The following is a 71091-nucleotide window of genomic DNA, read 5'->3' as shown; positions in this document are numbered from 1 at the left end:
AGGACGGGGACTCTACAGACAGGTTAAGGGGAGGACGGGGACTCTACAGACAGGTTAAGGGGAGGACGGGGACTCTACAGACAGGTTAAGGGGAGGACGGGGACTCTACAGACAGGTTAAGGGGAGGACGGGGACTCTACAGACAGGTTAAGGGGAGGACGGGGACTCTACAGACAGGTTAAGGGGAGGACGGGGACTCTACAGACAGGTTAAGGGGAGGACGGGGACTCTACAGACAGGTTAAGGGGAGGACGGGGACTCTACAGACAGGTTAAGGGGAGGACGGGGACTCTACAGACAGGCTAAGGGGAGGACGGGGACTCTACAGACAGGTTAAGGGGAGGACGGGGACTCTACAGACAGGTTAAGGGGAGGACGGGGACTCTACAGACAGGTTAAGGGGAGGACGGGGACTCTACAGACAGGTTAAGGGGAGGACGGGGACTCTACAGACAGGTTAAGGTGAGGACGGGGACTCTACAGACAGGTTAAGGTGAGGACGGGGACTCTACAGACAGGTTAAGGTGAGGACGGGGACTCTACAGACAGGTTCTTTGCAATTAATCACAATAGCAATTGTTCACGTATTATAGCCATTAGTAATCCATTCCCATTCCTAAATTCCCAATCTGGCCCTCAAACCATCATGGTCACCTAATAATCCCCAGTTTACAATTGGCTCATTCATCCCCCTCCTCTCCCCTGTAACTATTCCCCAGGTCGTTGCTGCAAATGAGAACGTGTTCTCAGTCAACTTACCTGGTAAAATAACGGTAAAATAAAATAAATAAAAATCTACGCTGCATGGGAACCAATGTTACCCTCTTCTGTTAACAAAGTGTCGCAATAGCCACACACACACACACACATACACACTACCACACACAACTGTATTAGTAGTGGACTCGAGCTAGCCTGTAGCTGTGTCCAAAACGGCCCCCTATTTCCTTTATAGTCCACTACAAAGAAAAGTAAGGAAAGGATACCTAGTCAGTTGTCCAACTGAATGCCATCCCTGAAATGTGGTCTTCCACGGTTAACCAAACCCCTCTGAAGTGCAATATACAAGGACTACGGTATCATTTGGGACAGTCTCAAGGTTTGAGAAGAGCTGTTCTGGCAGCATATTTTAGAAGTCCTAGTTGACTAAAAATGGCTTTAAAAAAAAAAAAAAAACTGTCACCTCACGATGTCAATCTTAAAATTAGTGTGTGGACATTCTGAAAAGCAAACAGTATGTGAGAGGTAGGGCTAGACTTTACTCAAGCCTGACGATGACCTAGGCTACAGTGAGCAAACACGGAAACATTATTTACCCATTGTGGAGCGTCTAAGGTGAATTCTCCTCTCATATGGGGATGTTCCACTGAATTAGCCCTATGAACGTGTCAAACCCTAACTCAGAAGGGGCAGAATTAGGCTAGGTCCTGTCTGGAACTAACCGCCGTTTCAACCAACCGGTGGCTCGGTTCTGCGACTCTTGGCCGCCATGACAACAGCACGAAAGTATTAGGAAAGGATTGGGTTTACATGTCACAACTTCCACAAAATAACCATGACAACTAGGCCTCATGCCAGGCAGGGCTGTGTCGGCAGAGTAGCAGACAAAGACACCTGTCTCAGAACAAATTGGTTGATAGTTGCTAACTTTGAAAAACAGAAATTACTATTGATTTACTGGTTCATTTATTATTTGTTTTTAAAGCTAAACTTAGATATGTGTTTTAGTTTTTTTTTTTTATGATCAATTACACCATGTCCACTTCAAGCTCATTTTTTAATGAAAAAAATCACAAAATAATATTTAGGCGTTAGCTGCTTTGCAGTACAGCGGGACCCTGCTTTGCAGTACAGCGGGACCCTGCTTTGTAGTATACCGGGACCCTGCTTTGCAGTACAGCGGGACCCTGCTTTGCAGTATACCGGGACCCTGCTTTGTAGTATACCGGGACCCTGCTTTGTAGTATACCGGGACCCTGCTTTGTAGTATACCGGGACCCTGCTTTGTAGTATACCGGGACCCTGCTTTGTAGTATACCGGGACCCTGCTTTGTAGTATACCGGGACCCTGCTTTGTAGTATACCGGGACCCTGCCCATCAGGTATGACCTTTTTCCAATGGGAGTGCACAGTAGGCCTACAGCTCGGCATGTTTGCTGCTATATTAGACTACTTCCTGTTTATAAAGGCATATTTGTTTAACTGGACCCACATCCGCTGTGTTTTCCCTTTAGCGACAGCTAGGATACGTCATCTCTGCAACCAGAAACACATTTCCTGCTAGTTGATGTAACATAAAAGATCCTTCCCGATAGACCAGCCTAAATAAAGCCTGAGAAATCACACGCAGTACTTCACCAGTTATAACCAATTGTGTACAGATACAATCAAAAGTTTAGACAACTACTCATTCAAGGATTTTTCTTTATTTTTACTATTTTCTACATTGTAGAACAATAGTGAAGATATAAAAACTATGAAATAACACATATGGAATCACATAACACAAAAAGTTAAATCAAAATATATTTTATATTTGAGATTCTTCAATGTAGCCACCCAATTCCCTGATGACATCTTTGCACACTCTTGACATTCTCTCAACCAGCTTCATGAGGAATGCTTTCCCAACAGTCTTGAAGGAGTTCCCACATATGCTGAGTACTTGTTGGCTGCTTTTCCTTCACTCTGCGGTCCGACTCATCCCAAACAATCTCAATTTGTTTGAGGTCGCGGGAATGTGGAGGCCAGGTCATCTGATACAGCACTCCATCACTCTCCTTCTTGGTCAAATAGCCCTTACACAGCCTGAAGGTGTCCCTGGGTCATTGTCCTGTTGCAAAATAAATGATAGTTCCACTAAGCACAAACCACATGGGATGGCGTATCGCTGCAGAATTCTGTGGTAACCACGCTGATTAAGTGTGCCTTTATTTATTTATTTATTTATTTTATTTTACCGTTATTTTACCAGGCAAGTTGACTGAGAACACGTTCTCATTTGCAGCAACGACCTGGGGAATAGTTACAGGGGAGAGGAGGGGGATGAATGAGCCAATTGTAAACTGAATTCTGCCTTGAATTCTAAATAAATCACTGACAGTGTCACCAGCAAAACACAATCCCACCTCCTCCTCCATGCTTCACGATGGGAACCACACATGCAGAGATCTACTATGCATCTCACAAAGACACAGTGGATAGAACCAAAAATTCTCAAATTTGGACTCCTCAGACCAAAAGGACAGATTTCCACAGGTCTAATGTCCATTGCTCGTGTTTGGCCCAAACAAGTCTTTTCTTTGTCCTTTAGTAGTGGTTTCTTTGCAGCAATTTGACCATGAAGTCCTGATTCACAGTCTCCTCTGAACAGTTGATGTTGAGGTGTGTCTGTTACTTGAAATGTGTGAAGCATTTATTTGGGCTGCAATTTCTGAGGCTGTTAACTCTAATGAACTTATCCTCTGCAGCAGAGGTAACTCTGAGTCTTCCTTTCCTGTGGCAGTCCTCATGAGAGCCAGTTATCATAGCGATTGATATTTTTTGTGACTGCATTTGAAGAAACGTTAAAAGTTCTTGAAATCTTCCAGATTGACTGACCTTCATGTCTTAAAGTAATGGACTGTTGTTTCTCTTTGCTTATTTGAGCTGTTCTTGCCACAATATGGACTTGGTATTTTACCAAATAGGGCTATCTTCTGTATACTCCCCCTACCTGGTCACCTGTTAATTGAAATGCATTCCAGGCGACTACCTCATGAAGCTGGTTGAGAGAATTCAAGTGTGCAAAGCTGTCATCAAGGCAAAGGGTGGCTACTTTGAATAATCTCAAATATAATATATTTTGATTTGTTTAACACTTTTATGGTTACTACATGATTCCATGTGTGTTATTTCATAGTTTTGATGTCTTTATTACTCTACAGTGTAGAAAAACCCTGGAATGTGTAGGTGTGTCCAGACTTTTGACTGGTACTATATGTTTATACACACACTACCGTTCAAAAGTTTGGGGTCACTTTAGAAATGTCCTTGTTTTTGAAAGAAAAGCAAATAATTTTGTCCATTAACATAAAATTGATCAAAAATACTGTGTAATTATTGTTAATGTTTTAAATAACTATTGTAGCTGGAAAAAGCAGATTTTTTTTTTATGGATTATCTCCATAGGCGTACAGAGGCCCATTATCAGCAACCATCACTCCTGTGTTCCAATGGCACGTTGTGTTAGCTAATCCAAGTTCATCTTTGTAAAAGGCTAATTGATCATTAGAAAAACGATTTGGCAATTATGTTAGCACAGCTGGAAACTGTTGTTCTGATTAAAGAAGCAATAAAACTGGTCTTCTTTAGACTAGTTGAGTATCTGAAGCATCAGCATTTGTGGTCTCGATTACAGGCTCAAAATGGACAGAAACAAAGCACTTTCTTCTGAAACTCAGTCTATTCTTGTTCTGAGAAATGAAGGCTATTCCATGCGAGAAATTGACAGAAAACTGAAGATCTCATACAACGCTGTGTACTACTCCCTTCACAGAACAGAGAAAACTGACTAACCAGAATAGAGAGAGGAGTGGGAGGCCCCAGTGCACAACTGAGCAAGAGGACAAGTGTATTAGAGTGTCTAGTTTGAGAAACAGACGCCTCACAAGTCCTCACTACCGATTGTTATGAAAACTTGAAACCGGCCCTAATTAAAAATCGGCCATGCCAATTAAATCGGTCGACCTCTATTAACCACGTCTACCTTGTATTTCTGATCAATGTGATGTTATTTTAAATGGACAAAAAAAATGCTTTTCTTTCAAAAACAAGGACATTTCTAAAGTGACCAAACTTTTAAACGGTAGTGTGTGTGTGTATATATAGTCTATAACCATGACAACAGATAAGCCTACTTAAAATGGAGGGAATAAGCGTCATCTCTTAGAGCCTAACCACGAGTAATTGAGGGGGACAGTCCCAATCATACTACTAATTGGCTTCAAAACACCATTTATTTTCTCCAACGATGCGTGAATGTCAGCCTGGGCTGATAGGGGCTGCTGCCTGCTGCAGTGTGGGGATGATACAATACCGTGATATGGACACCAGCTATTGGTACTAAACTAAGCATTATAACAGTTCCAAATAGATATCCATTGTCTCTTGTTTAGCCGTTGCAGAGTAGCTTGGCACTGGGGACACCAATGATGATACAGCACCCGTAATGATACAGCACCCGTAATGATACAGCACCCGTAATGATACAGCACCCGTAATGATACAGCACCCGTAATGATACAGCACCCGTAATGATACAACAGCATTCAGTGATTCCTCACAAAACCCCGGCAACAACAAACAAAATACTATGATTTGGGAGAATTTCACAAAATGTAATCTATTGAATAATTCTTTAGGAGGCAGGATTGTTAACACATATGACATTTATATCTAAAAGCATAATTGAGAAATATGTGATCAAAGTCGGCATATTTATGACATTTTGGCTTTAGCCAGGCCTCCTTTAGGACTAAATAATGTTTTATCTGTCACCCCACCATAGTGCAATCCTATGCATTGTAAGAGCTGAGTAGTGTAGGGACAGCAGTTATGATCCAACCCTAGTTATGACAACACCATAATGAACTCCTAAGCATTGTAACAGCTGCAGAGCTTAATGTATTGTCTAGGATCTAGTCTTGACTCATCTCCATCAGACAGGGACACTTGAACTTGACTTTCATCAACGCCGCTTCCTCAATGACCTTCAGTCCCTTCACATTAGACGGTAACCAACAATGGCCACTGGAAAATAAATAGGCATCAAGTTCTCATTTCAACTTTTCTGTCCCAGCAGAACATTATTTATTTTTTTGCAGCCAAAATGCCATACATGTCACAGGAATTTTATCAGTGAACATGAGAGGGTACAAAAATAATCTTATGACCATCATACTGCCGTGACCAGGAACGGCAGCATGGTAAGTCAGGCACAATGACGTCAGTCAGCTGGACCTTGGAAAGCACTACTCACGATCATCGTATTAATAAATTCATAACCAGTATGCACTGTCCAGACAGAGACAGTAGGAGGACGCAACATCCACTGAAATTCAATGACAACGTCTGCTAGGCTACTGTCTACAATGTAATTCTAGTTAAGGAAGTGACTACAGTGTGATGGAATTCAACACTGTAGCGAAATAGCTACAGTACCGGTATGTTTGGTTTTGATAGCAGGTATGTTTGGTTTTGATCTAAGCACACAGACTCACCCAAAGATGTACTCTTAAGGAGCCACCATTACTCCTTAAGGTCCAAGGACTCCATCTAAATGTGAATTGATTCTCAACTGCAATACGTTTCTAGAAACATAAAGCCCTGTAAATAATTTCACAAACGCTAAATATACACGTACTATAGACTGCTTTAACGGGCATCATCACAGTTGCAGCCAACAGGATTTCTCAGTGACAACACATTTCTGACGGCCTTCTGTTAAACACAGCCTTATTCGTTACACACAGGTGTTTGGCGCATGCTAGATATTCAATTAACACAGGTGGTACCTCAGTCTTCTGTCAACGCGCTGTAACATGGAGACATGGCAGTGTGGGAACACTAACTCCATCAAAAGGTGTGTATCCATTTAACCGTTTGGTGCTTCAAAACCATACCGCAATAGATTAGTTTTAAATGTTCAGACCAACCGTCAGGGCTCTTAACAAAACTCCCCCAATACAGAAGACGCCTTCTTCCAAATGACTCTTATGTGTAATGTAATGGAACTGAGAGTCATGATCAAGGGCTAACAGACAGACAGGCAGACAGTCCCCCCCCCACCCACACAAATACTTACAATCAAGGTGTTTTTTCTTGGGGCCGCTGACTTCGTGCGTCGTGGCCTTGCACACGGCTTTACCGATAGAAGACCCGGTCATGCTGTGCTGTGCCGCTGCGAAGCGATCCGTTATAGACTGTCCTGACATTGTGTTTCACTGTTTCGCTACAAAACTCACAACGATTATTTAGATGATAAACACACACAATGTCCAACGATTGGATATTAGCTGACGTGCGTAACACCAGTGATGGCAAGTGTGGAGGTTTCAGGCCACGTCAATCGGTTCCGTTAAAAAAAAAAAAAAGTGGTATGACGTCCTAGGCCAGTATCGTTGAAAAATGTCAGACTAATTTTAGGTATTTGTTGCAACCTCAAACCTGGTGGTTCAGCTGCCAACTGGCTGGCTAAAAATCCGAACAAACAATATGTTATTAGGTCTTGAATAAGCAAATTAGTTAACAATTATCTAGCTAGTTAACGTTAGCTATCATTAACAAGGTATTCTGTATAGTAAAAAAAAAAACGTTGACATCTAACAAGTAAACTAGCTTGTGTTAGCTAATATTTCCGTTTCTGCATTCGAACCAGGAATGTGTCCCACTATGTTTTTTGTAAACAGAAATGTCAGCTTGCTGGCTACATATAAACATCGCTAGCTAGCTGGATACCTACGGTCAATTAACAAGACCAGAGCCCACTGGCGAGATAACTATGCGCCCTGAATTATGATCACAGTTTAGCCAAGCTAGCTAACAGTTACTAACAAACGTTCACTACAATTAAATCCTTCTTCAGATTCAACTTCCACTGACGTTTTGTGTGTTTAGGCTACCTCGAACAGACGAGTCCCTTGGTTTCGAGCGAAATATAACGAACGAAAATGGGCAACGTGAAACTGTCAAACTTCTCAACTTGTCTTGAGCTTCAGGATAGATGTAGACGGATACAAGACAGCAGCCAGTTGGCTAGCCTTCCTGCTAACACCACACCAGCTAGCTACCTAGTGTACGTCCTGTCTTAACCCTGCTTCCTCCGAGTTTCGGAGAGGAACACCTGAATTTAACGTATTTGGTCCGATATATCCATGAAATTGGCAACAACGACAAACAAACAAAACTCAGAAACCACTGAGCCTTGACATCCAACTCATATCGTCGTCTTTTGTATTATTCAAGTCTTCTTGAATATGTAGGGGCTTGGCTCCACTTGCTGCCTGCCTACTACCGCGGACAAAATGGCAGCGTTGAAATCAGCTGATCTGAGAAATAGTTGATTGGATGGGACCTGGACTGTGTCGGAAATTTAAGGTAGAAATGTGCCGATGGTCATGGCATGTCTAAGACTAATACAGAAATGAACGTTGTTTCATTTGTTTTTAAAAACTCCACAGCCATTTACAATGTTTTTATTCATTGAATAAATTGTTATTCAAGCTCATTTATCCGCTGTATATGTGATTTTAACAATGTAATATTTACAAATTTAAGGTCGTATTAAATTATTTCTCAAACTCGGTGTCCTTGATTGACTCTCGCGCTCCGAGTATGGAACATTGTGTGCCTAAAAATCCTGAGAAGGACAATGATGCGCATTATTATTAGCCTGCCTGCCTGCCTGCCTTCCATCTGTACGACGTGCGCACAAAATATATGACAACGCTCAAGGTAATTTCCCCCGGTGGTATTTCACAGTAGATGCAATAAATTAGGCGATATCCTGTAATAGATGTTTTCCTATAATGAAACCCATTCTGCTCCTGCCATAGGCTTCTTCACTACTGAAGACATGGGTCTATTTATACTGTATGATGATCATCATTCATTTAAAGTCACTATTTATTTTTGCCTGACAATATCAGGAGATGTAGGAATACTGAATATAGGGCTTATACAGTAGTATATCGTCGTTATTACTTCTAGACTGCCTACAACGTAGGCTATAGCAGGGGCTTAACCATATAGTTTATGGGCTTAAATGAGATGTTTTCCCTTCCCTTATCAGGCCACCTCTTACTTTTACAACGCCCTAGTTAAGAGTTCAAAGTCCCGATGATGATGATGATGATGAGATAGAAACCATGTTTTCAGAATGAACCTCAAAGCGTTTGCTCAAACACACACACGAACGCACACATGCACGCGCGCGCACACACACACACAGCGTTTGACCTGGATTGCATAGACTAACCCAATGTAGGGCTGTGTTCGAGTACACATTGGAAAGTGTCTCTGTGTCAGGTACATTCCAGCCAAATATCGATCGTTCTGCAGATCTAGGATCAACATTGTAGGGTGGAGGAGAGGAGGGGTGAAAAACAGCATAGAGGTGTGTAGCAGATAAATCATTTTCCAGGAAGTGCATGTATGAGAAGCGATGAACCACATTAAGTCTTTGTAGTTAGAGGAAGTGGTCAGGAGGGGTGGTGCAAGCAACGGTTTTCTTCTGAGTACAAACAATATTACGTGCACATTCACACATGTACACATTAGTCCTCATACACATTAATGAATGATGATATTCATTTTCCTTTCAAAACAACACACGTGGTTCATTGTTTCCAGCCCCGTGTGGCTCAGCTGGTCGAGCACGGTGTTTGCAACACCAGGGTTGTGGGTTTGATTCTCAAGGGAGACAATTAAAAAATATATAATAATGAAAATATATTCACTCAGTTGCTCTGGATAAGAGTGTCTGCTGAACTCTCCAAAAAACATTGAGTAGTTATAGTCATAAAATAAGGCCATATCACCGGTAATTACAAACATGTATTTCAAAACTCACCTATAAATATACGGAACAAAATAATAAACGTGAAATGTTGGTCCAGTCTTTCATGAGCTGAAATAAAAGATCCCGGAAATGTTCCATACGCACAAAATGATTATTTATCTGAAAATGTTGTGCACAAATTTGTTTACATCCCTGATAGTGAGCATTTCTCATTTGCCAAGATAATCCATCCACCTGACTGACAGGTGTGGCATAACAAGAAGGGGATTAAAGAGCATGATCAGAACACAGGTGCACCTTGTGCTGGGGAGAATAAAGGCCACTCAAATATGCAGTTTTGTCACGCAACACAATGCCAAAGATTTAGCTGATTCTGAGGGAGTGTGCAATTGGCATGCAGGAATGTCCACCAGAGCTGTTGCCAGATAATTAAATGTTGATTTCTCTACCATAAGCCGCCTCCAACTTCGTTTTAGAGAATTTGGCAGCACATCCATCCGGCCTCGCAACCGCAGACCATGTGTAACCACACCAGCCCAGGACCTCCACATCCGGCTTCTTCACCTGCGGGATCGTTTGAGACTAGCCACCCGGACAGCTTTTGTGGGGAAAAACTCATTCTGGTTGGCTAGGTCTGGCTCGGGTGGGTCATGTGAAATACATAGATTAGGGCCTAATTTATTTATTTCAATTGACTGATTTCCTTATTTAAACTGTAACTCAGTAAAATCGTTGAAATTGTTGCATGTTGCGTTTATATTTTTGTTCCGTATATATTACAGTCATTTACATTCATCCAATAGAAAAATGTATCAAACAAATGGCAAATGTTCTTTCCTCTTCCTCTTTCAATGTTCCAAAGTTCCATTCTATTTCAAAATTCCATTCTATTTCAAAGTTCCGTTCTATTTCAAAGTTCCGTTCTATTTCAAAGTTCCATTCTCCCCAAAACAGTTTGAGGACATCGCCATCTAGCGGCACTAGAGTAGAATTATTTCCATGGCAACTAGATGTGAACCAGTTGCTCATGGCAACAAGCAATAGCAGCAGCTGTCAGCTTTAGTCCTATTCAACTGAAATGTGTCTTCATAGGTAGCTGTCTCTCACGACTGAATAGCCCAATTATGTTTCTCTGTTATATGTCAACAATATTAACATAATGACACTTGATTGATTGACACACTATTGAAGAGAATTACGCATCTGACATATTAACACTTGAAATTTCTCCATTAAGTATTTATTTAATTGAAGTGTCAAAAGCAGTCTGTGATGCTGTTTGGTATAGGCAGGTAGAACAGTGTTTGGATGTAAAGCTCTAGCAATCATGTCATTTGTGTCAAAGCTTTCTATCGTCTCTTTAAAATCAAATCTTTCTATTTGGCTTAAAACATCTAGTCCAATCAGTCCATGATATCCTAACTTCAGACTGACAACTTTGATTATAACACCACTCATGCACCCTCATGAATAGGCATTGGCAAGAACTCTCCGGTAGCTTACTTGAGGTTTTCCTCAATAGATCTACTCAGGAAGAGGGGTGCTACATATGTAGGATCTTAATTTGACCTATATTGTTACAGCAAAATAATCCTGCAGCAACAGGATTTGAACATTTAGTCCATAATGTTGCTTGATCGGCAGTTAGGCTATTAGCTGTCCAAAAATAGGCTACATTGATAGTGTAATACTGTTAATATGACTGTGTGTTAGTGAGGGGTTTACAATTAATTTATGAAAATCACACAGGTTATCTGCATTTCCTGTGGTGCAGTTAAATTCTCAGTAAGAAAAAGAGTGATCAAATTAAGATCCTACATCTGTAAATGTCAGAGTGCATTAATGGACCCAACACCAGAGAGAGCCTCAATATGTACTGACAACAAAATACGTTGTGGCTTATAACCCCCCCCCCCCCCCATTTTGTTTTGTTGTCAAACTGGAAACTCTATCTCAGTCTCTTAAAACACTTGTTTCCAACTAACACCGTTTCGATACCATTTATATTTTCTCCACAGAAGCATGGCCGCACGCCCTATTTTCAGTTTTCTTGATGCGTCTAGGAAGGAGGGGCACCAGATGTCACAATGTCCATTTAATTACACCTCACTGGACAGAGCCTCCGACTCAGGGCCAATCAGTATGGACTGGCAGCAGCCGACTCAGGGCCAATCACTATGGACTGGCAGCAGCCGACTCAGGGCCAATCACTATAGACTGGCAGCAGCCGACTCAGGGCCAATCACTATGGACTGGCAGCAGCCGACTCAGGGCCAATCACTATGGACTGGCAGCAGCCGACTCAGACCTATTGCACCACGCACACGTAGACCCTCGCAGATATTCCCACGCCTAGAGCCAGGAGTAGGAGGTAGAACTGGGAGCTTGCATGTGACAAATAACATTTAATTTATTTTGATTTTTGGGGAGAAAAAAAATCATTGAGTTAATAAAAGGCACATACAGACATGATCTCTTTATTGTTTTCAAAGCAGCTCCAACGCGCAGGTGTTTCAGCCTAGCTCAGTGCTTTCTGTGGTGGTGAGGCAAGCCAGCCAGAAAATACAGAGCATAGAGGTTGGTCATGTTCTCTAGTTGCACCGTGATTGGCTCAGTGTTCTGTCACTCATGGGGACACTACGTCACCGCAAAATCTAGAGGGTAGAGCTCGAAAATTCAAGCCCCTTGGGTGCTGCCGGAGAGTTCCATTAGAAGTTCCCATCCAAGAAGGCTCAAGGTCATTGGCCACAGGTAAAATGGCGTCAAATCACGTTATATCTACAGTAGCTTTGATTGGACTGATGTCAGCATCCTTCTCTTAAAATCTTACCTAGCAAGTTAGACAAGCAGTTATCATCATGAATCACGTCAACAATCTACTGGAAAATCATTTAAAATCTTTGTCATATGAAGAGAAATTACAGATAAATCGTATCGGTGCTCATTGGCCATTGGACATAAACATTACACAACAAGTTGGAAATCTCAAATTCAACATTGAGGTATTTGGAAGGAATCAGTGGCTAACTGCAAGCATTGGAAAGCAATCACTAGTCTGCTATTCAGTGGATAATGTATGTGGTCCAAGTCTGGGTTTAAGGGTCTCTTTTCCCAGCTTAAAAGGATAAACATTCACATGCAACACCATGGGACAGAAAAGGTTGAATACACTGTCCATGCTGTCAATCCAGCATGACTTCTGCCATGTTCAAAACAACTGGAAACTCGGAGTTGGGAAATCTCAGACTTCAATGAGTTCAAGACAACTGGGAACTCAAAAAAAAAATGGATCAATCTCTCACTGGGAAAAAAAAAGTTTTGAACGGTCATAGAGCTCCGACCTGAAGATCATTGACGTCATGATTCGACCGTGTTTTTTCCCCGAGTTTCCAGTTGCCTTGAAAGCACCATAAATCCAGAGAATTACAGGCTTTGATGGCAAAGTTTGATAAACAAAATTTGCCCACAAGAAGGACCGCCATGCCTCCTTCCTGTTCACTTGAGAACAGCACAACAAGATGAGTCCAAAAATGTCTTGTATGCTGCTGCATACATGATGTAATATGCCAGGGAGATATGTATACTGTAGCTAAGAAAGTAGTACTAAGTGTATGTTGTGTAGGAAGCTGTTAGTAGCCCATGTGCCTCACCCTAATAATGTGTCCCTTTCCTCTTCATAACTTAGCCTACTGTTCAGACTTGGTGGTGCACACGTAGCCTGTTTCAGAGAAATATCATTATCAAATATTGTAAGAGCTTTCATTGTCCGCTTATATGCCTCCTTTATTTATCCTATGGTTCTGATTTGGTGTACAGGGAGAATACTGTAAGGACGGTCCATGTCCTGAATTCTGTAGCTGTACATTTCAAAAGTGCTGAACAATCGAAATTCTTAATCAAAATGATAAATTGCATCTTATCCGCTCATCGTCCCCTTATGCCATAGTTTCCGCTGATAGCCAGGTGTAGAGGTGATAAGGATTAACTCCATGGTGCTGAAAAGAAAGCTCTGCTGTTTGGACAGCTTTATGTAGTTTGTGGGCACCGTATGTCACCATTATAGTGCAACTCATGTATTGTTTAGTGTTGTGTTGTGTTGTGGCTTTGCTGGCATGCATCGATTGTTTTGTTGTTGAGCTTGCCCCACCAAGATGTACATGCTATAATCACCACTGGATTGAAAGACACGGCATTCATCAGGATATTTTCTACTGTATTTATTTGTCGGCTTTTAGGACTATGTATTTTACTTCGTTGACTATATAGGCCTACTGCCTACTGCTGAATTGGCCTATAGGCTATCTCCGAGTTCTAGGCTCTCATTTCTTTAACGGTGTAACGAATGTCGTCGGGAGAAGGAGTAGAGGACCAAGGTGCAGCGTGGTAAGTATTCATAATACTTTTAATAAATACGAACACTTGAACAAAAACAACAAAGCGACAAACGAACAGTTCTGCAAGGTGCAATACACAAAACAGAAAACAACTACCCATAAAGCAAAGGTGGGAATGATGCTACTTAAGTATGGTTCTCAATCAGAGACAACGATAGACAGCTGCCTCTGATTGAGAACCACACCAGGCCAAACACCTAGAAATACAAAACATAGAACAAAACATAGAATGCCCACCCCAACTCACACCCTGACCAAACCAAAATAGAGACATAAAAAAGGAACTAAGGTCAGGGCGTGACAAACCGCCAATGGATCACAGTATGTTATAAAATATGTTCATATGGCAGAGGCTGGGGCGCTTGCCGTAGTCGAATTTTAACTTTGAGATTTTCATCATTTTACTTCAGATTTTTTGGGAATAATCACGTGACAATGATTTTGAGAAACTAAAGTGTTATTATTGAAATGAAACCGATCCACGAAAATGCGCATATACAAATAATCTTAACTGGCACGCAGCTCGGTAGAAATGGTAGGATAAATTGTATGCTTCCTCAAACTTGAAACTCACGAGCTGCCTATGGTCTTTACTATAAACCCAATAAAAAAAATTTTTTTTAAGGTAAATGTACAAGCACGTGCACACATAGGAGATCTCTTCGAAAAACCTGCCTGCCTATGGAAATCAAAGGTCCTGTCACGTTCCTGACCTATTTCTGTTAGTTTGTTGTATGTGTTAGTTGGTCAGGACGTGAGTTTCTGTTCGTTTCGTGCGTTCTTCATGTTATATGTAAGTTCGTATAGTTCAGGTTTGTCTACATTTGTTTTGTTATTTTGTTAGTTATTTCAAGTGGTTTCGTTTCGTGTTTTTCTCGTCTTGTTTTATTAAAATTATGTCATCACAACCCGCTGCGCCTTGGTCGAATCACTACTCCTCCTCTTCGGTTGTAGAGGAGGAGGAATACCGTTACAGGTCCTTACAACTGATTCGTTCTGGCGCCGGCCCTGGTAGGGGGCCTGGTAGGGGCCCTGGTAGGGGGCCTGCTAGGGGGCCTGCTAGGGGGCCTGCTAGGGGGCCTGCTAGGGGGCCTGGTAGGGGGCCTGGTAGGGGGCCTGCTAGGGGGCCTGGTAGGGGGCCTGGTAGGGGCCCTGGTAGGGGCCCTGGTAGGGGGCCTGGTAGGGGGCCTGGTAGGGGGCCTGCTAGGGGGCCTGGTAGGGAGGCTGGTAGGGGGCCTGGTAGGGGGCCTGGTAGGGGGCCTGGTAGGGGCCCTGGTAGGGGGCCTGGTAGGGGGCCTGGTAGGGGGCCTGCTAGGGGGCCTGGTAGGGGGCCTGGTAGGGGGCCTGCTAGGGGGCCTGCTAGGGGGCCTGCTAGGGGGCCTGGTAGGGGGCCTGGTAGGGGGCCTGCTAGGGGGCCTGGTAGGGGCCCTGCTAGGGGGCCTGCTAGGGGGCCTGCTAGGGGGCCTGGTAGGGGGCCTGGTAGGGGGCCTGGTAGGGGGCCTGGTAGGGGCCCTGGTAGGGGGCCTGGTAGGGGGCCTGGTAGGGGGCCTGGTAGGGAGGCTGGTAGGGAGGCTGGTAGGGGGCCTGGTAGGGGGCCTGCTAGGGGGCCTGCTAGGGGGCCTGGTAGGGGGCCTGCTAGGGGGCCTGGTAGGGGGCCTGGTAGGGGCCCTGCTAGGGGGCCTGGTAGGGGGCCTGCTAGGGGGCCTGGTAGGGGCCCTGCTAGGGGGCCTGCTAGGGGGCCTGGTAGGGGGCCTGGTAGGGGGCCTGGTAGGGGCCCTGGTAGGGGGCCTGCTAGGGACCTGCTAGGGGGCCTGGTAGGGGGCCTGCTAGGGGGCCTGGTAGGGGGCCTGGTAGGGGGCCTGCTAGGGGGCCTGGTAGGGGCCCTGGTAGGGGGCCTGGTAGGGGACCTGGTAGGGGGCCTGCTAGGGGGCCTGGTAGGGGGCCTGGTAGGGGCCCTGCTAGGGGACCTGGTAGGGGGCCTGCTAGGGGGCCTGCTAGGGGGCCTGGTAGGGGGCCTGGTAGGGGGCCTATGGAAAGCCACTGGGTGGTTAGGTATGACTGTTTTTCAGCACGTTGGATGCTGTAATGTGTTCAATGTCAGAAAGATTCAGCGAACACAACAGCCAACTGGTTGAGCCCCTGTTTTCCCTTGACCCAGAGAGTCATGACTTTCTAGATAAAACTACTGCTGGATCTAAGCACAACAGATTTGGTGGAAGCTGAGTTTCGAGTTGCTCGCCAGTTTTTACAGACTAAAATCGCATGCTCTACTCCCAATGAGGACAAATGGATCCCACTTGATATCCTGCAATGATTGTCTGGGCCTCAGTCCACTATACGGACCGAGCTTACTGCACTGACTCATGGGACTGACTTTTGGGGCATCCACAGCTTCATGAGAACTAATTTTCCAATTTGACAAACGTGTTCAGCACAGAAGAAGCACGCTACACCCGAGGAAAGCTCAACTAATTCAACTGGCATTTGAGGGGGAGGGAATTGTCGATTCCTCAGGGAGTTCCACAGAGCATCAAGGAAGCTGCAACTCTTTTGAAAACGTAAACTGATTGGGGTTTTTATCAAAATCTTGGCTGTAGTGTGTAAGTTGCTATCCATGGTGCTGAGAGAGCTCAGCGGGATTTTGTATCATTAAAACCTGACACTTCTGGGTCAAAAGCATTTGTAACATAAACGTTTCTGTTTATTATGGTATAACGTGACCCAAACGATGCCCTTGGGTATAGCTACATGTCAGTTTCATTATAGAAATAGATTATATTGTGGTTTTAGGGAGTTAGAGGTCAGAGAGAGGGGAGGAAGGAAAGAATGAACGAGAGAACAAATGGAGGATCTACCGCAGCTGGACACTGAGTTAGTAATAAGAAAAGTAAAGAGAGAGAGGGGGAGAGAAAGAGACAGCAGAGAGAGAAGCAGAAAGAGAGGGGCGGCAAACTCTAGGAAGAGTCATGGTTGTTCCAAACTTCTTCCATTTAAGAATGATGGAGACTACTGTGTTCTTGGGGACGTTCAATGCTGCAGGAATGTTTTTGGTGCCCTTACCCAGATCTGTGGCTCGACACAATCCTGTCTCAGAGCTCTAAGGACATTTCCTTCAACCTCATGGTTTCGTTTTTGCTCTGTCAACTGTGGGACCTTATATAGACAGGTGTGTGCCTTTACAAGTCATGTCCAATTAATTGAATTTACCACAGGTGGACTCCAATCAAGTTGTAGAAACGTCTAAAAGATGATCAATGGAAACAGGATGCACCTGAGCTCAATTTCGAGTCTCATAACAAAGGGTCTGAATACTCATGTAAATTAGGTATTTCTGTTTTTTTATGTTTGACAGCCCGCTTGGAGTTTGCCAAAAGGCCCCGAAAGGACTCGCAGGCAATGAGAAACAAGATTCTCTGGTCTGATGAAACCAAGATTGAGGAAGGAACAATACTTTCCAAATGCACTGTATAGTGTATCTATTCCGCTTTCGTCAAGAGAAAATTAGTGGTTCCAAAGTCCCGCGAGATATAGCGAGAATTTTCGCACTCACGGGTACGGATCCTCAGAAATAAAAGATCAAGCCACGAATTAGGAACCACAAAGGGGTGCGGATGGGGGGCATATGTGACCAGTTGGTTACGGTGCTGTCCTTTCAGCACCATGATTTGAAGGGCGCTCAAATCGATTCAAATAGTCATCAAGATCTGTTGCCTAAGCCTAATAGTCTTACTCATCACTTATGGGGCAGCAGGTAGCATAGTGGTTAGAGCGTTGGTCCAGTAACCAAAAGATTGCTGGATCGAATCCCCAAACTGACAAGGTACAATTCAGTCATACTGCCCCTGAACAAGGCAGTTAACCCACTGTTCCTAGGCCGTCATTGTAAATAAGAATTTGCTCTTAACCGACTTGCCTAGTTAAAGGTTAAATATAAAAAATAAAAAACATACTGTTGGTTAATCAATATGAATCAATGTCTCCCAATGTCACATAAGGATTTATTAGTATGTTACAGAACCAAATATAATAACATAAAAGGTCTACTGTAGCATAGTATGACTGTAATATGTTAAAACACCTCAGTCATTTCTTATATGAAGCTGAATAGTACATTTTCCACCTCATGCCGCCCAAACTCAACAGCGCGATCCACTGGGCAGGAGATATGCTAGGCCTACAAGAAAGGCTAATATTTATCACCATCTGCTTTATTTGGCTCCCGAGTGGCGCAGCGGTCTCAGTGCTTGAGGAGTCACTACAGATTCCACTCCCTTTCAACAAACAATGGAGACAAACTATAGTTTACATGTTGTTAACAATATAAGCCAACCCCATCTGTTCTGCCCCATAGTTGTGGATGTGTCGCTTTTGTTGTTAAACAACCAAATATTTTCCAGATAACAGAGGCATCGGAGTCTCTGAAGAGAAGCATTTTTCTCTTTATAAAACCAATATGACTGAAGAGAAAGACCAGCTACAGACCAGCTACAACAACCTGACTAAAGAGAGACCAGCTACAACAACCTGACTAAAGAGAGAGACCAGCTACAACAACCTGACTAAAGAGAGAGACCAGCTACAACAACCTGACTAAAGAGAAAGACCAGCTACAGACCAGCTACAACAACCTGACTGAATAGAAAGACCAGCTACAGACAGCTACAACAACCTGACTGAAGAGAAAGACCAGCTACAGACAGCTACAACAACCTGACTGAAGAGAAAGACCAGCTACAGAGGGAGAGATATTATTTTCAAGACTTGTAGATGTCATTCAATGAGCTTTGTAGATGTATCATATAAACCAACTGCATATGAAAATGCCGTTGAAATAGTTGGTGGCTCACTCTTGATCCTGTAATGGCTTTATTAAAGCTGTACTGCTTAACTTTATGTTTCACCACAGTTTCTCACAGTATCTGACTGTCTGGTTCTCTGTGTTGTTTATCCTCTACGTACTGGTATGATGGACAGCCTGATCAATTCGGGCAGGAGGACTGTGCTGAGATTAACTTTGGATATATAGACCCTGTAAAGACATGGAATGGTTTCATTTGTGATAAAAACTATCCATGGATTTGTGAGAAAATGTTTTAACAATAACCTACTGTAAAAACTCCCCGCTCTCTCCCCCCCCCCCCCCCCCCCCGCTCTCTCTTCCCCCCTCTCGCTCTCTTCCCCCCGCTCGCTCGCTCTCTCTCTCAAATTTCCAAGGGCTTTATTGGCATGGACAGTTTTACCATAAGACAATCTTATTGTCCTGGTTGGTCGTTCCACTGGGACAAAGCTTTTTTTTTCACCCAATAGATATTGTATTTTCTCCTTTTCGGTTTTTATTTCCATAATCTTTGTATTTGTTTTCAATTTTGGGGTAGAAAATTGCCCGTAAGTCTGTATAGTTCTGGCATTGTAGGAAAAGATGCAGCTCTGTCTGGACCTTTCTCTGAGGGCAGAGTGAGCACTGCTGGTCTGTCTGGACCTTTCTCTGAGGGCAGAGTGAGCACTGCTGGTCTGTCTGGACCTTTCTCTGAGGGCAGAGTCAGCACTGCTGGTCTGTCTGGACCTTTCTCTGAGGGCAGAGTCAGCACTGCTGGTCTGTCTGGACCTTTCTCTGAGGGCAGAGTGAGCACTGCTGGTCAGTCTGGACCTTTCTCTGAGGGCAGAGTGAACCCTGCTTGTCTGTCTGGACCTTTCTCTGAGGGCAGAGTGAACCCTGCTTGTCTGTCTGGACCTTTCTCTGAGGGCAGAGTGAGCACTGCTTGTCTGTCTGGACCTTTCTCTGAGGGCAGAGTGAGCACTGCTTGTCTGTCTGGACCTTTCTCTGAGGGCAGAGTGAGCACTGCTTGTCTCTCTGGGCCTTTCTCTGAGGGCAGAGTGAGCACTGCTTGTCTGTCTGGACCTTTCTCTGAGGGCAGAGTGAGCACTGCTTGTCTGTCTGGACCTTGCTCTGAGGGCAGAGTCAGCACTGCTTGTCTGTCTGGACCTTTCTCTGAGGGCAGAGTGAGCACTGCTGGTCTGTCTGGACCTTTCTCTGAGGGCAGAGTGAGCCCTGCTTGTCTGTCTGGACCTTTCTCTGAGGGCAGAGTGAGCACTGCTGGTCTGTCTGGACCTTTCTCTGAGGGCAGAGTGAGCACTGCTTGTCTGTCTGGACCTTTCTCTGAGGGCAGAGTCAGCACTGCTTGTCTGTCTGGACCTTTCTCTGAGGGCAGAGTGAGCACTGCTGGTCTGTCTGGACCTTTCTCTGAGGGCAGAGTGAGCCCTGCTTGTCTGTCTGGACCTTTCTCTGAGGGCAGAGTGAGCACTGCTGGTCTGTCTGGACCTTTCTCTGAGGGCAGAGTGAGCACTGCTTGTCTGTCTGGACCTTTCTCTGAGGGCAGAGTCAGCACTGCTGGTCTGTCTGGACCTTTCTCTGAGGGCAGAGTGAGCACTGCTGGTCAGTCTGGACCTTTCTCTGAGGGCAGAGTGAACCCTGCTTGTCTGTCTGGACCTTTCTCTGAGGGCAGAGTGAGCACTGCTTGTCTGTCTGGACCTTTCTCTGAGGGCAGAGTGAGCACTGCTTGTCTGTCTGGACCTTTCTCTGAGGGCAGAGTGAGCACTGCTTGTCTCTCTGGACCTTTCTCTGAGGGCAGAGTGAGCACTGCTTGTCTGTCTGGACCTTTCTCTGAGGGCAGAGTGAGCACTGCTTGTCTGTCTGGACCTTGCTCTGAGGGCAGAGTCAGCACTGCTTGTCTGTCTGGACCTTTCTCTGAGGGCAGAGTGAGCACTGCTTGTCTGTCTGGACCTTGCTCTGAGGGCAGAGTCAGCACTGCTTGTCTGTCTGGACCTTTCTCTGAGGGCAGAGTGAGCACTGCTTGTCTGTCTGGACCTTTCTCTGAGGGCAGAGTGAGCACTGCTTGTCTGTCTGGGCCTTTCTCTGAGGGCAGAGTGAGCACTGCTTGTCTGTCTGGACCTTTCTCTGAGGGCAGAGTGAGCACTGCTTGTCTGTCTGGACCTTTCTCTGAGGGCAGAGTGAGCACTGCTTGTCTGTCTGGGCCTTTCTCCGAGGGCAGAGTCAGCACTGCTTGTCTGTCTGGACCTTTCTCTGAGGGCAGAGTGAGCACTTCTTGTCTCTCTGGACCTTTCTCTGAGGGCAGAGTGAGCACTGCTTGTCTGTCTGGACCTTTCTCTGAGGGCAGAGTGAGCACTGCTTGTCTCTCTGGACCTTGCTCTGAGGGCAGAGTGAGCACTGCTTTGTGTTAGAGGTATTTAGCTTTTCTTTTCCTTTTTCTTGGGTCATTTTTCCTGGGTTCTCATTCCTGGGTTATTTTTCCTTTATTGAACTGGTTTAATAATGGAATTATAGGGGTTGGTTTAGAAAAAAGTACTCAATTGTCATACTTGAGTAAAAGTAAAGATACCTTAATAGAAAATGACGAGTAAAAAGTTAGTCACCCAGTAAAATACTACTTGAGTAAAATTGTAAAAGTTCTTGGTTTAAAATATACATCAGTATTACAAGTAAATGGAATTGCTAAACATTTACTTAACTATCAAAAGTACAAGTATAAACCATTTCAAATTCCTTATTTTAAGCAAACCAAATGGCACCGTTGTCTTTTTATTGATGTATAGTCGGGGGCACACTCCAACAATCCGACACTACATCACTCAGACATAATTTACAAACAAAGCATTTATGTTTAGTGAGTCCTCCAGATCAGAGACAGTAGGGATGACCAGGGATGTTCTCTGTTTAGTGAGTCCACCAGATCAGAGGTAGTAGGGATGACCAGGGATGTTCTCTGTTTAGTGAGTCCTCCAGATCAGAGGTAGTAGGGATGACCAGGGATGTTCTCTGTTTAGTGAGTCCTCCAGATCAGAGGTAGTAAGGATGACCAGGGATGTTCTCTGTTTAGTGAGTCCTCCAGATCAGAGGCAGTACGTATGACCAGGGATGTTCTCTGTTTAGTGAGTCCTCCAGATCAGAGGCAGTACGTATGACCAGGGATGTTCTCTGTTTAGTGAGTCCTCCAGATCAGAGGCAGTACGTATGACCAGGGATGTTCTCTGTTTAGTGAGTCCTCCAGATCAGAGGCAGTAGGGATGACCAGGGATGTTCTCTGTTTAGTGAGTCCTCCAGATCAGAGGCAGTACGTATGACCAGGGATGTTCTCTGTTTAGTGAGTCCTCCAGATCAGAGGCAGTACGTATGACCAGGGATGTTCTCTGTTTAGTGAGTCCTCCAGATCAGAGGCAGTACGTATGACCAGGGATGTTCTCTGTTTAGTGAGTCCTCCAGATCAGAGGCAGTAGGGATGACCAGGGATGTTCTCTGTTTAGTGAGTCCTCCAGATCAGAGACAGTAGGGATGACCAGGGATGTTCTCTGTTTAGTGAGTCCTCCAGATCAGAGACAGTAGGGATGACCAGGGACGTTCTCTGTTTAGTGAGTCCTCCAGATCAGAGGCAGTAGGGATGACCAGGTATGTTCTCTGTTTAGTGAGTCCACCAGATCAGAGGCAGTAAGGATGACCAGGGATGTTCTCTGTTTAGTGAGTCCTCCAGATCAGAGACAGTAGGGATGACCAGGGATGTTCTCTGTTTAGTGAGTCCTCCAGATCAGAGGCAGTAGGGATGACCAGGGATGTTCTCTGTTTAGTGAGTCCTCCAGATCAGAGGCAGTAGGGATGACCAGGGATGTTCTCTGTTTAGTGAGTCCTCCAGATCAGAGACAGTAGGGATGACCAGGGACGTTCTCTGTTTAGTGAGTCCTCCAGATCAGAGGCAGTAGGGATGACCAGGGACGTTCTCTGTTTAGTGAGTCCTCCAGATCAGAGGCAGTAGGGATGACCAGGTATGTTCTCTGTTTAGTGAGTCCACCAGATCAGAGGCAGTAGGGATGACCAGGGATGTTCTCTGTTTAGTGAGTCCTCCAGATCAGACAGTAGGGATGACCAGGGATGTTCTCTGTTTAGTGAGTCCTCCAGATCAGAGGCAGTAGGGATGACCAGGTATGTTCTCTGTTTAGTGAGTCCTCCAGATCAGAGACAGTAGGGATGACCAGGGATGTTCTCTTGATAAGTGTGTGAATTGGACCCCTTTCCTGTCGAAATGTAACGAGTACTTTTGGGTGTCAGGGAAATGTATGGAGTAATAAGTACATGATTTTCTTTAGGAATGTAGTGAAGTAAAAACAAAAGTTGCCAAAAATATAAATAGGAACGTACAGATACCCCAAAAACAACTTAAGTACTATCTTAAATTACTTTTTACTTAAGTACTTTACACCACTGATAGTTTACACCATTTCAGAATTATTCTCACATTAATCATATAGTTTTCACACAAACCGCCGCCCGTTTGGAGTAAGAAATCATGAACGTATTAACGTGTGAAATGCCTTCATTCGTCGTTTATCTCAGTCGGATCCAAGCCTTCCTGTTAAAGGTTTTGGATGGTGTCTGCTGTGTCTGTAATGCTCTGATTGTCCACAAGAGGTCCCAATGTCCTTCTTATCTGTCTGGTCTCCATGGGTGTTAATTCCTCAGAACTGCTACTTAGCCGTACCAGTGACTGTCTAAGAGGGGAGTTTTCTCCTTTCTCCACCTCATGTGGATAGTCCGAATTTGAACCACTTTACACGCGCAGCTGCAGACTGGCGATATCCTGGTCTGGTTGGTGAGTTCATTTTCTTCACCTCGTGTTGAGGTTGAGAGTTTCAACCCATTTCAAACGGGTAGAGACATAGAAATGGTATCCATTAAAATCTTTCAAAATGGTCAAATATTTTCAGCATTTAGCCTTAGCCTGCCTGGAGTGGCAGTTGGGTTTTCTATTGCAACAGGCAACAGCACAGCTTAAGATGCCAAGCATACTAGTACTGACACACACACACAGCTGGTGCTATTTTGCACAATACTAATGATATTGCTTAGTACTAAAGATATTAAGAAGAAAATGCCAATCACAAAATAGTGCTGTTTGTCAAAAAGTGTTTATTAATACCAAGTCATCAGAGAGAGACAGAGGTACAGTTGAAGTAAGAAGTTTGCATACACTTAGGCACTCGTTTTTCAACCACTCCACACATTTCTTGTTAACAAACTATAGTTTTGACAAGTCGGTTAGGACATCTACTTTGTGCATGACACAAGTACATTTTCCAACAATTGTTAACAGACAGATTATTTCACTTATAATTCACTGTATCACAATTCCAGTGGGTCAGAAGTTTAAATACACTAAGTTGACTGTGCCTTTAAACAGCTTGGAAAATTCCATAAAATGATGTAATGGCTTTAGAAGCTTCTTGATAGGCTAATTTACATAATTTGAGTCAATTGGAGGTGTACCTGTGGATGTATATCAAGGCCTACCTTCAAACTCAGTACCTCTTTGCTTGACATCATGGGAAAATCAAAAGAAATCAGCCAATCAGCCAAAAAAAATTGTAGACCTCCACAAGTCTGGTTCATCCTTGGGAGCAATTTCCAAACACTTGAAGGTACCACATTCATCTGTACAAACAATAGTACGCAAGTATAAACACCATGGGACCATGCAGCCGTCATACCACTCAGGAATCAGACACGTTCTGTCTCCTAGAGATGAACGTACTTTGGTGCGAAAAGTGCACATCAATCCCAGAACAACAGCAAAGGACCTTGTGAAGATGCTGGAGGAAACAGGTACAAAAGTATCTATATCCACAGTAAAACGAGTCCAATATCGACATAACCTGAAAGGCAGCTCAGCAAGGAAGAAGCCACTGCTCCAAAACCGTCATAAAAAAGCCAGACTACGTTTTGCAACTGCACATGGGGACAAAGATCGTACTTTTTGGCCCTGACCTCAATCTTATAGAACATTTGTGGGCATAACTGAAAAAGCGTGTGCGAGCAAGGAGGCCTACAAACCTGACTCAGTTACACCAGCTCTGTCAGGAGGAATGGGCCAAAATTCATCCTACTTATTGTGGGAAGCTTGTGGAAGGCTACCCAGAAATGTTTGACCCAAGTTAAACTATTTAAAGGCAATGCTACCAAATACTAATTGAGTGTATGTAAACTTCTGACCCACTGGGAGTGTGATGAAAGAAATAAAAGCGGAAATAAATCATTCTCTCTACTATTATTCTGACATTTCACATTCTTAAAATAAAGTGGTGATCCTAAGGTGTATGTAAACTTCTGACTTCAACTGTAAGTCATCACTTTGTTATAGTATGTGTTGTACATGAGCATGTGCTGACTGGCTGGCCTGCTGACTGACGGACACATAACTGACTGACTGACTGACTGACTGGCTGGCTGATGGACACATAACTGACTGACTGACTTGCTGACTGACGGACACATAACTGACTGACTGACTGACACATAACTGACTTGACTGGCTGACTAACTAACTAACTACCTAACCAACAAATAAATAACTAGCTAACTGACTGACTGACTGGCTGGCTGACTGATGGACACATAACTGACTGGCTGGCTGGCTGGCTGACTGACTGATGGACACATAACTGACTGACTGACTGACTGGCTGACCGACTAATGGACACATAACTGACTGACTGACTGACTGACTGACTGATGGACACATAACTGACTGGCTGACTGATGGACACATAACTAACTGACTGACTGGCTGGCTGACTGACTGACTGACTCCTCTCAGCCTTCCGGTTTTATCATCACAGACAATAACATTTTCTCTAGCTGTCTGTTAGTGGGTGTGACCTGGCTAAAGCTTTCTGTTAAACAGCTTGTTGAACATTATACTGGACAAAGCTGTGTAGAGGCAGAAGTCTAATGTTGGGGGTTATGATTACTAAACTCACAATACGCACACACTCTTCTTTTAGTTCAGAACGACACTATTTGTCTTTGTGATGAGTGTGGTGCAACAGTAACACTGTTGATAACATCTCAGATGTTTCCTCAATGATGTGGATGTTTCTATCCTCCACTGTGATCTGCCATGTCATCCAGGTTCAGCAATAATCCATCTATATCTAATGTTCTCTCTCCCTCCCTCTCCCCCTCGCCTCTCCCCCTGCCTTTCCCTCTCTCTCCCCCTGCCTCTCCCTCTCTCTCCACCTGCCTCTCCCTCTCTCTCCACCTGCCTCTCCCTCTCTCTCCACCTGCCTCTCCCCCTGCCTTTCCCTCTCTCCCCCTGACTCTCCCTCCCTCTCTCCCCCTCTCTCTCTCCCCTGTCTCTCCCTCCCCCTCAGATATCCCCCATCTCTCTCCGTCCCGGCAGAGTAATCTTTTTATTACACCCATCACACCCTGGCACCCCTGTCCTCTCTTTCATATTGTAGTCAAAGCGTGGTAGGAGCAGGACACTGTGGTCTCTAGGATCTCCACCTGACGACCTCTCCTCCTCTACCGCCATGATGCTCTCTACTAAACACATGATGGCCGCATCAATGTTGGTGTTGTCCTGCGAGGGGGAGTGGGATGGGGGGAGAGAGAGAATTCAATTTTCACTCCCATATCTATTGGGTGAAATACCACAGAATGCCATTACAGCAGCAAGATGTGTGACCTGTTGTCACAAGAAAGGGGCAACCAGTGAAGAACAAACACCTTTGTAAATAAAGTACACAGACAGACAGACAGACAGAGACGGACGGACGGACGGACGGACGGACGGACAGACAGACAGACAGACAGACAGACAGACAGACAGACAGACAGACAGACAGACAGACAGACAGACAGACAGACAGACAGACAGACAGGCAGACAGGCAGACAGGCAGACAGACAGACAGACAGACAGACAGACAGACAGACAGACAGACAGACAGACAGACAGACAGACAGACAGACAGACAGACAGACAGACAGACAGACAGACAGACAGACAGACAGACAGACAGACAGACAGAGAGAGAGAGACAGACAGAGGGAGAGGTAAAAAGACAGTTTATAATTACAGCCCCTCACTCAGCCAGCAGTTAGTAGGTATTTACATTCTATGAATGAGCTCTGTTAAGACTCACACACGGACACACTGTCTGCTAACATCTAACATAAAGCACAAATCGCCTGATATACACTCCATACAGCAACAATAGAGACCTATCCCTCCCTATTCCGCGACCCCATGTCGTGACTTTTTACCTCTTCACCTCTGACCTCTCACCTTGGCTGAGGTCTCGTACCACCCCACGAAGCCGTGGTCTCTGGTGAAGTTCTCCAGTTTGGGCAGTTTGGAGCAGAGACCAGTGCTCAGTTGGTCACACTTATTACCCAATAGGACGGCCGGAACTGGCCTCCCATTACCCAGAGCAACCTGGGAGGAGAGAGGGATGAAGGAGTGGTGAGACAAAGTTGTGGAGAGAGAGAGAGAGAGAGACAGAGAGAGAGAATGACTGATCAAGGTCTTTATAAAATGTTAACAAAGGTTTTTATTAGCAAATATGACAGTAGCCACTGGCTGCAAGAGAGAGAGAGGGGGAGGAGAGAGAGAGAGAGAGAGAGAGAGAGAGAGAGAGAGAGAGAGGAGAGAGAGAGGAGAGAGAGAGAGAGTGAGGAGAGAGAGAGAGAGAGGAGAGAGAGAGAGAGAGAGAGAGAGAGAGAGAGAGAGAGAGAGAGAGAGAGAGAGAGAGAAGAGAGAGAGAAAAAGACAGATAGGAATGAAGGAGGGAAGGGTGAAATGGAAGAGTGAAGGGGGAATGTAAACAAAGCTCTATTAAATGTAAACAGAACTTGAGCCTCATCAGAATCTACTATGTCTTTCTGTTCTTTGTTATTTCCATGCACGCGCGGCGCATTACAACTGGTTAAAAGCATGTTATAAGCATATTATGTCCCTTGTCTTAGACCTTGGAGTCGAGGTCTTCCTTCCACTTGAAAACAGCCTGGAAAGTGCAGGCCCGTGTCATGTCAAACACCACCAGGTATAATGCATTATTACTGGTTCTAAGCATGTTCTAAGCGTGACTTGACAGTAACCTTGGAGTCGAGGTCTCTCTTCCACTTGAGGACAGCCTGGAAGGTAGAGGCCCGTGTCATGTCAAACACCACCAACGCACCCACAGCCTCACGGTAGTACACCCGCGTCATGTTGCCATAGCGCTCCTGGCCTGGGGACACAACAACAATGATATACCTACAACTACAACAACAATCTTTTTCAATAAAATTATGTAATCAGCTAAGTGTGTGTGTGTGTGTGTGTGTGTGTGTGTGTGTGTGTGTGTGTGTGTGTGTGTGTGTGTGTGTGTGTGTGTGTGTGTGTATATAAGTGAGTTTTCTAGTGTGTAAATGTAATTTCTCCTGGAAGTTAACCTCTCTCACATGATACTAATATACCGGGGAAAACCAGCTGATAGACAGACACGCTATTTTAGGGCAAACATTTAGATAGACAGAGAGAACAGGCTCTCTCTTAACAACAACACATTCCGTTCAGGATGTGTAATGAAAAACACTATATATAAATATACAAAAGTATGTGGACACCCCTTCAAATTAGTGGATTTGGCTATTTCAGCCACACCTGTTGCTGAATCTCCATAGACAAACTTTGGCAGTAGAATGGCCTTACTGAAGAGCTCAGTGACTTTCAACGTGGCACCGTCATAGGATGCCACCTTTCCAACAAGTCAGTTTGTCAGATTTCTGCCCTGCTAGTCTTCCCCGGTCAACTGTAAGTGCTGTTATTGTGAAGTGGAAACGTCTAGGAGCAACAGTGGCTCGGCCGCGAAGTGGTAGGCCACACAAGCTCACAGAGCAGGACCGCCGAGCTGTGAAACGTGTAGTGCGTAAAAAGCATCTGTCCTCTGTTGTAACACTCACTACCGAGTCCCAAAATGCCTCTGGAAGCAACGTCGGCACAAGAACTGTTCGTTGGGAGCTTTATGAAACGGGTTTCCATGGCCGAGCAGCCGCACACAAGCCTAAGATCACCATGTGCAATGTCATGTGCAAAGCGGTGTAAAGCTCGCCGCCATTGGACTCTGGAGCACTGGAAACGCGTTCTCTGGAGTGATGAATCATGTTTCACCACATGGCAGTCCGACGGACGAATCTACGTTTGGCGGATGCCAGGAAAACGCTATCTGCCCCAATGCATAGTGCCAACTGTAAAGTTTGGTGGAAGAGGAATAATGGTCTGGGGCTGTTTTTCGTGGTTCGGGCTAAACTCCTTCGTTCCAATGAAGGGAAATCCTAACGCTACAGCATAGAATGACATTCTAGATGATTCTGTGCTTCCAACCTTGTGGCAACAGTTTGGGGAAGGTTCCTTCCTGTTTCAGCAAGACAATGCCCCTGTGCACAAAGCAAGGTCCATACTGAAATGGTTTGTCAAGATCGGTGTGGAAGAACTTGACTGGCCTGCACAGAGCCCTGACCTCAACCCCATTCAAACACCTTTGGGATGAATTGGCACGCCGACTGAAAACATGGCCTTATCTCCCAACATCAGTGCCCAACCTCACTCATGCTCTTGTAGCTGAATGGAAGGAGCATATGTGGCAAGTCCCCCACAGCAATGTTCCAACATCTAGTGGAAAACCTTCCCAGAAGAGTGGAGGCTGTTATAGCAGCAATGTTCCAACATCTAGTGGAAAACCTTCCCAGAAGAGTGGAGGCTGTTATAGCAGCAATGTTCCAACATCTAGTGGAAAACCTTCCCAGAAGAGTGGAGGCTGTTATAGCAGCAATGTTCCAACATCTAGTGGAAAACCTTCCCAGAAGAGTGGAGGCTGTTATAGCAGCAATGTTCCAACATCTAGTGGAAAACCTTCCCAGAAGAGTGAGGCTGTTATAGCAGCAATGTTCCAACATCTAGTGGAAAACCTTCCCAGAAGAGTGGAGGCTGTTATAGAAGCAATGTTCCAACATCTAGTGGAAAACCTTCCCAGAAGAGTGGAGGCTGTTATAGCAGCAATGTTCCAACATCTAGTGGAAAACCTTCCCAGAAGAGTGGAGGCTGTTATAGCAGCAATGTTCCAACATCTAGTGGAAAACCTTCCCTGAAGAGTGGAGGCTGTTATAGCAGCAATGTTCCAACATCTAGTGGAAAGCCTTCCCAGAAGAGTGGAGGCTGTTATAGCAGCAATGTTCCAACATCTAGTGGAAAGCCTTCCCAGAAGAGTGGAGGCTGTTATAGCAGCAATGTTCCAACATCTAGTGGAAAACCTTCCCAGAAGAGTGGAGGCTGTTATAGCAGCAATGTTCCAACATCTAGTGGAAAGCCTTCCCAGAAGAGTGGAGGCTGTTATAGCAGCAATGTTCCAACATCTAGTGGAAAGCCTTCCCAGAAGAGTGGAGGCTGTTATAGCAACAATGTTCCAACATCTAGTGGAAAGCCTTCCCAGAAGAGTGGAGGCTGTTATAGCAACAATGTTCCAACATCTAGTGGAAAGCCTTCCCTGAAGAGTGGAGGCTGTTATAGCAGCAATGTTCCAACATCTAGTGGAAAACCTTCCCAGAAGAGTGGAGGCTGTTATAGCAGCAATGTTCCAACATCTAGTGGAAAACCTTCCCAGAAGAGTGGAGGCTGTTATAGCGGCAATGTTCCAACATCTAGTGGAAAACCTTCCCAGAAGAGTGGAGGCTGTTATAGCGGCAATGTTCCAACATCTAGTGGAAAACCTTCCCAGAAGAGTGGAGGCTGTTATAGCAGCAATGTTCCAACATCTAGTGGAAAACCTTCCCAGAAGAGTGGAGGCTGTTATAGCAGCAATGTTCCAACATCTAGTGGAAAGCCTTCCCAGAAGAGTGGAGGCTGTTATAGCAGCAATGTTCCAACATCTAGTGGAAAGCCTTCCCAGAAGAGTGGAGGCTGTTATAGCAGCAATGTTCCAACATCTAGTGGAAAACCTTCCCAGAAGAGTGGAGGCTGTTATTGCAGCAATGTTCCAACATCTAGTGGAAAGCCTTCCCAGAAGAGTGGAGGCTGTTATAGCAGCAATGTTCCAACATCTAGTGGAAAACCTTCCCAGAAGAGTGGAGGCTGTTATAGCAGCAATGTTCCAACATCTAGTGGAAAGCCTTCCCAGAAGAGTGGAGGCTGTTATAGCAGCAATGTTCCAACATCTAGTGGAAAGCCTTCCCAGAAGAGTGGAGGCTGTTATAGCAACAATGTTCCAACATCTAGTGGAACGCCTTCCCAGAAGAGTGGAGGCTGTTATAGCAACAATGTTCCAACATCTAGTGGAAAGCCTTCCCTGAAGAGTGGAGGCTGTTATAGCAGCAATGTTCCAACATCTAGTGGAAAACCTTCCCAGAAGAGTGGAGGCTGTTATAGCAGCAATGTTCCAACATCTAGTGGAAAACCTTCCCAGAAGAGTGGAGGCTGTTATAGCAGCAATGTTCCAACATCTAGTGGAAAACCTTCCCAGAAGAGTGGAGGCTGTTATAGCAGCAATGTTCCAACATCTAGTGGAAAACCTTCCCAGAAGAGTGGAGGCTGTTATAGCAGCAATGTTCCAACATCTAGTGGAAAACCTTCCCAGAAGAGTGGAGGCTGTTATAGCAGCAATGTTCCAACATCTAGTGGAAAGCCTTCCCAGAAGAGTGGAGGCTGTTATAGCAGCAATGTTCCAACATCTAGTGGAAAGCCTTCCCAGAAGAGTGGAGGCTGTTATAGCAGCAATGTTCCAACATCTAGTGGAAAACCTTCCCAGAAGAGTGGAGGCTGTTATAGCAGCAATGTTCCAACATCTAGTGGAAAGCCTTCCCAGAAGAGTGGAGGCTGTTATAGCAGCAATGTTCCAACATCTAGTGGAAAGCCTTCCCAGAAGAGTGGAGGCTGTTATAGCAACAATGTTCCAACATCTAGTGGAAAACCTTCCCAGAAGAGTGGAGGCTGTTATAGCAGCAATGTTCCAACATCTAGTGGAAAGCCTTCCCAGAAGAGTGGAGGCTGTTATAGCAGCAATGTTCCAACATCTAGTGGAAAACCTTCCCAGAAGAGTGGAGGCTGTTATAGCAACAATGTTCCAACATCTAGTGGAAAACCTTCCCAGAAGAGTGGAGGCTGTTATAGCAACAAAGGGGGGGACCAACTCCATATTAATGCCCGTGATTTTGGAATGAGCACGTGTCCACATCCTTTTGGTTGTATAGTGTAGCGGTTGCTGCTAACATGCATTGCTTGAATAACATCAGATTAGCAAGGCTTTTCTGCCAGGTTTTCCTACAATGTCTATCTCTGTTTACCACACCATCTCTGTCTATCCACTGCATGCATGCATTGTGCCATTCCACAATGTCTATCTCCATTCACTAAGTCCACATCTGCTTCTACAGGAGAGATGAGTTCCCAATGAGCTTTAAAAACTTAGCCCTAAGGACAAACTGTTTAGGACTCCTATTGACAATGAGGCTCAGGGCAGGAGTGCTGATGTAGGATCTGTTTTCTGCTGATGTAGGATCTGTTTTCTGCTGATGTAGGATCTGTTTTCTGCTGATGTAGGATCTGTTTTCTGCTGATGTAGGATCTGTTTTCTGCTGATGTAGGATCTGTTTTCTGCTGATGTAGGATCTGTTTTCTGCTGATGTAGGATCTGTTTTCTGCTGATGTAGGATCTGTTTTCTGCTGATGTAGGATCTGTTTTCTGTTGATGTAGGATCTGTTTTCAGTTGATGTAGGATCTGTTTTCTGCTGATGTAGGATCTGTTTTCTGCTGATGTAGGATCTGTTTTCTGCTGATGTAGGATCTGTTTTCTGCTGATGTAGGATCTGTTTTCTGCTGATGTAGGATCTGTTTTCTGCTGATGTAGGATCTGTTTTCTGCTGATGTAGGATCTGTTTTCTGTTGATGTAGGATCTGTTTTCTGCTGATGTAGGATCTGTTTTCTGCTGATGTAGGATCTGTTTTCTGCTGATGTAGGATCTGTTTTCTGCTGATGTAGGATCTGTTTTCTGCTGATGTAGGATCTGTTTCTGCTGATGTAGGATCTGTTTTCTGCTGATGTAGGATCTGTTTTCTGCTGATGTAGGATCTGTTTTCTGCTGATGTAGGATCTGTTTTCTGCTGATGTAGGATCTGTTTTCTGCTGATGTAGGATCTGTTTCTGCTGATGTAGGATCTGTTTTCTGCTGATGTAGGATCTGTTTCTGCTGATGTAGGATCCGTTTTCTGTCCTTATATAGCAGCGTTTCCCAAACTCGGTCCTCTGGACCCCAAGGGGTGCACGTTGTTGTGGTTTTTGTAAAAAAAATTGGCCTGCTTTTACCCTTTTTTTGTGATCTCCAAATTGGTAGTTACAGTCTTGTCCCATCGCTGCACCTTCCGTACGGCCTCGGGAGAGGTGAAGGTCGAGAGCCATGCGTCCTCTGAAACACGACTCTGCCAAGTCGCACTGCTACTTGACACACTGCTCGCTTAACCTGGTAGCCAGCCACACCAATGTGTCGGAAGGAACACCGTCCAACTGGTAACCACATCAGCGTGCACTGCCCCCTGCCCGCCACAGGAGTCGCGAGAGAGCAATGGGACAAGGAAATCCTTGCCCGCCAAACCCTCCCCTAGCCTGGACAACGCTGGGCCAATTGTGCGCCGCCTCAAGGGTCTCCCAGTCACGGCCAGTCACAGCCTGGGATTGAACCCGGATCTGTAGTGACGCCTCAAGCCTTGCAATGCTATACCTGACCGCTGCGCCACTCAGGAGGCCAGGTGTGTAGTTTTTGCCCCAGGAATACACAGCCGATTGAAATAGTCAACTAATCATCAAGCTTTGATCATTTGAATCAGCTGTGTAGTGTTTGGGCAAAAAACAAAAAGGTGGACCAAGTTTGGGAAACGCTGGTCTATAAATGATAATAAATTGGATGATATGGACGTGGCGGGGGACCTGGGGGGGGGCTGTATGTATAAAGTGTCTCCGAGTAAGAGTACTGATCTAGGATCAGATTTCCCCCCTGTCCGTATACTCTAATTCATTTTGATCTAAAAGGACATCTTGACCCTAGATCAGCTTTATTCAAAAAATACAGACAGGCCCTGGCATGAGAATGATCGATCATACACTTTCCCCTTTTAGATCATAATGAATACGATTATATGGACAGGTCCCAGATCAGTACACCTACTCTCAACGGAGCCCTGGCATGAGAATGACTGATCATCATACACACTGACAGCTGGTAGACATGGTGTGATGATGTCATTATCTATGGTGGAGATGATTAGGAGGAAAAGTCTAAATGATACAGCCCCATCCACGGTCAGCTATGTTGACAGATGCGCTAAAGTACACACAGCAATGCTTTACTATACCTGAGAAGACTTTTTGTGTACCAACAATTGATTCCCATTCAAAATCCTATTTTCCCTAATCCCTAAACCTAACCTCAAATTTAACTCTAATTTTAAGCCTAATTCTAACCCCTAAACCTAAAATATCCTTTTTACAAGTGAGGACTGACAAAATATCTTCACTTCTCTGAATGTTAGTTGGTTTACAATTCTAGTGAGGACTTCTGGTACACACACACACATACACACACACACAGTCAATTACAAAGACTCAATAATATATAGGTGCTTGTGCGCGCGCCTTTGTCCGGCGTGCGTGCATGCCAGCGTTTTGGGCATCATTTGCTACTGATTAAGAACTTAACCTAATTGTGAAGACTCCTATGTGTCAAATAAAAAAAGAAACGTTACAAAACTATAGGGTATTTTAGTTACACGTAATTAGCTTACCAACCGAGTGGCCATTTAACGTGGAGCATGGCCTAAGTGCGTGACATATTGTAGACTTGTGTGTCTTGTAAAATAATACAGTTATACAAGCAAAAAGGTAGGCGACGTAGGGTAGGTAATTACAACAAGGTAATTCATTTAGGCTACTAACCGGCTATGTCCCACAACTGCAGACGCACCACCGTCTTGTGATCCCAATTGAGGATTTTGAGAGCGAAGTCTACTCCTATGGTGGCCCGGTAATGTTGAGAGAATATCTGATGGACATAACGCTTGATTATGGACGTCTTGCCGACACCCAAGTCACCGATGACCAGGACCTTGAGCAAGCGTTCTTGCTGCATGGTTGGGTTATGGGTTGGTAGAAAACAATAAAGTCTAGTTACACCACATTGTTGTCCACATATAATTTTTTTATGAAAAATATTCCAAAAGCCAGTGTCTCTTTTTTCAGTTGTTTTTTTCCATATGGGTCCACTCTTCGCAGCTCTCTTTTCCCGTTACTGAAGTTGTCTGTATGACAAATAAGGCAATTCTACACAAGATAGTATACGAATCAATTCTACACAAGATAGTATACGAATCAATTGACAGAGAAAGAAAACATGTACATCCTGTCTCACTTATTCAAAAATTGCATTCTCAAAAATATTCCAGAAGTTATTTATATTTTCTCAGTTTTTCTATGTTTATACAAGTCCACGACTGTGCGTATTGGTGACTCTTCACAGGTTACCCAACCTTCATTCCATCTAGCGCAAAAAGGAGAACTTCTAAAAAGTGCCGTCAGCGCAAAGTCATTAACTAACTGTCGAATGAGGTCAAACAGCCTGCGGTCTGTGTGCGTGCTCAACTTTTCTAGAAGTCGTTGCCGTTTCTCTGCGCATGAAGCTTCTTCTGCCCGTTAGCTGTTTGACGACCACACCCCTTTAACCGATCAAATAAAGGCTAACTACACTAATATACGGATCGCCAGGGGCATGCTCCAACACTCTGACTTAATTTACAAACGAAGCATGTGTTTAGTTAGTCTGCCAGATCAGAGGCAGTAGGGATGACCAGGGATGTTCTCTGTTTTATTATTATTATTATTATTTACCGTTATTTTACCAGGTAAGTTGACTGAGAACACGTTCTCATTTGCAGCAACGACCTGGGGAATAGTTACAGGGGAGAGGAGGGGGATGAATGAGCCAATTGTAAACTGGGGATTGTTAGGTGACCATGATGGTTTGAGGGCCAGATTGGGAATTTAGCCAGGACACCGGGGTTAACAGCCCTACTCTTACGATAAGTGCCATGGGATCTTTAATGACCTCAGAGAGTCAGGACACCCGTTTAACGTCCCATCCGAAAGACGGCACCCTACACAGGGGCATTGGGGCATTGGGATATTTTTTTTTAGACCAGAGGAAAGAGTGCCTCCTACTGGCCCTCCAACACCACTTCCAGCAGCATCTGGTCTCCCATCCAGGGACTGACCAGGACCAACCCTGCTTAGCTTCAGAAGCAAGCAAGTAGTGGTATGCGGGGTGGTATGCTGCTGGCTGTTTAGTGAGTCTGCCAGATCAGAGACAGTAGGGATGACCAGGGATGTTCTCCGTTTAGTGAGTCTGCCAGATCAGAGACAGTAGGGATGACCAGGGATGTTCTCCGTTTAGTGAGTCTGCCAGATCAGAGACAGTAGGGATGACCAGGGATGTTCTCCGTTTAGTGAGTCTGCCAGATCAGAGGCAGTAGGGATGACCAGGGATGTTCTCTTGATAAGTGTGTGAATTAGGCAATTGTCCTGTCTTGCTAAGCATTCAAAGTGTAATGAGTACTTTTGGGTGTCAGGAAAAATATATATTTGTAAAGTAAAGTACAGATACCCCAAAAAACAAATTAAGTAGTACTTTGAAGTATTTTTACTTAAATACTTTACACCACTGAACCCAAGTCAGTGTCTATCTTTTTTCCCATTCCATATGGGTCCACTTTCCAGCAGCTCCCTTTTCCCCATTACCTAAAGTTGTCTGTATGCCAAATAAGGCAATCCTCCACATATTCTAGCCTAAACTAGTACATTAATTGATAGAGAGAAAGAAACATTCGCATTCTCAAAACATAATACAGTTTATTTATTTTCTCAATTTCTCTATTTCCATACACGTCCAATGAATTCACGCACAACTGTCCGTATTGGTGACTCGTCACCTGTTACCCAACTTCCATTCCATCTAGTGCAAAAAAAGTTATAAAAAGTGATGTCATCAGCTGTCAAGTTAGGTCAAGCAGCACGTGAGTGCGCGCTCGCCTCAAGTAGAAGCAGTTGCCATTCCTACATTTACATTTAAGTCATTTAGCAGACGCTCTTATCCAGAGCGACTTACAAATTGGAAAGTTCATACATATTCACCCATTCCTCTGAGCGTGAAGCGTCTTCTGCCCAGCCGTCAGCTGTTTGACGACCACACCCCTTTAACCGATAAAGTTGTAGGCCCACACAAGCCTGGTCTTTATACGCCCGCTACGATAGGTTAACACAAGCCTGGTCTTTATACGCCCGCTACGATAGGTTAACACAAGCCTGGTCTTTAAACGCCCGCTACGATAGGTTAACACAAGCCTGGTCTTTCTACGCCCGCTACGATAGGTTAACACAAGCCTGGTCTTTAAACGCCCGCTACGATAGGTTAACACAAGCCTGGTCTTTAAACGCCCGCTACGATAGGTTAACACAAGCCTGGTCTTTATACGCCCGCTACGATAGGTTAACACAAGCCTGGTCTTTATACGCCCGCTACGATAGGTTAACACAAGCCTGGTCTTTAAACGCCCGCTACGATAGGTTAACACAAGCCTGGTCTTTATACGCCCGCTACGATAGGTTAACACAAGCCTGGTCTTTATACGCCCGCTACGATAGGTTAACACAAGCCTGGTCTTTATACGCCCGCTACGATAGGTTAACACAAGCCTGGTCTTTAAACGCCCGCTACGATAGGTTAACACAAGCCTGGTCTTTAAACGCCCGCTACGATAGGTTAACACAAGCCTGGTCTTTAAACGCCCGCTACGATAGGTTAACACAAGCCTGGTCTTTAAACGCCCGCTACGATAGGTTAACACAAGCCTGGTCTTTCTACGCCCGCTACGATAGGTTAACACAAGCCTGGTCTTTAAACGCCCGCTACGATAGGTTAACACAAGCCTGGTCTTTAAACGCCCGCTACGATAGGTTAACACAAGCCTGGTCTTTATACGCCCGCTACGATAGGTTAACACAAGCCTGGTCTTTAAACGCCCGCTACGATAGGTTAACACAAGCCTGGTCTTTATACGCCCGCTACGATAGGTTAACACAAGCCTGGTCTTTATACGCCCGCTACGATAGGTTAACACAAGCCTGGTCTTTATACGCCTGCTACGATAGGTTAACACAAGCCTGGTCTTTATACGTCCGCTACGATAGGTTAACACAAGCCTGGTCTTTATACGCCCGCTACGATAGGTTAACACAAGCCTGGTCTTTAAACGCCCGCTACGATAGGTTAACACAAGCCTGGTCTTTAAACGCCCGCTACGATAGGCCCACACAAGCCTGGTCTTTAAACGCCCGCTACGATAGGTTAACACAAGCCTGGTCTTTAAACGCCCGCTACGATAGGTTAACACAAGCCTGGTCTTTATACGCCCGCTACGATAGGTTAACACAAGCCTGGTCTTTATACGCCCGCTACGATAGGTTAACACAAGCCTGGTCTTTAAACGCCCGCTACGATAGGTTAACACAAGCCTGGTCTTTAAACGCCCGCTACGATAGGTTAACACAAGCCTGGTCTTTATACGCCCGCTACGATAGGTTAACACAAGCCTGGTCTTTATACGCCCGCTACGATAGGTTAACACAAGCCTGGTCTTTATACGCCCGCTACGATAGGTTAACACAAGCCTGGTCTTTAAACGCCCGCTACGATAGGTTAACACAAGCCTGGTCTTTATACGCCCGCTACGATAGGTTAACACAAGCCTGGTCTTTATACGCCCGCTACGATAGGTTAACACAAGCCTGGTCTTTATACGCCCGCTACGATAGGTTAACACAAGCCTGGTCTTTAAACGCCCGCTACGATAGGTTAACACAAGCCTGGTCTTTAAACGCCCGCTACGATAGGTTAACACAAGCCTGGTCTTTAAACGCCCGCTACGATAGGTTAACACAAGCCTGGTCTTTAAACGCCCGCTACGATAGGTTAACACAAGCCTGGTCTTTCTACGCCCGCTACGATAGGTTAACACAAGCCTGGTCTTTAAACGCCCGCTACGATAGGTTAACACAAGCCTGGTCTTTAAACGCCCGCTACGATAGGTTAACACAAGCCTGGTCTTTATACGCCCGCTACGATAGGTTAACACAAGCCTGGTCTTTAAACGCCCGCTACGATAGGTTAACACAAGCCTGGTCTTTATACGCCCGCTACGATAGGTTAACACAAGCCTGGTCTTTATACGCCCGCTACGATAGGTTAACACAAGCCTGGTCTTTATACGCCCGCTACGATAGGTTAACACAAGCCTGGTCTTTATACGCCCGCTACGATAGGTTAACACAAGCCTGGTCTTTAAACGCCCGCTACGATAGGTTAACACAAGCCTGGTCTTTATACGTCCGCTACGATAGGTTAACACAAGCCTGGTCTTTATACGCCCGCTACGATAGGTTAACACAAGCCTGGTCTTTAAACGCCCGCTACGATAGGTTAACACAAGCCTGGTCTTTAAACGCCCGCTACGATAGGCCCACACAAGCCTGGTCTTTAAACGCCCGCTACGATAGGTTAACACAAGCCTGGTCTTTAAACGCCCGCTACGATAGGTTAACACAAGCCTGGTCTTTATACGCCCGCTACGATAGGTTAACACAAGCCTGGTCTTTATACGCCCGCTACGATAGGTTAACACAAGCCTGGTCTTTAAACGCCCGCTACGATAGGTTAACACAAGCCTGGTCTTTAAACGCCCGCTACGATAGGTTAACACAAGCCTGGTCTTTATACGCCCGCTACGATAGGTTAACACAAGCCTGGTCTTTATACGCCCGCTACGATAGGTTAACACAAGCCTGGTCTTTATACGCCCGCTACGATAGGTTAACACAAGCCTGGTCTTTATACGCCTGCTACGATAGGTTAACACAAGCCTGGTCTTTATACGCCCGCTGTTACGATAATCCTCCTCCTCTTCATCAGAAGAGGAGGAGCAGGGATTGAACCAAGGTGCAGCGCGTTGAAATGACATGATGAATTTATTTAACAAGACAAAACGGACTATACTTGAAAATGATACAAAATAACAAAACGAAAGTAGACAGACCTGAACGACGAACTTACATACAACGTGAAGAACGAAATGAACAGGAACAGACTACATGAAATGAACAAACCGTAAACAGTCCCGTATGGTGCAAACATTAACACAGACACAGGAGACAACCACCCACAAACAAACAGTGTGAATGCCCTACCTAAATATGACTCTTGATTAGAGGAAAATGCAAACCACCTGCCTCTAATCAAGAGCCATACCAGGCAAACCAAAACCAACATAGAAACGAATAACATAGACTGCCCACCCAAAACACATGCCCTGACCATAAACACATAAAAACAACATAAAACAGGTCAGGACTGTTACACCCGCTACGATAGGTTAACACAAGCCTGGTCTTTATACGCCCGCTACGATAGGTTAACACAAGCCTGGTCATTCTACGCCTGCTACGATAGGTTAACACAAGCCTGGTCGTTCTACGCCTGCTACGATAGGTTAACACAAGCCTGGTCGTTCTACGCCTGCTACGATAGGTTAACACAAGCCAAGCGTTCACTGTACTGTCTGTCCATCGCTCTGACGCAACATAGCGCAGCAGGGGGAAACAAAAAAATATATATATACCAGTGTATGTCCCGAGTGGAGCAGCGGTCTGAGGCGTCACTACAGACTCTGGTTCGATTCCCGGCTGTCCCATAGCGCGGCGCACAATTGGCCCAGCGTCGTCTGGGTTAGGCCGTCATTGTAAATAAGAATTTGTTCTTCACCGACTTGCCTAGTTAAATAAAAGTTAAATCAAATAAATAAAAATTCGTCCCAGCGCACTGTCAAGCTGTAACTGTTGGTTACCGACATGTCCCCCTTAATAACGCATAAAGAGTCCATTTCACACGCAGAATTATAAACCGTTTTATCAATTGAACAAACAATACATGTTTTATATCAGCGGGTCTGTCTGGTAGGCAGTATGTAGGGAATACACCGTTTCTTATTAAGGATTAGTACGCTTTCACCCACCAAAAAGGGTTGCCATACAACAGGTGAAATGATTGATATGCTACAAAAACAAAATTACAACATTTAAATACGATATTTATAATGGCGTTATAACAAGAGTTGATATATAGGACTAGGCTTATAGAGGTTTCTTCTATGCTATTTGTGTCGCTGTGGGTTTTTGTAGAGATGAGAAAAGTGGTGGTCCGCCTCTATATTGATGTTTACGGTAGTCGTGGTCCTGATGCGGGTTGGGGAAGTGGAATGAGTCAGGTTCTGTGATGCTGCTGCTAGCGCTGCCATTTCATCAACAGCAACATTCATTTCATAACATTTTGCGGCCTTCAAAAAACAGGAAACGAAAAAAGAGAGAGGAGTGAAAAGAAAACGAACCCTTCGAATTTATCACATTCGAAACGAGTGTGGTTGTAGACAATAGTGCAGACTTCCGTCTACAAATAATAACCGTTTGTGGAGTAAAGCGTGCTGTGGATTTTTCTCTTAGACCTAGGCCGTTCGAGCCCGTTGTTATCGTTATAAACCGTAATAAAGACATGACCCATTAGACCCGTCGTTGGATCTCTCCAGGGGAATTGTAAACGGTGGTTTATGTGTTGTTGTGAGACGTTTTTCAGGCGTTTGATCTACGAAAGAGGAGACGAGCTTCTCGATACGATGGAACCTGCAGCATTCGGTTTCTGAACGCCGCAACAAAACAACGTAAGATGAAACCATTCCATGTTCTAGGCTATAGGCCTCTCTCCTAATTGTGACCTAGATCCCAATAAAATACATTTTAATTTCAGGATAATGATGAGAGAAATAAGAAAGGGCTTTGAATAAAGTGGATGACGTTACACTGCTTGGTCTTGGAAGCCTATAATGAGAGTGACAGATGGGATGTTGTGGTTAAGTTTAGTATCAAATGATCGTGTAGATTCTATCCTAGCCTGCTGTTCTCCACTCGATTCCCCATTACTGACAGATCAGGTTGAATTAGCCATATAATAATAAATCAAATAATCAATTATCCTGCCATAAGGAAAAATGGAGGGGCCCATTCATTGACCTTGGTAGGTCTGGTAAAAAAACGTTTGATTTGAATCCAAAAGCACCTTATGGGAAATATCATTTTAGTCCCTTAGTAGACGCTCTTATCCAGAGAGACTTAGAGTAGTGAGTGGAAACATTTACATACTGGTCCCCTGTGGGAATCGAACCCACAACCCTGGCGTTGCAAGCGCCATGCTCTACCAAATGAGCCACATCCACGGTATGCTCTACAATAGACATGGTTTTGTCCTCTATAGGTGACTGTAATAGGTTACAGCCAACTGTCCGTGTCAATGCTCCAGAGATCCTAGCTAAAGCCTATATCCGGGCTGAGTCAACAGCTATGGGGGTGGGTATTATGGTTACTCTCTATCTGTGTGGCCACGGTAGGCCGAGTGTTTGCATATTAAGCGGACTGTGTAATCCCCCGGCCAAGCAGAGTGAGGTGGTGTCGGTGGGCTTTAGTTGGCACTAGAGGCAGTGTGATGGCTGGATAACCAGGCCTGTGCATAGAATGCAATACCATAATAAATTATTGCATTGTGGGGTTTTCAAGAAGCATAGGTCTATAGAACATGGAATAGAATAGAATATGTTAGCTATATTACTTACTTTCCACTGGCTACAACTAGAATGAAATAACTTTATTTTTCTTAGAGGGAAATTCAACAGGGCTTTTTATATTCAGCAAATCAAATAAATCCATGATAACCTAAAACAGACTATCAAATAGGTAACAGATAAATCAAACGACTTGAAAGTTGGCCAACATATCAGATTTCCAATAGTCACATGCTTGTAATTAAACATGTGGCTATAATAGGCATTATAAACTGGGTGGTTTGAGCCCTGAATTCTGATTGGCTGAAGGCCATGGTATATCAGACCGTATACCACGGGTATGCCAAAACATGTATTTTCTCTAATTATGTTGGTAACCAGTTTATAATAGCAGTAAGGCACCTCGAGGGTTTGTGGTATATGGCCAATATACCACGGCTAAGGGCTGTATCCAGGCACTCCACGTTGCGTTGTGCAGAGGAAACAGTCCTTAGCTGTGGTATATTGGCTATATACCACACCTCCTCGGGCATTATTGCTTAATTGTAACACTGGGGGCCTAGATAAAAACCATGGCCAAATCAAGATGAGTGTAGCCTTTTTTCTCATAACCAAAGGCAGGGCCGTCTCTAGCCTTCTGGGGACCCCAAGTGAACACTGTTGTTACGGGTTAACTGTCTGACTCTGGTTTTGTGCGTCCATTCGCCTGTGTCTCTCTCCACGTGCCTGATTTACCCGACGACAGACGCTAGACAGTAGTCACCATGGAGGCGATATGGCTGTACCAGTTCCGACTCATCGTCATTGGGGACTCGACGGTGGGGAAATCGTGTTTGATCCGGCGGTTCACAGAGGGACGCTTCGCCCAGGTGAGCGACCCAACAGTCGGTGTAGATTTCTTCTCTCGCCTGGTGGAGATCGAGCCGGGGAGACGGATCAAGCTACAGATCTGGGACACCGCGGGACAGGAGCGCTTCAGGTGTGTGTGTGTGGGAGGGGGGAGGGATCTAAGGATGCTGACAGGTATTTATAGTCGAATATTAACTGCTTTCGGTAGTGATCTATCATAGCCTTCCTTTCGAATGACAACGCGCTCTGGTGTGTCAATGCCGCTTCTTGTCCAACAAGACTATGAGGTCTACACTGAAGTCAGGTTGTGTCATTGCACTACTGATTAGAGTTATTGACTAGTTAAAAGAGCCTTATTATGCAAAGTACAAAGGGTATGCGGTTATTGGCCTATTTCAATATTTACTTTCTGGAACATCAGTAACACATTGGATATGCATGCCTAAATAGGCCTGGTAGACATTTCTAGAACATACAAAACAAGTATATGAGGACCCATTTTTCATAAATAAATATACATTTTACATTTAAATAGGTAACAGCCTTTGAACACACACACACTTGCTTCGTCAGCGTTCCATCTGTCTCCATTTCCTGCTCTATATCTGTGTCTTGATTCATTTCAACGGTTTATGAATATTTTACCAGCCTCCTATCTTCATTCTCTCTTTCTTGAAGTCCTCTTCTTCCACCTCCCCTTCCCTCTATCCACCCACACCTTGCCTGCCTGTCATATCACTCCTCCCACTTCCTCTCCCCTTCCTGTCCTCCCTCCCTCCCGCCTCTCACATTTTCTCTTCTGCCAAACTTTCCCTCTCCCTCGCTATCCACTCTCTCCCCTTTTCTAACCTTTATATCTGTCTCCTAACACCTCTCTCTCCCTCTCACACTCTTCTTTTAGTTCAGAACGACACTATTTGTCTTTGTGATGAGTGTGACGCAACAGTAACACTGTTGATAACATCTCAGATGTTTCCTCAATGATGTGGATATTTCTATCCTCCACTGTGATCTGCCATGTCATCCAGGCTCAGCTTAGTAGCCAATAGTCCATCTATATGTCATGTTCTCTCTCATCTCAACCCTCTCTCAGGTCCATCACCAGAGCCTACTATCGTAACTCGGTGGGCGGGCTCCTGCTGTTTGACATCACAAACCGTCGCTCCTTCCAGAACGTTCATGATTGGCTAGAGGAGGCCCGGAGTCACGTCCAACCACACAGCATCGTGTTCCTATTGGTCGGACACAAGTGTGACCTGGAGCCTCAGCGTCAGGTAGCCTATTGGAATGTGTGTCTGTGTGTTTGATTGAGCATTGGAATAATCCTTACCCTAACTAAGGATACTATAAATGACGCCTGAAACACATTTCTATGAAATGTGACAATAAAATCAAATCTTTACCTTTAAAAATCGCCAGGTGACTCGTCAGGAAGCTGAGAAACTCGCCGGCGCCTACGGGATGCGTTACGTAGAAACCTCGGCCCGCGACGCCATCAATGTGGAGCACGCCTTCACGGAGCTGACCAGGGACATCTTCCACCTGGTGAGGAGATAACCTTCCTCAACCCGAGTCCAGAATCAAAATGGAGTCACATTTTCAATGCTAACCCTTGGCTATTAAAGCAATATGGGCTGGTCCCATACACTGGTACAAACCTACGCTTGTGAAAACATGAATCTCAAAGAAACTCAATTGGAAATTAATATAGAATTATTAGGTTATTGCCATTTTAACAAGTCATTTCAAAATAAATACCTGATAATTACTAGGGCTGGGAATTGCCAGGGACCTCACGATACACTAGTATTACAATACCGACAATCGTATTACAATACCGACAATAGTATTACAATACCGACAATAGTATTACAATACCGACAATAGTATTACAATACCGACAATAGTATTACAATACCGACAATACTATTACAATACCGACAATAGTATTACAATACTGACAATAGTATTACAATACTGACAATAGTATTACAATACTTAGGTGCCGATACATAATGTATTGTGATTCTCACGATTCTATATGTATTGCTGTTTGATTCTGTGATTTTATTGCGATGATGATGTTCCATAACATAATGGCTCACTATATGTCTGCTGCAGAGAGACGAGAGAGAGCAGGAGAAAATGAGTTTTAGTCAGTCAAGGAAACAAATAGCATGTTGGCTCAGTATTTAGAAAGAAGATGGAGAACAAGCTATGGGATTTGGAGCAGGTATAGCCAACTAGCGCTAGTTAACGCTACCTACAGTAGCAATAAATAAACAATAAATATACTTGGAGAATAATATTGCGATATGTAACTATCAATCCCCCCCCCTATCATTACTAATACTGGGCTGTAAAATAAAAGTGTTACCTTGGTTAATTAATCGAAAGCCTCTGCATGTGAATACGTCGTCGTCCCTCTTAACCTTGATATCTTGGCCCTAGGTGAGGAGTGGTGACATCACTATCCAGGAGGGCTGGGAAGGGGTGAAGAGCGGCTTCGTCCCCAACGTGGTCCACTCCTCCGAGGAGGTCACCAAGAGCGACCGGCGGTGCCTCTGCTGATCTGGAGGGATCACTAGAGAGATCCCTGACTCACGCCTGGTTTCACCTGGGTCCTCCTGGATCCATTTCAGCTCTCTAGTTTAGCAATTTCCCTCTGCTGATCTGCATCAGGACGGAGGGATCCTACCCACAACTACACTACATGGACAAAAGTATGTGGACATATCAAATTAGTGGATTCTGCTATTTCAGCCACACCCGTTGATGACAGGTGTATAAAATCGAGCACACTGCCATGCAATCTCAATAGACAAAACTTGGCAGTAGAATGGCCCGTACTGAAGAGCTCAGTGACTTTCAATATGGCACCATCATAGGATGCCACCTTTCCAACAAGTCAGTTTGTAATAATTCTGCCCTGCAAGAGCTGCTCCAGTCAACTGTAAGTGCTGTTATTGTGATGTGGAAACATCTAGGAGCAACAGTGGCTCAGCTGCGAAGTGGTAAGCCACACAAGCTCACAGGTTGTCGAGATCGGTGTGGAAGAACTTGACTGGCCTGCACAGAACCCTGACCTCAACCCCATCGAACACCTTTGGGATGAATTGGAATGCAGAGTGCGAGCCAGGCCTAATCGCCCAACATCAGTGCCCGACCTCACTAATGCTTGTGGTTGAATGGAAGCAAGTCCCTGCAGCAATGTTCCAACATCTAGTGGAAAGCCTTCCCAGAAGAGTGGAGGCTATTATAGCATCAAAGGGGAGACCAACTCCATATTAATGCCCATGATTTTGGAATGAGATGTTTGACTAGCAGGTGTCCACAGACTTTTGGCCATGTAGTATAGATCCCTGGTTTCCCCATCTCCTTTCTTCCAATATGCAATCCCATAACACAATTTATACAGCCAGAAAGCATCGTACACCATAGTTGGGCAAGGTTTGGCCAAAACGACATTCTATTTGACTCAGTTTAAAGGAGACTAAGATGGAGGGGGCTCTCAGTCTCTCCCCTCCCCCCGAAGGAAACTAAATCTGGTCTCAAAAACTCTGTGGTTCTCTACTTTCTTTCACCCATCATCCAACTACCACTGTACAATCCCTATCCAATACCATAATGGACTTTATGGACCCTTTGGACAGGGATGTAAGGGAACGACTGTTTGACTGACAGTACAGGTGGACAAAGTGACTCCAGGGACGTATTCACTTCACATCAAACGGAGGAAATGGACAAAACAGGAAGGGACAACCTGAACCAATAAGAAACTCCTGTTTTTTTTAGCAAAACATGTTGTTTTTTTATGGTGTGCACTAATGAATACGACCCAGTAAAAGGTGGACTATAAGGGGATATTAGGCATCCCTGAGTACCGGTACATAACCTGTCCTCTTTGCAAGAATCCAAATCTCTGAGGAGGGTCAAACTGACAACAGGGGAGGACTATTTATTTTAGTACGTTTGAACAATGACTCATAATGACTCTGGAACTTGTCCTCCTAGTGATTCTGGAATCTAGCGGAGGAACCCATGGTAACAGTGGAGAGACAGCTAGGAGAACATACTCTAAAAACACCACATTACCTATAATTCCACACCTGCGGACATCTAAATTACAGTTAACTATATAGATACAACAAGTATGGCAACAGACATGTGCATTCAATATCTTAAATCAGTATAGAAATAAGGATTGTCATTCCAAAAATAAAATCACATTTTGTTAATGACTAAGACGATGTAACAATAACCTTTCTGGTTTGGTAACTGAAACATGAAATGGTTTGGGCACAATAGGTGGAGGGACAGAACTTGCTGCGTTGTAACAAATGGTGTCCTACATTTTATTTTCAGTTGAAGATGTTTTGTAGCCACTGTGTTCAAGGTCAATTTCTTTCTCATCAGAAAAAACTATGATTCCTTCGTCTCTGAGGGATGAGATTGAAATAAGATTGTGTTCATAATCTGATCAAGTTATTTGTTGGTTCGGGGAAGCACCATTGCTTTCCTCTGAATGAGTGAGTGTATACTACTGATTCTCTAGGGCACCTTTTCATCTACTTGATTTGTGTAATAACTGCAAGGATGAACTGCTATCATCCACCTTTTCTAAAGAGTGATGCATTATCGTATGTCAATCTAACATTTAAGGGCCAGGGGAGCTGGGGTGATTGTGTACATCTATCATGTAGGATTACCCTTGACAAGGAAGAGTGGATGGTAAACGTTCTCAAATCATCAAATCTGGGACAAGTCTTGACGAGGGACTTTTCGCTCCTTTACGACTTGGATCAAGAAGGGACTTCTTTGGGTTACTATGTGCTTTTCCCAGTTCCGTGGACATTCTGGTTCTAGAAGAGTTCCGTGGACATTCTCGTTCTAGAACAGAATCGTGGACATCATGATGTTCCACCCATCGAATTAGAACAGAGTAGAATTCTATTCAGTGCTCATAACTGAACAACCGTGGCTTCACCAATCTCCACACACTTAAAATCTCCTCCAATGCTTATACCGTATCAGTGTAGTCTGTCTAGACAGCTGGGTTGAGACTAGTATCAGAGGGTTTAAGGAGTTTGGATCAGGTTGCTCCTCAACATCTAATAAGACACTATGTAGGAGTAAGGTCTCTAACCACAGATCTAGGATCAAATTACCAGAACCCCCAGCACTAACCTTTACCAGTAGACTAAAGAAAGACATCGGATCCTGTATCAGTTCTTGGAGGCAACTTCTACTATGTCACACGCAAGCAGACGTGGGGCGCGTCCAGCAACGTTTTGGAAAGTTCAGATAGAAATATGCTCTGTGGCATATAGAACAATGTTCCACGTCAGCTCTATTCATGGAAATCCTAACTACAGCGTTCGACAACGTCGGCTACTGAAAGTGGACAAGCAGTTACTTAATCTGATGAAACCAGACATAATGAAGGGAAACAAAAGAGAAGCGCTGGGAAATCAGTTGGATACCAGACTAGCTGTTGCTCATAAACAATATAACACGCAAGTAGACCATCAAATGTACAGCATTACTAGGGTCGTATTCATTGGGCACCCAACGGAAGACAACAGACTGAAACAGAGAGGAAACTACCCTCTCTGTTTTGCAACGTTGTGCCCTAATGAATACGACCCAGGATGAATTTCATTTTACATCTTTTCATTTTACTCGATGGTATCTTTGATTTGTCTTCTTCTCTTTATCTCCAAGCTGTACAATACCATGTATCTACTGTTCATTCAATTCAACATCTACGGAACTTTCTGGGCCACTACTATTCTATCAAAACAACTTGAAATGTACTAAAAAAATAAATACAAAATGTGACCGGTAAAACACCAGTTTTGCTCCGTGTGTCTTACAATGTAGCACCCGTGTGTAGGTAAAATGTAGTGACGTCATGATGGGTTACTCATTGCAGTGCCAGAAACCAACCACTAGATGACAAAACAAGGCAAATAGGTGTCATTGTCAACCAGCTTGTATCCGTCTGGGGGGGGGGGGGGGGTCTAGTTATACCCAGACCAGAGGTGTTCTCTCTCCACTGACTAGAAAGGAACTTAAAAGGGGGGAAAAAATTGCATGGAATGAGTTTGACACCCCAGCATTTAGAAAGGGGGATACCTAGTCAGTTGTCCAACTAAATGTATTCAACTGAAATGTGTCTTCTGCATTTAACCCCTCTGAATCAGAGAGGTGTGGAGGGCTGCCTTAATCGACATCCACATCGCCCGCGGAACAGTGGTTTAACTGCCTTGTTCAGGGGCAGAATGACAGATTTTTACTTTGTCAGTTCAGGGATTCGATTAGCAACCTTTCGGTTACTGGCCCAACGCTCTACCCACTAGGTTACCTGCCGACCCTACGCTCTAACCACTAGGGTACCTGCCGGCCCTACGTTCTAACCACTAGGGTACCTGCCGGCCCTACGTTCTAACCACTAGGGTACCTGCCGGCCCCACGTTCTAACCACTAGGGTACCTGCCGGCCCTACGTTCTAACCACTAGGGTACCTGCCGGCCCTACGTTCTAACCACAAGGCTACCTGCCGGCCCTACGTTCTAACCACTAGGGTACCTGCTGGCCCAATGCTCTAACCACTAGGGTACCTGCCGCCCCAACGCTCTAACCACTAGGCTACCTGCCGCCCCTACGCTCTAACCACTAGGGTACCTGCCGGCCCAACGCTCTAACCACAAGGCTACCTGCCGACAATGGAGAAATTAATAATTGCCAGAAGAAAAAACTAGGTTATTGAAGGAATTATCCAAACAGCTAGATCAGGTCAAACTCTCTAAAGATCCCTATTTCATTCCTAGCGGTGAGTCCCGTGCTACTATCCTAATCCTATTCAGCCCTTTAGGCACATAGGCTTCAGTTCAGATCACATGGGTTAACCCCTCATAGGGAACAGTTCAACCTAAATACCAACATTTGTCAGACATAAAACCTCAAAAGCCTGGTTCCTCTCTAGGTTTCTTCCTAGGTTCTGGCCTTTCTAGGGAGTTTTTCCTAGTCACTATGCTTCTACACCTGCATTGCTTGCTGTTTGGGGTTTTAGGCTGGGTTTCTGTACAGCACTTTGAGACGTCAGCTGATGTAAGAAGGGCTTTATAAAATAAATTTGATTGAACAGTGATGCCAAGCATCCCAATCCTTTGGGATTGAGGCCTGTAGATTTCTCATAAATCACAGATGGTGTGGAATTGTCATTGTAAATAAGAACTTGTTAACTGACCTGCCTAGTTAAATAAAAGAAGACAGATGTTACTACCAGAGGGCTTTTGATATGTGGGGGGTGCTATAATTTTATTACATTGATAGAGATCAGCCCCACTGTCTCAGAGTAACCACTTGATCAGTCACCTCACCATACGCCACTGGTAGGCAACCCTGTCATGCTCTAGATGACACGGTAGAATTAACTTGACAATGGAGACTGGAGTACTATTACTTTTGGCTTTATATCTGAAGCATGGTAAGAATTAACACTTACACGCAGGCACACTTCAAACCGCAAGACTGCTCATTTACATATCCCCTTGACCCGTCAACCTCAGGAGTGATAGTGATTGGCTGTTAAACACAAGGGTGTTTCATTAAAAGGTGTATAGTTCCGTATATTACACAACTCTGTTCCTGGAGTGATGCAGATACTGCAGGATTTGGTCCCACCTATGCACCACACTGTAGGTACTTAGCTAATGGATCAGTTCAGTGTTTAAAGTCAACACGTGGTATTCCAGGTCAGTTAAATATAAAACATGCCGTGTCTACTGACGAAACTCTGGGTTTGCACCAGTGGAGGAAAGGGAGGACCATCCTCAGTGAATTTCATAAAATTAAAAATAGTGAAACACTTAAAAAAGTTCACCTTTTTTAGATAAAACTACACTAAATATAAAATCACGTCACCAAATAATTAAAGGGGCGGCAGGGTAGCCTAGTGGTTAGAGCGTTGGACTAGTAACCGAAAGGTTGCAAGTTCAAATCCCCGAGCTGACAAGGTACAAATCTGTCGTTCTGCCCCTGAACAGGCAGTTAACCCACTGTTCCTAGGCCGTCATTGAAAATAAGAATTTGTTCTTAACTGACTTGCCTAGTTAAATAAAGGTAAAATAAAAATTTTTAAAAAAAAAAGACTATTTTGCAAATAAGGTCTACAGTAGCCTCAACAGTACTCTGTAGGGAAGCACCATTGTGTAGCTGGAGGACAGCTAGCTTCCGTCCTCCTCTGGGTACATCGACTTCAATACAAAACCTAGGAGGCCCATGTTTTTCACCCCTTCCATAGACTTACACAGTAATTATGACAATTTGAGGACGTCTTCCAGTTACACCGGCGGTGTCCCGTTGGCAATAAATTAGTCAAACCAAAAGCTTACCTTGACTTGGAAGAGTCCTAGCCAGCTTACTGACTGTACACTGTAACGTTACTGCATGAAGCGGGTTTACTGACGCGGTAGTTCTAGTAGCTATACTGACTATGACGTTACTTTAGCTAATATGGCGACGACGACATAGGCTGTGTGTAAGTTAGTTGATTGGCTTGGAAAGGTTTTTTCTGGTCACATACAGCTGATGTGTTGTGTATTTAACAGAATTGCATTTGATTTGTTCCCATTGTTGTGCCATTCATCCGCTGCCATCACCTCATGTTTCAGCATGATAATACACGGCCCCATGTCGCAAGGATCAGTACACGATTCCTGGAAGCTGAAAATGTCCCAGTTCTTCTATGGCCTGCATACTCACCTGACATGTCATCCATTGAGCATGTTTGGGATGCTCTGGATCGACGTGTATGACACCGTGTTCCAGTTCCCATCAATATCCAGCAACTTCACACAGCCATTGAAGAGTGGGACAACATTCCACAGATCACAATCAACAACCTGATCAACTCTATGGGAAGGACATGTGACTCGCTGCATGAGGCAAGTAGTGGTGACACCAGATACTGACTGGTTTTCTGATCCACACCCCTAACTTAAGGTATTTGTGACCATCAGATGCATATCTGTATTCCCAGTCATGTGAAATCCATAGATTAGGACCTAATTAATTTAAATTGACTGATGTCCTTACATAAACTAACTCAGTAAAATCTTTTAAAATTGCTTCTTGTTCCGTTATTATTTTTGCTCAGTGTAGATGTGTGTGTCTCTTGGTCTCTTCCAATATATAAAATATATAAATCTAGTCTGTTACTATTCTGTAGTTTGTATGTTTTATGTGGACCCCAGGAAGAGTAGCTGCTGCATGTGCAGTAGCTAATGGGGATCCTAATGAACTAAACTACCTGCGAGCTGTTGGCTGGGGCACAGGTGCCAAGACCAGAATAGGAACATTTGCTATTTAACACAACAGTTGTGACAAAACTATCGGTCGAGTTGAAAACGGTTCGATTTTTTTTTAAATTCAGTGCATGAAAACTTAACCAAAAAATATATTGTGTGCGCACCATCATCACCAATTGTTTATTATAATTTAATATACGCAACAGGTCCATTTGGTGGAAACATAGCCTACCACTGATAGGAAAAATACGCATATTTTCTCTATGTGGATTCTAGAATATTCGCATGAAAATCTGTTCGTAACCTAGTTACCATATTCCTCCAGCAGTTTCTCAACAAACTAGTTCAATGGAAATACATAGTTGCAGGCTATTTTTCTTTGCCATCTTTTTAAATAATAATACAAAAAAGTGGACAAATAGATGGAAAACATAGCTTTTGTTGCACGACTATTCCGTAAGGAATTAGCAAGAGCAGGTACTCACTGGCACCAAACACAGATTATTATTATTTTTTTAATTTGTCATTTCTTTTTTTTCACTCAAGTATTCTAATGAATACAACGTGACATATACATTGAGAAACAGGAGGAAAATAAAATAAGACAGGCAGCAGGAGAGGCTACATCCAAAATGGGACCCTATTCACTAGGTAGTGCACTACTTATAGGAATAAGGTGCCATTTTAGAATCAGTCGAGGGACTAGGAGTGAGGGACGGAACCCACGAGAGAGTGGGCTCCACATTTAAACATTCTCATAAATCACAGGAAGGTGTCAACTTGAACTGGTGAGATGCTCCTCCTCGTCTCCCATTTCCTGCCCAGCGAGGATTATGGGTCATGTAATAGCAGGGTGTGTACTGAAAGCAAACCAAGGCCCCAAACGAGTACATAGCAAAGATCAACGTCAGTAAGAGTTTGGAAGAAGAAGCAGTACTCGACAACTTAATGGAAGAAAACACGACGAGAGAAGGAAGAAATGTAGGACAGTGACAACCTAAAGACTAAGCAGGGGGGATAAAAAAATATTAGTGCTTAATAAATCGTAATAAAATAATACAAAAAACTGCCGTAGTAACTTTTGTTTTGTCTTTTTTTACTTGAAAAAATACTTTAAAAAGTAACAAATCAATAGAATAATGTTTGGTCCACATCCCAAATGGTATCCTACTCCCTATACAGTGCACTGCAGTGGAGGCTGCTGAGGGGAGGACGGCTCATAGTTACGTCTGGAACGGCGTGTTCCGCTCCAGCCATGACCACGAGCCCGCCCTCCCCAACTAAGATGCCACCAACCTCCTGTGGTGCACTGCTTTGGACCAGAGCCCTGGTTAAATGTAGTGCACTAAATATGAAATAGGGTGCCATTTAGGTCGCAAACATGTTGTAGAGACTAGAGATGTGAACATGGAGTTGGGGCGGGTTACTAGGGGGGGGGGGGATTTGTTGTGGGGGGGGTCCCCCTCTCTCAAGACTTCTTGACTGATTTAAGGAGGTTGTCCTTGCTCCTCTTCTTAACGTCAAAGTTGTAGACCCGTGCCATGTCTGAGGGAGGCGATGGGTAAAGGATTACACACGTCTCAGTTTGACACACTGTGAACACTGTCGTTACCAGTCTATCAAAACAACATTACTTACCAACAGTTTAAACAAGATCCAATTGTTAACACGAAGTATGTAACTCAGTTTCAAAATGTTATTTTCCTCCTGGTTCGGGTCTACTGAACAACTCTACTTTCCCTGCTTTGACACACCTGTCTGCCACACCCGCACCAGTAACTCTGCCCTGCCAGACCATAAACTGCCTCAAGTCGTAAAACCACAAGACCAGTTTAACCATCCCTGACACACAGAGCACATTGTATCACAGCTTTTTTCACTCAGGGTATCTAAGTTCATTCAGGTTGAATTTAAGACTTGAGACTTCTTTTTTTTTAAATGCCACTTGAAATGCAATTTAATATCAATTGAGGTCTGCGTGTCCCACAAACCTGCTAATATTCCCAAAAAAATTCACATCGTCACCAATAGAAATAAAGAGTCGGGTAATCACCTTCAAATGCCATTGACAGTGCTTTAGGAAAGAAGTGCAATTGACTCCTGAGATGGTATTCAAATAACTTGGTTCATCTAGGCAGGAATGCATGATTGAAGATATGTTGATGTGCACTGCAACCTAATCCAGTGATCGTCATAAACTTTGGGTAGACAATTACACTATTGTTGTTATATTTGTGTGTTAAAATAGGTCAATATTTTGTGTTAAATATAAATGAATTTGCCAAAATCTAAGTAAGTGGAAACTCAAAAACACATGAGCTAGATCACTTCCTCTAAATCAGATTTCCACTGGAAGTAGCCAGGTTTTAATCTAACAGTAAAGTCATTATTAATGTCCTAAATAAAGATGATGTCATAGCCTAATAGCCAATGAGGCCGAGGCTCATTTCACACTCTCCATATCAATATCTCTGTTGTAAAATAGACTGCTGAGAAATTTAAATAAAAAATAAATAAATACCTGCATAAAGCTAAGAACATCTTCTCTTCAACTGTGACAAGTATTACCAGGGCCTAAAACTAACTGTTTTGTATACCAGCCACTGTGGCAGGTAGATTTTTTAAAAATCTACATGCCAGAATTTTTTTACCAGCCAAGCTGTTGTTGTTGCCGCAGTTACACAATAAAACAGATGAGCATGCTTAGTAATGTTGGGGCGGTTAGAGCGTTGGGCCAGTAAAATGCATTACTAGTAGGATTTAAATTTAATTATCCGTGACCTGAGTATTTTAATAAAAATAACTGACAAAAAAATGTTAGGTTACCCCTTTAAGGTTACCTTGGTAACAGGGCCACTGAGTAATCACCTGTGAGAATGTCACTACTAGAGACCAGATGTCTCTTTCTGTTAGCAGTAGGAGCAAACTGAAACATTGAAAAGCAACCTAGCTTGTGAACAAAACAATGTCAATAGCCAAGAAACATGAGGACAAAGTCTCACTTTTGTAGAGTAAATTAGAACAACTTATGTCTGTGTCCATTGGTTCTTAAAGAAAAACTAGATCTTTCAGCACTCACAGCCCCCCAGACAGGAAGTGTTTCTGCGTAAGGTGGGATAGCTTGCACATGTGCCCATACGTGATTATTTTTATTAAAACGCTTACACTGTAGAGCCCGGCGTGTTACCACCTGCCAACGTGGCTGGTGAATTAGACATTCTTACACACCAATGCCAAAATCTACCCGCGTTTGGCAGGCGGAGGGTGTTCATTTTAGGCCCTGAGTATTACACAGGATAGCTGTGTTTTTCTTATAGATAGAAAACAAATGTATATCTGATTTCTACAGGAGCGCAGTGTAAAAGGCAGAAAAAAAGTGTCTTGCTCATTATCACCGCAGCAGGGCCCAGAGAAACAGGCACACTTTGATTACCGCAGCAGGGCCCAGAGAAACAGGCACACTTTGATTAGAGGAATTATGGAGATACTGCACTTTACGGTTTGACAAAATCACTTAATAGCTAAACAGTTTACTCGCTAGCTAACGAGTGAGCTAACTAATCAAGCTAAAAGCAATGATTCGAATTGGCTATCTATTTTGTAGCCTAACTTACTCGCTATGCCCTCTCGGCTGGCCATAGCCGGCAGACTTGCAGTGGCACACAGAGAGAAACACAGTCGTAGGAATGTGGAACTCTCTAGCATCTTGAAAATGCACCTCGGTAGGAATAGACTATAATTTCATGTTTTTATTTTATTTCGCCAGCTGCATAACATAGCAGAAACACCATAGTCATCTCTGGTTGCATTTTTTTAAGACCATTGAAAACTGAATATAAGGCGATTTAAGACATTTTAAGGCCTTTAATTTAGATAGTCTTAAATTAATTTAAGGCCCCGCAGACACCCTATCACTAATTATTTTATCCAGCCTCCAGGCCCATTAACACACGCTGCCCATGGGCCTATTAACCCACGCTGCCCATGGGCCTATTAACTTCTTGACGCTAGGGGTCAGATTTATTAGATTTTTTAAATAACGTTCCCAAAGTAAACAGACTATTTCTCAGGCCCAGATCGTATAATATGCATATAATTTACAGATTAGGATAGAAGACACTCCAAAGTTTCCAAAACTGTCAAAATATTGTCTGTGAGTATAACAAAACTGATTTTGCAGGTGAAAACCTGAGGAAATCTAACCCCGAAGTGATTTAAAAAAGAATTAAAATCTGTGTTTCATTGTCCGTCCCTCTTCCATTTAAAGGGGTGTCAACCAGATTCCTTTTCCAATGGCTTCCTCAGGCTGTGACCAGGCTTTAGACAGTTTCAGGCTTTTATTTTGAAAAATGAGCGAGATTTTAAAAAACTAGTCAGGTGTCCTTTGATTAGTTCCTGCGCGCGAGAGGGGTAGCTCGACATTTTCTTTCTCTCTTTTATTGAATAGGTTACGGTCCGGTTGAAATATTATCGATTATGTATGTTAAAAACAACCTGAGGATTGATTATAAAAAACATTTGACATGTTTCTACGACCGTTACGGATACTTTTGGGAATTTTCGTCGAATGGAACGAGGCTGTGGTTTTCTGAACATAACGCGCAACCCAAATGGCGTTTTTTTGTTATAAAAGTAATATTTATCGAACAAAAATAACATGTATTGTGTAACTGGGAGTCTCGTGAGTGCAAACATCCGAAGATTATCAAAGGTAAGAGATTAATTTTATTGCTTTTCTGACTTTCGTGACCATGCTAATTTGGGGCTAGCTGTTCTAGCATTGATTGATACACTCACAAAAGCTTGGATTGCTTTCGCTGTAAAGCATATTTTCAAAATCTGACATGATAGGTGGATTAACAACAAGCTAAACTGTGTTTTGGTATATTTCACTTGTGATTGCATGATTATAAATATTTGTAGTAATATTTTTGAATTTGGCGCCATGCAATTCAGCGGTTGTTTAGGAAAACGATCCCGCTAAAGGGATCTGTGCGCAGAGCGGTTAACCCACGCCGCCCATTAACCCACGCCGCCCACTAACCCACGCCGCCCACTAACCCACGCCGCCCACTAACCCACGCCGCCCAGGTCTATTAACCCACGCCGCCCAGGTCTATTAACCCACGCCGCCCAGGTCTATTAACCCACGCCGCCCAGGTCTATTAACCCACGCCGCCCAGGTCTATTAACCCACGCCGCCCAGGTCTATTAACCCACGCCGCCCAGGTCTATTAACCCACGCCGCCCAGGTCTATTAACCCACGCCGCCCAGGTCTATTAACCCACGCCGCCCAGGTCTATTAACCCACGCCGCCCAGGTCTATTAACCCACGCCGCCCAGGTCTATTAACCCACGCCGCCCAGGTCTATTAACCCACGCCGCCCAGGTCTATTAACCCACGCCGCCCAGGTCTATTAACCCACGCCGCCCAGGTCTATTAACCCACGCCGCCCAGGTCTATTAACCCACGCCGCCCAGGTCTATTAACCCACGCCGCCCAGGTCTATTAACCCACGCCGCCCAGGTCTATTAACCCACGCCGCCCAGGTCTATTAACCCACGCCGCCCAGGTCTATTAACCCACGCCGCCCAGGTCTATTAACCCACGCCGCCCAGGTCTATTAACCCACGCCGCCCAGGTCTATTAACCCACGCCGCCCAGGTCTATTAACCCACGCCGCCCAGGTCTATTAACCCACGCCGCCCAGGTCTATTAACCCACGCCGCCCAGGTCTATTAACCCACGCCGCCCAGGTCTATTAACCCACGCCGCCCAGGTCTATTAACCCACGCCGCCCACTAACCCACGCCGCCCACTAACCCACGCCGCCCACTAACCCACGCCGCCCACTAACCCACGCCGCCCACTAACCCACGCCGCCCACTAACCCACGCCGCCCACTAACCCACGCCGCCCACTAACCCACGCCGCCCACTAACCCACGCCGCCCACTAACCCACGCCGCCCACTAACCCACGCCGCCCACTAACCCACGCCGCCCACTAACCCACGCCGCCCACTAACCCACGCCGCCCACTAACCCACGCCGCCCACTAACCCACGCCGCCCACTAACCCACGCCGCCCACTAACCCACGCCGCCCATTAACCCACGCTGCCTATTAACCCACGCTGCCTATTAACCCACGCTGCCCACTAACCCACGCTGCCTATTAACCCACGCTGCCCACTAACCCACGCTGCCCACTAACCCACGCTGCCTATTAACCCACGCTGCCTAGGCCTATATGCTGGCTTCAGGATACAGTTCACATCTCAACTAAAATCAGTGTTTCCCCAACTCTCTTGGCGGACCAACAGACACATTTTTGTTCTACCCCTGCACTGGTAGAACTTTTGAACACTTTTGGCAGCATCACATACTTCTCCAGCCTCCGAGCCTGTTCACCCATAGTCCCTGGGCTGAGTGGGCCTATATTTAGGTGTAAGGATACTGACTTCGGTGGTGGTGAACTGGTCTCTGAGGAAGTCCAGGTCTTCCTCCAGGGAGTCCAGGTTGCGCGATGCGGTCGCTAGGTTCTTCTCCAGAAGAGACTGGGCCTCGTCGATGTCATACTCCAACATCACATTGGCCTGGGCGAGGGGATGGAGGGAAGAAAGGGAAGAGAGTGAGGTTAGAGTATGGAATGGTAGTATATTGTAGTTTTTACTATTGCTTGCTTAATGGTTCCTTCCTAGGAGAAACTGGGAATTGTCCCCAACAAGGCTCCTTCTAGCCTCCATTTAAGAGAGGTGGGTCAGCCCAAAGAACATCACTTTGGATATACATGCACAGGCTGAGGAGGACCTATCCCAAAGTACTCACCCCTAGCCACTGGAGGACCTATCCCAAAGTACTCACCCCTAGCCACAGGCACACTTTGTCGGTGGGCGGGACTGACGCCTTGCAGTAAACGTTGTCAGCCAATAGGAAGTGTGTCTCCATCGGGTCTGTGGTTTCCTATTGGACGAGAGGAGCGGGACACAGGGTGAATCCCAATACTCTACAGTGGTTTCCTGTCCTCAGTCCCTCCCCCTCTGAAGGCTCTGGATAAGCAGCATAGTTTCCACCATATTGCTTACAGGTCTGCAAACATTGAACAGTTAGAGCCGAGGAGGAGGGAGAAAACGAGGACGGGCTGGAAATGTCTGAGGAGAAGACAAAGTAAGTAAACACCACATATATTGTTTACCTTCTTCTTCTGCATGTGTCGAAGGATTTCTAGAGTCTGCTTGATCTGTGGGATCTGGCTTTTCAACCTGAGGATAGCAGCGAGAAACACCATAGAAGAAGAATTAGAATCATTGTATTACATCTCAGGGTTTCCTTTAGGCGCTAATTGCCGTCTATTGGCTGATAAAATAAATGAAGAAAAAAAAAGATAAATAAAACGTTGGCACAGCTACTGTGCAACTTCCTTTTAGGTAGGATGCCATTTTGTAACTATTTTTTTCTTATTGATAATAATCTGTTTTATCATCATCATTACTTTTGTATATCATTGTTGTTGTAGGCATATTTATTCATCTAAACATGTTTTGTTTCATTCTGTTGAGACATTTGTTGGCTAAATGAAGTTTGATCTGTGTTTTTAAATTGTGTGCTCTGTATTTAGTTTAACATAGGCCTGTTGTAAAAATAAATATCATTAGCTTATTGCTGTCATTTGTTGGGTATGGTATGCACTAGTCTTTCTTGGTTAATGCAGCAATATAGCCTGTTCAAAACTTTTGTGAAGGTTTAAACCAGTTTGCAAGTAAGTGCAAGCAAGGGCAAGCTATTTAGCTAGCTTGCTGTTGCTAACTAATTTGTCCTGGGATATAAACATTGAGTTGTTATTTTACCACAAATGCACAAGGTCCTTATATGGTGATTGGCATCTACACTTTCATAGTATTACCATGACAACCGGCAAAACAGTTCATCTTTCAATCACCCACGTGGGTATAACCAATGAGGAGATGGCACTATAAAATGATGCTTCTATAAACCAATGAGGAGATGGGAGAGGCAGGACTTGCAGCGCGATCTGTGTCAGAAATAGGAATGACTTCTATTTTAGCCCTTGGCAACGCAGACGCTTGTTGGACCAATAATTGAATAACATATATTCTTACATTTATTTTGCAACGCTCGCCGTAGTCAGGGTATTAGAGTTCGGAAAATGTGCCTTTTCATAACGCTGACCATCACAAAATCGCGTTTTAAACCATTTCACCTGCATTTTATTTTGAAAGTTAGTTTTTTTTTGCTTCAATAGAGTGATCATGGATGTGCAACTATAGTTTTCCTTCACATAAAATACATTAATGCAACACATTCGGCAGAAAATAGCTTAATTTTCATCAGAAGACAACATAAATACAACGTTATTTGGCTGGCAGACACACAAGTAAATGAGTTTACACTGAAAAAGCAAGGTAATTTTGCAAAACCAATGCATGGCCATCATGTTTCTCATGGAAAGAATGTAGCCAGCTACATTTCTTAATGTTTTGCTTGAGGCTAATCTTGCATTCTACCAGAGAAAAGTAGACTACACCGAGAAAAGTACCGGAGAAAGGTTGCTATGCATCTGAGGCCTACCTTTGTTTCTTCTGCGCCAAGTTGAGCTCCATATATTTGTATTTCTGGTACTGTTCATCCAGTTTCCTCAGTACGGCGTCTGCGGTGTCGTTGCCTGGCTGCTTCATAAACGACTCGACATCCTCCTACAACGGTTGACAAAATAACGTTAGCTATCTTAGCTAATATTAACGTTATATCAGACGAGTCATTCTCACACTAAACCTATGGTGACATACAAGGTAGTTAACGTTAGATAATTGGTGATAACTATTTAATTGCATTTGGATGACAAAGAGAAATTGGATAGGTAGCCAAGCCAGCTAATGGGCTTCGTCGGCGTTATTTCCCTAAAAGGATGTAAATGAACATAACACCACTTTGCTAGATAACGTTAGCTACCTAGCATTAGCTTAGTTAGCATTTGTGACAGGCTAGCATAGAGGCTGGACAACGGCGAATATTTATTTTGAGAGCCTTATTTCACAAAGTAACGTTATAAGCGACACACTGTGTATATACTTCATATTTTACCCACCACAAATATTGCTTCGGGGATTCCGAGATGCTTTTTGCTTGTCGCCTGTACGGCATTGCTGCTGTCTATGGTCGTCGCCATCTTGGAAAAGACTTTCTACTCTTTCCCTCGTTACGTAGAAGTTGGGCGTGGGGTTCCTACTGAAGAGCTTGCGTGTCAGAGATGGACGAGTAAGCGAGACACCCCACTTGCTGTTCTTTTTCTGGATCAATGAAAGTCAATGATTTAAGTAGACCAGACCCAGCAGCTATTGCCACCTCGGCGTTAAGTAGACCGGAACTGACATTTTTTTATATAGTAAACGGTGAAAGTGAACCATCTTTGTTTATCCACTATCTCTGGTGCCCGTCTTCAACGCTTGAGTTTGCGCTTGTGATGTGGCTTGCTTCCCTTCCTTATGTCCTCGATCACTAGGCTAACATGGTTAAATAAATATACATAGACCATATACATTTACTATGTAGTAGGCTAGTGTAACAGTAACATCTACTTTGCAAGGCTTGGGAACTGTCTAACAAGCTGTTTGATTTGAATACCAGGGAAAACACAAAAATACTTCAAAGGTGATTGGTTTAGAATTTGTTATACATGATTTATACAGTTTCCATTTCACATCAAATGATAGATACCTCATTGTTATTCTTCAAAATAACTCAGAACAACAGACAGAGAACCAAACATGGTTTTGCCCACAATGTGTGATGATGATAGCCCTACACACATGGGTTCTAGGAGTTAAATCATTTAGATATGTAAGAATGCATTTTCACATTTATTCAAGGATATTAGAATAATTTGGATCACTTGGAAAATATATATTTGTATCTCTATTTTACCAGGTTAGTCTCATTAAAGGTCAAATAAAATACAATTATATAATTTAGAAAATCATAAATTACACATTTTTGTTTTTCAAGGTTGAGTGTTTCCCGCATTTCCACCCCTGCCTACTACTAAGGACTTGATAACTATCTGATGACCTAGCAACAAACAACAGTCTGCCCAACTTGGAACCAGGACATCATAAAAGCACTGTGTAAAGACAAGAAAACGATCCATCAACCACCCCACCTTTATTCGGTGCCATGAAACCATATAGCAGCTATAGCTGCTGAGAAGTTGAGATTACTACTTGTAAGCCTATCCACCAAGATGCATTTCAACAGAGCTGGAGAAAGGAAATTACCAAAAGGTATTGATGTAAAAAAAAAAATTATGTAGCATCCTAAAAAAACATATAACTTGATAATCTGACTGAAGACATTATAGGGGGATGGGGTTCTTTATCTTATCTAGGACATTTTTTTCATTGTCTTTTTAAACATACAGAACATATACATTTACTGTTTTCACAGATATAGACACTGGTATGGTGCTGGAGATATGAGGTTTAAAACGTGGTGACGTGTCCTTTTAATATCAGTTCTATGAATTGTTTCAGATAGCACTCCCAACGCCTGACATCCCTTTTTATTTTTATTTTATTTCACCTTTATTTAACCAGGTAGGCTAGTTGAGAACAAGTTCTCATTTGCAACTGCGACCTGGCCAAGATAAAGCATAGCAGTGTGAACAGACAACAACACAGAGTTACACATGGAGTAAACAATAAACAAGTCAATAACATGGTAGGAAAAAGAGAATCTATATACAATGTGTGCAAAAGGCATGAGGTAGGCAATAAATCGAATAATTACAATTTAGCAGATTAACACTGGAGTGATAAATCATCAGATGATCATGTGCAAGAAGAGATACTGGTGTGCAAAAAAGCAGAAAAGTAAATAAAACAAAGCAGTATGGGGGTGAGGTAGGTAAATTGGGTGGGTAGTTTACAGATGGACTATGTACAGCTGCAGCGATCGGTTAGCTGCTCGGATAGCAGATTTTTAAAGTTGTTGAGGGAGATAAAAGTCTCCAACTTCAGAGATTTTTGCATTTCGTTCCAGTCGCAGGCAGCAGAGAACTGGAAGGAAAGGCGTCCAAATGAGGTTTTGGCTTTAGGGATGATCAGTGAGATACACCTGCTGGAGCGCGTGCTACGGGTGGGTGTAGCCATCGTGACCAGTGAACTGAGATAAGGCGGCACTTTACCTAGCATAGCCTTGTAGATGACCTGGAGCCAGTGGGTCTGACGACGAACATGTAGCGAGGGCCAGCCGATTAGGGCATACAGGTCGCAGTGGTGGGTCGTATAAGGTGCTTTAGTAACAAAACGGATGGCACTGTGATAAACTGCATCCAGTTTGCTAAGTAGAGTATTGGAAGCTATTTTGTAGATGACATCGCCGAAGTCGAGGATCGGTAGGATAGTCAGTTTTACTAGGGTAAGTTTGGCGGTGTGAGTGAAGGAGGCTTTGTTGCGGAATAGAAAGCCGACTCTAGATTTGATTTTGGATTGGAGATGTTTGATATGAGTCTGGAAGGAGAGTTTGCAGTCTAGCCAGACACCTAGGTACTTATAGATGTCCACATATTCTAGGTCGGAACCGTCCAGGGTGGTGATGCTAGTCGGGCGTGCGGGTGCAGGCAGCGAACGGTTGAAAAGCATGCATTTGGTTTTACTAGCGTTTAAGAGCAGTTGGAGGCCACGGAAGGAGTGTTGTATGGCATTGAAGCTCATTTGGAGGTTAGATAGCACAGTGTCCAAGGAAGGGCCGGAAGTATACAGAATGGTGTCGTCTACAGAATGGTGTCGTCCCTACATCAGTGTGCCTAGGAATGTGATACTGCCGACCTACTGCAGCTGAATGCTTTTAGTTTAGACGACTTTGGTAGCCTAGTGGTTAGAGTGTAGGGGCGACAGGTAGCCTTGTGGTTAGAGTGTAGGGGCGACAGGTAGCCTAGTGGTTAGAGTGTAGGGGAGACAGGTAGCCTAGTGGTTAGAGTGTAGGGGCGGCAGGTAGCCTAGTGGTTAGAGTGTAGGGGCGACAGGTAGCCTAGTGGTTAGAGTGTAGGGGAGACAGGTAGCCTAGTGGTTAGAGTGTAGAGGCGGCAGGTAGTCTAGTGGTTAGAGTGTAGGGGCGACAGGTAGCCTTGTGGTTAGAGTGTAGGGGCGACAGGTAGCCTAGTGGTTAGAGTGTAGGGGCGGCAGGTAGCCTAGTGGTTAGAGTGTAGGGGCGACAGGTAGCCTAGTGGTTAGAGTGTAGAGGCGGCAGGTAGCCTAGTGGTTAGAGTGTAGGGGCGGCAGGTAGCCTAGTGGTTAGTGTGTAGGGGCGGCAGGTAGCCTAGTGGTTAGAGTGTAGGGGCGACAGGTAGCCTAGTGGTTAGAGTGTAGGGGCGACAGGTAGCCTTGTGGTTAGAGTGTAGGGGCGACAGGTAGCCTAGTGGTTAGTGTGTAGGGGCGACAGGTAGCCTAGTGGTTAGGGTGTAGGGGTGACAGGTAGCCTAGTGGTTAGAGTGTAGGGGCGGCAGGTAGCCTAGTGGTTAGAGTGTAGGGGCGGCAGGTAGCCTAGTGGTTAGAGTGTAGGGGCGACAGGTAGCCTTGTGGTTAGAGTGTAGGGGCGACAGGTAGCCTAGTGGTTAGAGTGTAGGGGCGGCAGGTAGCCTAGATAAACCTAGATAATCCGAGGCCTTTTAGATAACCCGAGGCCTTCTAGATAATCCGAGGCCTTCTAGATAACCCGAGGCCTTCTAGATAACCCGAGGCCTTCTAGATAACCTGAGGCCTTCTAGATAACCCGAGGCCTTCTAGATAACCCGAGGCCTTCTAGATAATCATAGGCCTTCTAGATAATCCGAGGCCTTCTAGATAATCCGAGGCCTTCTAGATAATCCGAGGCCTTCTAGAGGAGCCCCAATAGTCTGATTATGTTCTGTTAGAAATCAGCGAGGTGAATGAGCCCACATGGACATGGAGGAACGCATGAAGGCGGGTGTGGAAGAGCTAGTCGATGCCCCCACTTTATGGCTTAAAAATATACAAGAGATAAAACTGTTTTGAGTAGTAGAATTTGTGTTGGCCTGTGCAGTGCTAATTAAAGGATACGGTTAGGCCATGTGCCACCGGAAATTAATGTTGTCACATATACAGTAAGTGAAGAGGAAGTATTTGCAAAATCATTTTTATCTTCCTATATTATGCACGTTCTACAGGGGTCCACCTGTCAGTCAACCTGCTGTCTGCCAATCACTGTAATGCCTTGAATGGGCCGGGGCTGGGAGGGTCTTAGGCTGGGGCTCTCCATGTTTGCTTTAAGGTTTAAACCTATATGGCTTTTCAGATATGCACTTACGTTAGTTTAAGGGAACTAGGACATTGTACATCACACATGTATTGTTACATTATCTTCTGGAATTCATAATACTGTTATGCTAATACAGCTTAATAATAATGTCATTTCTGTGCTTGTTTTTAACCTACTATTTACTGTAGGCATATTGTAGTTGTTAAGATCTGTCTTTTCTCAGCATCACAACAGACAAAAAGATGATACAGAAGAGGCTGCCCCCCCCCCCCCCCCCCCCTCCGAGTCGGACTGGTTCCTGTCTCGGTTACTTCATTGGTTTAGGCCTTTCTAGGGAGTCTTTCCTTGCCACTGTGCTTCTACAGCTGCATTGCTTGCTGTTTTTTTTTTTCTGTATAAGCACTTTGTGACATCTGCTGACATAAAAAGGGCTTTAGAAACACAAAGTGTATTGTCAGATAGTTGTATAACAAAATGTATAATAACCCATTTACTAAACAAAAACTAACTAATAGGTAAAGACCTCTATCTAGTGGTAAAACAGGGAAGTTCTAAAATCTTCCCTATCTCGTAATTTTCCAATCAGTTTATACCCATAAATATGATTTCAAATAATGTTATTTGTAAAAAATAAAAAATAATGTCTGAAAAACGACTTAACACAACAAATGATGTAACTCATTTCTTGAGGAGGCACTGTTTAGGTTTTCTAAACTGACCTCAAGCTTTGGTTGGGTCTAGCTTGTCAGCTGGGGTGTGAAAAAAAACGTTTGATCAATACTGATACAATATGGTATTTCATTCCAACTAATGTGTTTAATAAATTGTCAGGTCTTCAATTTTTACTGAAATGTAATTATATTCCTGAAAGATTACCTGCTAAATTGGCTAGGTTTCACCAACAAGCTTTAATGGCCTGGAAAATGTTTCTTGCACAATTTTTCCCCACATAAAGCTCTTTTGTGGAATAATTCAGACATAACTGTAAGGAATAAGTCATTGTTCTACCCCAGCTGGCATGAGAGGAATATTAACTTTGTTCTTGATGTTTTTGACAACAAGGGTAATATTCTCACATATGAACAATTTATAACATTGAAAGAGTTTCCAATACCTTTCAGAGAGTTTATTTCTGTGATCAAAGCCGTTCCCAGTGGTCTAACTACACTAATGAAAAGTCATCTTAGCTTTGGTGATGATCACAAAGTTTATCCAGAACTCAGATTGGAGGGCGTGGGCTTACTTGAGAGATCTTGTTGTAATAAATATATAAGACACATTCTTCATTCACAAAACCAACTTACACCGAGAGGAAAGTTTTTCTGGAACAGGCTTATACCTGACATTGTCTGTAAAATTGCATGGTTAAGGCCTTACAAATATTGTATACCAAACAAAGTTAAGGAAGTGAACTTCAAAATTTTACATAAGATATATCCATGTAATTCTTAGATATCCAAATTTGTGGCTATTGATGATATCTGCGTTTTTTGTGAAAAAGAAGGTGAAAATCTGTCTCACTTGTTCTTTGAATGTAAATTTGTGTCGGAATTTTGGGAAAACCTTGCAAATGACTTATTTACCATTATGAACACTACCTATGTTTTTGACATGAAAGATATGTTACTATTGCAATGATAACAAGACCACTGAAATGATTGTGACTTTTTTTATTATTGTTGCCAAATACTTCATACACAAACAAAAATTCCCAAATTCTTTACCAAAATTACACATTTTTTTGATTAAATTTAACAATTTTATTAAAACATTAACCCCAGTGAACAATAACAAGAATAACATTATCCTAAATCACTACAATAAAACTTTTTCAGAGTGATTACAATTGCACTAGAATTGTTTTTTTGTTTGTTTGTTCCAGTATTTTCTCATTAATACCTGCGTTCTGTTTTGTATGATGTGAGAACGTAAATTGTTGATCTGTATTTGAAAAAAAAAAAAAATCACGACGTATTTCCGACGTATGAAAAAATCTCGACGTATGACGTATTTCCGTAAATAAACACCGGCCGGTCAGCAACGTGGTCCGCCTAGCTATTTGTTTTTAAACCGATGCAAAACTTTGTAAACATATTTAACGCAGGATTCATTTAAGCTATTTCGTAAACCCATAATTTATTCGTAGGTTTTAAAAAGTCAGATTTACAGCTGAGTGTGAAGCTAGCTGAGCTAACTAATAGCGTTACCGCTACAACAGCAGAGGAATTTGAAGCCTAGCTTGAGCACCACCTTCAGCAAAACCATGATTCGTTTTTTAAAGAAAAGGTTTATCGCTTGTTTCCTCTATGTATTATATTACGGCGCAGAATCCAACTCGCCTCAATCAATTGAAGTGCATGTGAATGCCCCTGTCACACTCCGGTTCACTGGATCATGCGAGGGTGCCGTGGAATGGAGGTATCGTCAGAAGACTGCGCCACAAGACTTTCTACCTTCCACATTGGTCGCTCATCTTGATCAAGGAACTGGCCGACTCACACCAGGAGAGGACTTTAAGGACCGGGTTAAACGCGGAGACCTAGACCTCGATCTCAGCATCACCTCTGTTGTATTTAACGACAATGGATGGTATGAGTGTTACTGCAACAGGGAACAACGTCCACAGGATGTTATTCTAGTGGTTTTGTTCTCCATTAAAAAAGCTGCTCATGTTGGAGAAAATGTGACACTTACCTGCCATGGCTTAACCGGTAAACAAACTGCTGACATCTATTGGGAAAAGGATGGAGAGACTGTGCTGAATGTCACGGCAGGGCATTTTGTCTTTGGCCCTGGGTTTAAGGACAGGGCATCTGTATCCTTGGATGGTTCCCGACACGGAGACCATTCCGTCACCATCGCTGACTTGCGCCTCTCTGATCAGGGGGTATACCAGTGCTTCTTCATCGCCTCTACTGATAGGCTGAGACAGAGAGGACGTCCAGACTCTTTCAATCTCACTGTCAAAGTTGAAGAAAAGCAATCAGAGGAGGCTGGAACGTTTACCATTTATCAAGTGGTTTTGGTGGGGTTCATATGTGGGTTCATATGTGTGGCCATATGTGTGGGCAGTTTTCTCTGTGTAAAAAAGAGTTCAAATTCAAGATTTCAATCCTGTTACTGTCCAGAAGTGGGATCGAGCACCCAGCACAAGACTGAGAGAGCAATCGCTATGATTCCAGAAGAGCACCAAGAGAGTCCTGCTGATTCTAATGAGGGGTTGTCCCTGATTGAGATGCCAGAGCAAGGGGTGAATGATCCACGTGGAACAGGATAGGGAGCATGAGTCCGAAATGGAAGAAGACAAGAGTGGGACAGGGCCACGTGTTTATTTTTCATCAGATTCGCCCGCTGACTTCAGGGCTCTGGAAAGACCTCTTTCCCAGGCCTTGCCCCCAATGCCATAGATTGATGTTCTGTTACCCCAGGCTTTGGCCCCAAAGCCCTGGAAGGACTTCCACCCAAAGCTACTGATAGACCTTCTGTTACCCCAGACCCTGTCTCCAACGATACTGGGGGACCCCCCTCTACCCCAGGCCCTGTCTCCAAAGCTACTGAGGGACCTCCCTCTACCCCAGGCCCTGTCTCCAAAGCTACTGAGGGACCTCCCTCTACCCCAGACCCTGTCTCCAAAGCTACTGAGGGACCTCCCTCTACCCCAGGCCCTGTCTCCAAAGCTACTGAGGGACCTCCCTCTACCCCAGACCCTGTCTCCAAAGCTACTGAGGGACCTCCCTCTACCCCAGACCCTGTCTCCAAAGCTACTGAGAGACCTCCCTCTACCCCAGGCCCTGTCCCCGAAGCTACTGAGGGACCTCCCTCTACCCCAGACCCTGTCTCCAAAGCTACTGAGAGACCTCCCTCTACCCCAGGCCCTGTCTCCGAAGCTACTGAGGGATCTCCCTCTCTCCCAGGCCCTGTCCCCAAAGCTACTGAGGGATCTCCCTCTTTCCCAGGCCCTGTCCCCAAATCTACTGAGGGATCTCCCTCTCTCCCAGGCCCGGCCCACAATGCCCTGGAAGGACTGACCTATTTCCCAGGGGAGATGAATTCTCAGGATGAGATGGTGTAGCAACCCCTGGAAACTACTTGGTAGCATTACTGTTACATAACTGTTCATTTGGACAGCCTTTGAGGCTGCTATTTACTGTAATCTGAGTGTAATGCTCTTCACCTGATATGCTATACTGTGATATCAGGAACTTATTTTATTACTCAGGGATGACGAACTCTCAGGAGGGAGTGTGGGGTAGTGAAGCACCCCCCAGGCCCCTGGAAACGAGTCGATATCAAATCAAAATGTATTTATGTAGCACACGTCTTATGAAGAATGCAGTTCAAAGTGCATTTTACCATAACCTGATTGTGAAGCTATTGTCTTAATATTCTATACTAATATTGTGCATTTTCCACATGGGTACACTTGCCAGTCAATCTGCTTTGTCTACCTAAGGAATGCCACCTTGAATGTATGGCGCCAGGCGTCCTTGTGGTTGCTAAAGCAGCGTACACTGTGATTCACCAATGTACCTTTTAACATCACAAGATGTTTGACAATAAGTGTTATTTCATCAGGTGCATTAAAGGACCAAAGTGGAACTTATTTAATCAGGTGCATTAAAGGACCAAATTGGAACTTATTTAATCAGGTGCATTAAAGGACCAAAGTGGAACTTATTTCATCAGGTGCATTAAAGGACCAAAGTGGAACTTATTTCATCAGGTGCATTAAAGGACCAAAGTGGAACTTATTTAATCAGGTGCATTAAAGGACCAAAGTGGAACTTATTTCATCAGGTGCATTAAAGGACCAAATGGACCCTTTTATTATTTAAGCAATAAGGCCCAAGGAGGTGTGGTATATGGCCAATATACCACGGCTAAGGGCTGTTCTTAGGCTCGACGCAACACTCTAATTACGTTGGTAACCTGTTTATATTAGCAATAAGGCACCTCGGGAGATTGTGGTATATGGCCAATATATCACAGCTATTCTGTGATTGGAGATTGTGGTATATGGCCAATATATCACAGCTATTCTATGATTAGAGATTGTGGTATATGGCCAATATATCACAGCTATTCTGTGATTAGAGATTGTGG

At 44.2% G+C, this 71091-nt stretch overlaps 5 protein-coding genes across 17 annotated transcripts in view; 2 read left to right on the top strand and 3 right to left on the bottom strand.

Moving 5' to 3' along the window:
* LOC129835519 (phosphatidylinositol-binding clathrin assembly protein-like) overlaps positions 1 to 8072 on the bottom strand; it is a 90526-nt gene extending 82454 nt beyond the window's left edge. For 4 of the 12 annotated variants that reach the window (XM_055901182.1, XM_055901187.1, XM_055901188.1 and 1 more), the window contains exon 1: positions 6845 to 8071. In XM_055901182.1, the coding sequence (XP_055757157.1) occupies positions 6845 to 6974 (130 nt within the window). In that variant the 5' untranslated portion in view covers positions 6975 to 8071. Of the gene's footprint in view, positions 1 to 6844 lie in introns of all 12 variants that reach the window. The other 8 variants (XM_055901185.1, XM_055901183.1, XM_055901195.1 and 5 more) reach the window with 3 other exon arrangements.
* A 3629-nt stretch (positions 8073 to 11701) lies between these two features.
* LOC129835647 (uncharacterized) lies at positions 11702 to 15759 on the top strand. Its single transcript, XM_055901368.1, has 2 exons — positions 11702 to 11930; positions 14969 to 15759. The coding sequence occupies exons 1-2, from the start codon at positions 11702 to 11704 to the stop codon at positions 15757 to 15759; spliced, it is 1020 nt and encodes a 339-aa protein (XP_055757343.1).
* Positions 15760 to 26146: 10387 nt separating this feature from the next.
* LOC129835516 (ras-related protein Rab-38-like) lies at positions 26147 to 35482 on the bottom strand. The gene is made up of 4 exons (XM_055901178.1): positions 34759 to 35482; positions 27898 to 28028; positions 27086 to 27235; positions 26147 to 26378 (listed from the first exon to the last, which is right to left on the bottom strand). The coding sequence occupies exons 1-4, from the start codon at positions 34949 to 34951 to the stop codon at positions 26163 to 26165; spliced, it is 690 nt and encodes a 229-aa protein (XP_055757153.1). The 5' UTR covers positions 34952 to 35482; the 3' UTR covers positions 26147 to 26162.
* Positions 35483 to 41146: 5664 nt separating this feature from the next.
* LOC129835517 (ras-related protein Rab-39B-like) lies at positions 41147 to 49231 on the top strand. Of its 2 annotated transcripts, XM_055901179.1 has the most exons (5): positions 41147 to 41636; positions 43276 to 43509; positions 44473 to 44653; positions 44799 to 44924; positions 45831 to 49231. In XM_055901179.1, exons 2-5 carry the CDS (start codon positions 43295 to 43297, stop codon positions 45948 to 45950), a joined length of 642 nt encoding a protein of 213 aa, XP_055757154.1. In that variant the 5' UTR covers positions 41147 to 41636; positions 43276 to 43294; the 3' UTR covers positions 45951 to 49231. The 2 variants fall into 2 exon arrangements, with proteins under 2 accessions (XP_055757154.1, XP_055757155.1); XM_055901180.1 differs by lacking the exon at positions 41147 to 41636 and having other exon boundaries at positions 41643 to 43509.
* Positions 49232 to 53194: 3963 nt separating this feature from the next.
* On the bottom strand, positions 53195 to 61911 carry LOC129835518 (prefoldin subunit 3-like). The gene is made up of 6 exons (XM_055901181.1): positions 61802 to 61911; positions 61285 to 61409; positions 59891 to 59957; positions 59560 to 59658; positions 59153 to 59291; positions 53195 to 54238 (listed from the first exon to the last, which is right to left on the bottom strand). Exons 1-6 carry the CDS (start codon positions 61880 to 61882, stop codon positions 54162 to 54164), a joined length of 588 nt encoding a protein of 195 aa, XP_055757156.1. The 5' UTR covers positions 61883 to 61911; the 3' UTR covers positions 53195 to 54161.
* Between the last annotated feature and the right edge of the window lie 9180 nt (positions 61912 to 71091).

This window comes from Salvelinus fontinalis, chromosome 36 (assembly GCF_029448725.1).
Source record: "Salvelinus fontinalis isolate EN_2023a chromosome 36, ASM2944872v1, whole genome shotgun sequence".
In the NCBI taxonomy this organism is placed as follows: Eukaryota; Metazoa; Chordata; class Actinopteri; order Salmoniformes; family Salmonidae; genus Salvelinus; species Salvelinus fontinalis.
This window is presented reverse-complemented; position numbering and strand designations above follow the sequence as displayed.

Excerpts from the sequence above, each read along its gene's own strand:
- LOC129835647 (XM_055901368.1), top strand. The coding sequence starts at position 11,702 with ATGGACTGGCAGCAGCCGACTCAGGGCCAATCACTATGGACTGGCAGC. Across the intron at positions 11,931-14,968 it reads CCTAGAGCCAGGAGTAGGAG|GGGGCCTGGTAGGGGCCCTG; the intron begins GTAGAACTGGGA and ends CGGCCCTGGTAG.
- LOC129835516 (XM_055901178.1), bottom strand. The coding sequence starts at position 34,951 with ATGCAGCAAGAACGCTTGCTCAAGGTCCTGGTCATCGGTGACTTGGGT. Across the intron at positions 28,029-34,758 it reads GCAGTTGTGGGACATAGCCG|GCCAGGAGCGCTATGGCAAC; the intron begins GTTAGTAGCCTA and ends TTGTGTCCCCAG. Across the intron at positions 26,379-27,085 it reads GGTACGAGACCTCAGCCAAG|GACAACACCAACATTGATGC; the intron begins GTGAGAGGTCAG and ends TCCCCCTCGCAG.
- LOC129835517 (XM_055901179.1), top strand. The coding sequence starts at position 43,295 with ATGGAGGCGATATGGCTGTACCAGTTCCGACTCATCGTCATTGGGGAC. Across the intron at positions 43,510-44,472 it reads GCGGGACAGGAGCGCTTCAG|GTCCATCACCAGAGCCTACT; the intron begins GTGTGTGTGTGT and ends ACCCTCTCTCAG. Across the intron at positions 44,654-44,798 it reads ACCTGGAGCCTCAGCGTCAG|GTGACTCGTCAGGAAGCTGA; the intron begins GTAGCCTATTGG and ends AAAAATCGCCAG.
- LOC129835518 (XM_055901181.1), bottom strand. The coding sequence starts at position 61,882 with ATGGCGACGACCATAGACAGCAGCAATGCCGTACAGGCGACAAGCAAA. Across the intron at positions 61,410-61,801 it reads TCCCCGAAGCAATATTTGTG|GAGGATGTCGAGTCGTTTAT; the intron begins GTGGGTAAAATA and ends CAACCGTTGTAG. Across the intron at positions 59,659-59,890 it reads GACACATGCAGAAGAAGAAG|GAAACCACAGACCCGATGGA; the intron begins GTAAACAATATA and ends CTCGTCCAATAG.